Genomic DNA, 72089 nt, shown 5'->3' with positions numbered 1-72089 from the left:
ATCATATCATATCATATATATACAGCGCGGAAACAGGCCTTTTCGGCCCACCAAGTCCGCGCCGCCCAGCGATCCCCGCACATTAACACTATCCTACACCCACCAGGGACAATTTTTACATCTACCCAGTCAATTAACCTACATACCTGTACGTCTTTGGAGTGTGGGAGGAAACCGAAGATCTCGGAGAAAACCCACGCAGGTCACGGGGAGAACGTACAAACTCCTTACAGTGCAGCACCCGTAGTCAGGATCGAACCTGAGTCTCCGGCGTTGCATTCGCTGTAAAGCAGCAACTCTACCGCTGCGCTACCGTGCCGTCTTGGGTTCTTTTTTTTTTTGTGTGACTGCTGGTAACGTAATTTCGTTCAGTACCTCGGTACCGAATGACAAATAAAGCTCTGTATTCTGTATATATTCAACACAAGAGGTCCAATGCCCCAGTGCAGAATCGCAGTGGCCAGAACCTCTTGTGAAATGTTGCAAATAGCTATCTCCCCCTCCGCACAAAGCAGTTACGCACCACGATCTCAAGTTTATAGAGTGTGAAATAAGAGACCACTCAGGAGTGCAAAGGATGAGTAAGACCTAATGCTAACAAAGACATGGATGAAGGTTTCAGTAGGGGATGGGCTAAGACAGAAGCAGAGTAGGGCAGTGTTATGTCTTATTCCTCCACTGAAATCTAAATTATTTAAGAGGCTCTCTTCCTACACTTTAGTGATTTCAAACACATGAAACACCAAACAAAATGTCTGCAGAAAATATTGCATTGGATTTAAATATTAACCCCTTGCAAGCATTAAGACACTTTACAGACAGCATTCTAAACAAATGTGCTGCGGCTGCCAACACACACCCTCAAGTTGAGTCATGTCTTCAGTTGACTCACACACAGTTAATATTCCAATTAAATGTTTATCAATGGCCCCATATTTGAGTCGCTTCCTCACCCTTGTCTGCATTGTTTAATTGGTCATATCCAGAGCACAATAGCAAGCAAACAGAAACCTCTCAATTGTCCACGTCTAATAAAAGAGAAAATTAGCCAAGGCATCAGCTCCTGGTTATTATCTGGTGACCAAATGAACAAGTTTAAAGGCGAGGGGGAACTGGACTCATCCTCATCCTTTCACGATAAACAGAGCTACTCCTTTTCACGCCTGAATCTACAAATGAAGTTTTGTCACCTACGTTTACATATTCTGTTGTGCTGCTGCAAGTAAGAATTTCATTGTTCTATCTGGGACATATGACAATCAAATACTCTTGACTTACATAAAGTGTGAAAAAGAGATTGGTCCCAGTGGAACAGCATACCAGCAAGAAACTATACTTTTAGGACAGGACAAAGATTGACAGAAAAAAATCCACTTAACACTTACAAGCAGGTTTGTTAAATAAACGATGCAATCAGGAAAATGCATTCCTTATGATTACCAGGTATTCAAAAATATATAGTAATCATACGTGAAGGAACAAGATTGAGCAAGTGCAGACAAGCACTTTTGGAGGAACTTTTTCTTTGGATCTCAGGCTCCATTTCATGTTGGTGCAGTCACCTTGAATCAGGGAAGCAAGAAACAAAAAACACCCATCCCAAATGAAAATGCTTCAATAAAACAAACCCATAGTCTGTGGCTCAGATAACAGATCCACGGATTCCAATATCTCGTACTCTCAAGATGTCAACCACATAGCCACAAATAAATTTGAGCTCTCTGCTTATTTAATTTCTTTACAATAAAACATTGCTTTACTTCTGCATCAACATCAATCAATGACCAACTTTATTGAATCTGTGACAGCTCATTGAACCTTAAGTGTTTAAATGATACTCAAATGATACCAATGAGGTACTCATTGACATGTTATTGTGCAGTTTGTCACACAGAGTGTTTAAAGGGTTCACTGTTCACAAATTTTTCTTTAAATTTCTCCCATATACAAGACATGTTTTCTTAAAAAATATGTACATAGTGAAAATGGATTAGCACTTTGAGCTGGAAGAAGATTCAGAAAGTAAAACAATTATCATCTTTTCCGTTTCACTCTGCATCCTGGCCAAAACTAAACCCTGAAATCAATCTCTTCGCCAGCCAACAAAACTGGGTAATCATGCCTGAGAACTATTAAATACTAACACAGGAACAAGACGGAACTTCTTATGAAGTAAATACCAATACTGAAAGACGAGCTTATCGACCACCTGTTGATATCCTGATTAAATCCTCACTGGGATGCGCCATGTGCCTATCCTTATTTAGCAACATCATACACATGTTATTTGCAAATGAGTGAATGTTTCTGTCAACATTTTGTTTTTGTAGCGTCCAAATAAGATTATGAAAATACATGTTTCCAACACGATTTTCTACGGTTGAATAAAAAGCTTGCAAAAGTATTGCATCTCAACAAGTTCCCTTCCTTGTCTTGAGCTGGGGTTCACTGTTGATATAAACTGTAAAAGGTCCTTATTTAACCACTGAGCCAGGCTCAAGCTACTGGATGGTATATGTGTGATTCCCCCACAACCTGGGGATTGGTGGGCCCCACAACCTGGGGATTGGTGGGCCCCACAACCTGGGGATTGGTGGGCCCCACAACCTGGGGATTGGTGGGCCCCACAACCTGGGGATTGGTGGGCCCCACAACCTGGGGAAGGGCGGCAGCCGCCCAACCCCGCTGGACATGACCGCTTTAAGGGGCACGCCACCGGTTTTTTTTTTCTCTCGCTCACCGAAGTCAGGCTGCTCTCCGGTGCCCATGGCGCCTGCTGCTGCTGTTCTTGTTGTTGCTGCTGCTGTTCTTGTTCTTCCTGCTGCTGTTGTTCTTGTTGTTGTTGCTGCTGCTTCTCCCCTCCTCAGCCGCCGCCCGCTTTCTCCTCAGAACCGAGCCGCACGCCCCCACCCCGCACCCTTCCCGCCCCGGTTGCCACAGCAACCGCGCACAGGCCCGCCCTGCCCCCCCTCCCCGGCCAATCACAGGGCGCACCTCCAGCGATTGACATCCGCCCTAAGCAATCACCGGGCGGAGGGGGCGGGACCAGACGGGATATGCCCCTGTCCCGTTATGTGGCTGGAATGTCAGTCACAGAGTGATTGATGCCCCTTCAGCCCAACTTAACTGGGAATTAACCTAGAATTAACCTATGCCCTCTGGTCCTTGATTCACCTACTCTGGGCAAGAGGCCCTATGCATCTACCCGATCTATTCCTCTCATGAATGTGTCAATGCTGTTCAGAAGAATGCAAGCTCTGATAAGACGTATGTGCCTTTTTGAAGGGGTTCAGCCTGCATAACTGAGTGACATCGTGGGCTCCACCTTTCTTTGATCATCCTTGCTGGCTTTGATTTGTCCTTTGTATCTCCATACCTCTAGTTTCCCTCTCCCCCGACTCAGTCTGAAGAAGGGTCTCAAGGCGGGACTATCATATGTTGAAAGACTGGAGCGACTAGGCTTGTATACACTGGAATTTAGAAGGATGAGAGGGGTTCTTATCGAAACGTATAAGATTATTAAGGGGTTGGACACGTTAGAGGCAGGAAACATGCTCCCAATGTTGGGGGAGTCCAGAACAAGGGGCCACAGTTTAAGAATAAGGGGTAGGCCATTTAGAACTGAGATGAAGAAAAACTTTTTCAGTCAGAGAGTTGTGAATCTGTGGAATTCTCTGCCTCAGAAGGCAGTGGAGGCCAATTCTCTGAATGCATTCAAGAGAGAGCTGGATAGAGCTCTTAAAGATAGCGGAGTCAGGGGTATGGGGAGAAGGCAGGAACGGGGTACTGATTGAGAATGATCAGCCATGATCACATTGAATGGTGGTGCTGGCTCGAAGGGCCGAATGGCCTCCTCCTGCACCTATTGTCTATTGTCTATTGTCTAATCTGAATGTCATCTATTATTTTTCTCCAGAGATGCTGTCTGACCTGCTGAGTTACTCCAGCATTTTGTGCCTACCTTGAGTGACATTGCCTTTTGTGTTGGATGTCCAGCACAGGGAGATAATGTTGCTGGGAGACAATTGGCTGGGTGACTCTGGTGTGCTGGAAATTTGCAGGTCTACGGGCAAGGAGCTATTCACAATCAGGCTTAAGCACAGAGGAATACGCTGATAGTTTGGTGGGATTATTACAAAATATGTATGGGGAAAAAGTCTGCAGAATAAGGCCTTGTGGCCACTACATACAAAGAAGCTTATATTTAACCACATTCTCTCCCGGACTGGAAAGAGAGTATATACAAGAAAAATTGATGTCCTGCTGACTTAATGTACTGTTATGTACATTAAGTCACCAGGACATCAATTTTCTTTAAGTACTTAATGTAATGAACTGCAAATTTTACACCCAAATACTATTTTGTAAATAGTACAAATATTTACAATAAATTAAGATTATTATGCAGAGAATTATATAGATTCTACATTACAATTGGAGGTTATCAAGCTGTGTTTCATTTTCAAGTTTTTGTTGCATCTCTGCCAGTGATTTTTGGACTACAATTTAGCTAAGAATTTAAAAACTCTTAATCCTTTGGTATTGTCTTTACTCTGCATTTATTCATTATTTTACTAATAGAAATGACGTCTCACTACTTCCATAAAAAAATTATTTGCTTTAACCTTCCCAGCTCTACTTATCTATATCTCACATCAGGAAAACAGCTTGTGATCAGCAGACTAGCTTCCTATCTTCCATCTACAATGAATGATGATCATTATTCATAATGTTATCTGTAAAATAATTTGAGCTGCCTTAGAGAAAGGCATCCTTGCAAGGCTAAGGCATCTTTCCACTCTATGGTGCTTTACCACCAATTAAATCTTTCTTCGGTATTCTGTGCTAACGTAAACAACTTGTGTGCCACAAGCTTCCATACAAACAATATTGAGGAATAAATGTAAGCCAGAACACTGAGTTGAACTTTGCTGCTCTGCTTAAAAATAATGCATTTCAGGAAATAACATTCCCTGTTTCCCTCATGACTTCCTCCAAGCAGAGCGAACAGAGCCTTGACTTATCATCGAGAATACAGCATCGTAGCTGCTCTACATTATTGGCCTACATTTTAGTGCTTCATTATCTGGTGTGGTATTTGATCAAACAACTTTCATATGTATAGGAAAGAAAGAACTAAGTGATGAAAGCTAAGCTATAAACAAAGTACCGATCCACAAATAGTTCCCAAAGATGATCAATTTAAGTTATATTTAGAGATGTAAGATTGGGATTAACTCAAAATAAAGGGATGCGAGCTGAATCTTCTACTTGTGGAAGAGTGATCCATATTTCTACCATCATTGGCATGAATACTCAATTTCTAAATCTTCACCTAAATGACATGGCTCTTATTTTCAATTTCAGCTACTTTAAAATCTTTTCCTGTTTTCTCATTTAAGATGCTTTTTAATTCTGAACTTTTGCTCTGTTTTGATAATGGTCTAGTTAATTATCTTGGGAATGCTGATTATGGTAAAGATGTTATAATAATATGCATTGTTGTTGATAAGCTAAATAGGTTGTTTTGTACTATTGTATTTACTGATGCTATGCAATACTTATTGACAACTATCTTTATACTCATACTGAAATATTAATTGTAAATCACAGGAGACAGTGCAAATATATTTGAGTTGTGTTCATTACACATGAGTGTTAGGATACCTTTAAGAACTGTATCTTAAGGGATAACTTGGATATTGTTTAACCAAATATTACTGTTAAGAGTTACTGCCGTAAATAAACAATGTTCTGCTTATCACTCTACATTACCTGATTGCTGATGTTTTCAGAAATTCAAAAACAAACACAAAGTGTATAAATTTACTTTTTTTGCATAGTGCCTGTGGTAACTCCACTAAATTAAAATGTATATATATATATACAATACATCTTTATTGTCATTGTACAGGGGGTACAATGAGATTGGGAATGCGACTTCCATACGATGCAATAAATTAATGAGCTAATCAGCATAAATTTAGACAACCCAGTGAAACAAAATTAGAACGTTTTAAAACAGAATAAAGTCCAAGTAGGTCTGTGCCGGTTCGCTGTGCGATGTGACCATCCGACTCAGCAGGACCGGTTCAGAGCAGCTATGGCCCTGGGGATGAAGCTGTTCCTGAGTCTGGAGGTGCGGGCGTAGAAGGCCTTGTAGCGTCTGCCAGATAGATGGTAGAAGTTCGAACAGACTATTGCAGGGTGTGAGGAGTCTTTGTGAATGCTGGTGGCTTTTCTGAGGCATTGTGTGTTGTAGATGCCCTCCAAGGCTGGTAGCTGTGTTCCGATAATCTTCTGAGCTCTATAGACTACCCCCAGAGATTATCAAAATTTTAAAAAACTATTATGTTTAAGTGTAGTTAATCCCACTCAAGATCAATTTGTACATGTCATTTTCAAGGAGACAAACTTAAATTCTATTATATTTAGAGGTAGTAATAGAAATGTTTTTGGTCACAGTGTATCTTCGGTCTTTCATTCTTGCACTACACCTTAACAAAAAGCTTCAAATAGTTTAGTTGAATGGAAGTCCAATAATTTGTGAAATGGGTTGTGCCAGCAACTGATGTGGGCATAATAGGCTGTATAAGTTCAACCCGAGTCCATAATTTCTCATTCTAACTTTACATCAAATTGGACCACAAGACATAGGAGCAGAATTAGGCCATTCCACCCTTCGAGTCTACTTCACCATTCCATCCTGGGTGATCTATTTTCTCCCTCTCAACCCAATTTTTCTGCCTTCTTCTCATAACCTTTGACATCAAATGAATGGATATTGCTACAAACTGCAAAAAGGAAAATGCTCGTTGGGCTTAACTCAACACTATTAATACACAACTGGGGGAGCGCAACAACTGACATCAGGTTAATAGGGTCAGAGTTGTGAGAAAAACATCCCATTCAAATGACGGCTTAAGAGAAAAGTGGTTCTTCAAATAAAAAATATTAATAATGATCTGAATCTCCCAAAATATTTAACAGGTAAATATAATGGACTCATTGTATTTAAAAAAATATATATTTTTGAGTTCTGTTTAAATCTTTATTTTGCATTTTAGGGATAAAAAAATGATTGTGAAAATTTCATGTTTGTTTTCACATTTTTTTATTGGTATATTCTCTAGGTTTTTCACAGGGAGTTTTCCTTGATTTTTATTTTCTAATGTTTAGATTCATTTAATGAGCTAATCAAGGTGCAAATTATAAAACCCTGTATCTACTGATAAATTATTTTAAAATCCCATGCTCACCTGTGTCTTAGAACTTTTCAAATATTCTTCACCTTTCAAACATGTTTTGGTATTACATTTCTGTCACAGCTCTATTTTTAAAAGTTAATTATTTCCTCTTGGCTGCTCCATAACATCGGAAATTATTAGCGCACAAACTTTCACAGTAATACAAAATTGCTCATGAATTTTATCAGGACCTTAATTTGAGTGTGGATCCCAGGTTTTCCCCGCATGGCATGTCACTTTAATTAATGTCAAGGATATATGTAATCCATAGACTTGTGACCTGAAAGGGTATCTTATGGGGCAGATATATTATGGTATAGCAGCGTATGCTCTAACTAGATTAGAACCTCTACTGAGAAGCTTCCAAAGTATATTTCAGTAAACTAACTTTAAGTCAAATAAACAGCCAGAAACCTTAAAGCCTAGAAGTATAGAATCTGTGTAGGAATTGCAAATGCTGGTTTACACCGAAGATAGACACAAAATGCTGGACTAACTCCGCGGGGCAGGCAGCATCTCTGGATAGAAGGAATGGGTGACTTTTCGGGTCGAGACCCTTCTTCAGATTTCTCGTCTCGACCCAAAACATCACTCATTTCTTCATAGATCCAAGTATAGAATCTAGTTTGACTTATTCACAAAGTGCTGGAGTAACTCAGCAGGTCAGGCAGCATCTCGGGAGAGAAAGAATGGGTGACGTTTCGGGTCGAGACCCTTCTTCAGACTTACTTGGGCTATAAAATGACATAATGCTATTTAAAACATTTTAATTCTCATTCAAAGGTAGAAACTTGCTTCTTGTTCTAAAGAACCAATTATACAGAATTAGGTTATTTCTACATTTTTTACGATGTTTATCTGTTATTTCGCAAGATCTGTTGATAACATAGAGTAAACCTCTTGGGTTAAACAGTATTACAAACCTCATATTCTATCTTTTCTATTGTTAAAGCATCGCGTTAATAATCGTGCCACTTGCAGCATACCAAAGAATAACAAAGCTTTATTTTGTTGATACTTGTGCAACAAGTCTGTACATTATTAAAGCAAGTGTTGGCTGAAATCATATAAATAAATTTGGAAACAATAAATGAGGCAACTGTCAACCTGTAATATGCACATAGTTTTGTTTTCATAGCCCTAACACACTTCATAAGAATTCCTTTGTCCACTGCTATCGATACTTTTACCAAAAATATCTACCTCCAACAGTAATGCAGCATTTAAATTGGACCTGCCAGTAAAATTAAAGGACAGCTCAGTGGCACAGCTAGTAGAGCTGCTGCCTCATACCTCCAACCATTTGGTTCAACCCGAACCTCCATTGTTGTGTGTGTGGAGCAATGTATATTCTTCCTGTTACTGCATGAGTTTCTTCCAGTTTCCTCCCACACTCCAGAAAGTGCAGGGTGGTAAATGAATTGACCATTGAAAATTGCAGGATCAGCTGAGTGGCAGAATCTGGTAAAGAACTGATAGAAATATGGAGAAAATGGATTGTGTACATGTACATTTGATGGTAATCACGGACATTGGGCAGAACAGCCTGTTTCACAGCTGTATGGCATTTTCATTTCAAAAAGAGGAAGTGTTAGAAATACTTAGTCAGCATGCGCAGAATTAGTTTATTTTAGTTTAGAGATGTAAGGAGGAAACACGCCCTTTGATGGCCACTGGGGATGGACAATATATACTAGTTTGTCAGAGTTATTTACACGCCATGAGCAAATACAGACAATGTGTAGCTCCTATATACAAAAGGCCTCATTATTTGGACCCTTATATTGAGCAGTGCTAGCTCTGCTGCAAACAATGATGTATGGAAAAGTAAATGGAGTCATATATTTCAAAATTCCAGTGTAGCGGACGGAACTCTCCTGAAATTGAGCCAAATTTCCAGGCAGTTACTCAGCACTACATGGAAACTTCCCTGATCACTGATCCTGCACTCATTCCACATCCAGTGCTGTTTCAGGCTGGATCTGCTTCATTTGTTAGCAGTTTGTGGAGTCCCTGTCTCGCCACGATACTCCATTCTCAAATAGAGTGATTTCAATCATACTTTAGTTCTCAGATATCTACATTTTATCCAAAAATGAGTGGATACAAAACAATCAGTATGAAGAACTTCCTGTTTATAGCTACACACCAACAAAATATACTTTACAAGTGGCTAGTTTCCATGTTGTCTGTCCTTGCTGGATGGTGTTTTCTTTCCGTCCTGACAAGGTCCAAATTTCTGAAAATTAAGTGAGAAAAGTGAAATAGTTCATCAAGTTGAGGCCAATTTTTATCCTTTCCCCACTGAGACTGTGTAAAGACTTTTTACATTTTTTTATTTGTATATTTTTTATTTTGAAATAAATTTTCCCCCTTTTCTTTCCCATCAAAGGTCTAGTTCAATGAGGATATGGCATCATTTTAGTGACCACTCATGATACAAAATTGGACAATCGGTGCCCCAGACCATTCCAAGGGAGATACATGACAACATCATCCATCTTTTTCTCATCAAACTACCCAGATACACAGTTTCCTGCAGAGTTCACAGTAATTATCAATAGAGGGGCCATGGCTGAGTTCCTCTCTTCCTAACTGAGGGTCAACACTAGGAATCTATTTTTCTTAATGAGTTCAACTAACAATGCAGATATCAGGGATGAGACATCTGAGGAGATATGACGTTTCCCTGTTAAAAGAAAGGAAATTACAATGAATCATGCTTCTTTACATCCCAAAGAGCCCTTTAAACTTGGGATTTTAGACGACAAATGAGAACAAAGGAAGATGAGATGGCAGGGTAGAAGTGGAATGATCGAAAGCTCAGTTGATGCTGATTTTAAGAAGGCTTTCGAGGATGTAAAGGGGAGAAATAAGGTGGGGGCAGTAATGATTGCAAAGTGCACCAAAGATAGTTGAGTGTTCTGTTGCAGATGAGATGATGATGAATGGCAAGGAAGCACTGTGAGACATGGTTGGAAGAACAGGGGGGGTGGGACATGATTAGCTGGGAGACAAGTTATGTGGACAAGTTAAGTTAACACGCACAAGGCAGGAAGTTATTGGAAGTCAGCGTGCACTGGGTGAGTTAATGAGGGCAGAATGAGTTGCAGATTAACTGAATTTTGCACAATGTGTAACTCGAGACATCTGTGAAGATTACATTGGAAAAGTTATATGAAAAAGCAAAGCACAAGGTGGAGCATTTCAAGGATTGAGGCCAAGATCTTGATGTATAGCATAATATTATAGTTGTCCAACATTTGCCAGAGATTCAAGGATTGGAAAAATAATATGCAGAATTTCAGGATGTGAACTATCCGTCAGACTGAATAAGACAGAATCCCCCTTAACAGTGTAAAAAATGCAAAAATAATTTGGTTACATCTATAGATTGAGCAGCTATGAGAAACCAGACAGCAAAGAGGCAGTAATGGTACTGAAATGGAAGCTGAGTAGAACTGACCATTGCAATACCAATCGTGACGTAAAAAATATCTTGAGCAACACAGAGGAGGGAATTAGGGTGAAGCAGCACCCAGTGTCACTTTTCCAAATATCTTGCAATCTAGATAACTCACCTCACTTTACAATGTCACTTTCGAGTTCGTCTAAAATAGAACGTAAATATGAATTAGAGTTAATGGGAATTAGCATCTAAAAACTTTACAAATAACCTTTAAACCAGGAATGAAATGTTAAGTCAGCACTAAATAAACAAGGTTCTTGAAAATAATAGACACAATACACTTTTTCCCCCAATGATTAATTTTCATTAAAAGTTAATGCCATTGCTGTCCAAATTAAAAGTAAAAGTGATGAGTTTTCCTTGTAGACAAATTTGAGTGCTAAACGTGACAGCAATAAATTCAATTACTTCTCTTTGTTGTTGGAAAGATAAATTCTTTCTCTGTGCTGAACAGATCAGGAATGGCCTAAGTTTGAACCTAAACACATTGAGTGAACAATTTTTCATCACAGCAGGATCATGCTATTACAATAGTTTCAGCAGTTTTCACCTGTGCACATGATTAAGGACAATGAAACAAGTTTTGCTTGTAATCTATTTCATAGTTCAAAAGACATTCACTAATATAACGCCCCCTTTAATAGCATCAGAATCAACTTGATATATGGTATCAATAAGTCCTGTCCAAACATGAAGTGGATATTCCTAGTATTTGAAACAAATCCGTTCACCTCATTTGCAACAGAAACTCTTTCTCTTTCCATTGTAAAGGAGATGACCTGCAGGCTAAATGTAGTAATGTCAATTAGGAATCTTCGATTAGGTCTTGTTCAAGATGTTGCAGGTTATCCCACAGAGGCTCTGACCCCTACCATTTTAGTTCCTTCAGGTGAAGTGAAGGAAGTGCACTCAAGATCTATATGGGATTGTGGTCAATCTGTATTTACTCCACGACATTTATGTAGACGATCAGAGGATATGCAGAGGAGGCAATGGCACAAAACCCTGGAAGGCAGAAAGAATAGGACCCTGCTCAGGATGGTTTAATAAGACCAGAGCTAAACAATTGAGAGACCAAGCCTATTGGGTTGTACCTTGCAGACACACTTTGTGCCAGTTTAATTTCCAATGCCTGACAGATGAATTTTGTTTTCCATGTAAGAAGCAGCAGCCATATCAGGGTCGGTCTAGACGAACTCGAGGGTTACATCAGCTGTCCCTACGAGAAGAGATGAGGGGAAGAATAGACTGGAGAAGGGACTCTTGCAGTAGAACGCAGGAGAGCTTTACATGTCCAGCCAACACAGCATGCGCAGTAGGGAAGTATGAAGTACAATGCCCTGAGGGGTGCGGAGGGTATACAGCAAAAGGACAACTAATGGTTATTACACATAACCAAGGGAAGGTCAATTTGACCACTAAATGGAATGCAAGCATGACTTGTGAAAGAGGAAATTGAACCGTTTGGTTAAGTAATCAAACTGTGTTAAGGGAATGGAGCAGAAAGGGCTGGAATGGCTGGGGGGCAAGTAGCAGCACTTACATTCTGAAGAAAGATGATTGGTTGGCGTGTACCAATGCTACCCAGATAGGGTGACATTTGTTTCACCTTGAATACAACACAAAAGTGCTGGGGCAACTCAGTGGGAAGTTGGGAAGGAATTCCCTCCAAAGATGCTGCCTAAACCATATAGTTCGTCCAGCACTTTTAAGCTCAACTCAAAATTTCCAACATCTGCAGTTCCCTGTATTTGTCTCTCTCTTTGTTTTTCTTTTAACCTTGGCTGTACTTAGGCAGGAGTGTGCGGAGGATACAAGTTAAATTGTATCTTGTTCTCATTGTAGGCCCGAACACTTCTTGTATGTACAGAACAATTAAAAAATAATAATTTGGCATCTCCTGCCAACTCTACAATTCAATGATAGATCAGCCATGATATTATCTCTTTACAACTCGACCTCACTAACCCTATATCGTTTCATTTGCTCCAAGTTAAATTTTGCAAGTGCTGAATTCTGTTCACGAACTTAAAATGTAGTGGCCAGTTGGAGTCACAAGAGACTGTGGGTGATGTAATTTAGAGAGAAAAAAACAGACTATTGTTCCATCACAGTGAGGAGGGGACTGGAGGAGATTCACTGTGATGGATGTTTCTTTTTGTTTGATTGTGTGTGTTATTGCTTATTTTTATTGCTCTTATTGTTGGACTGTGGGTAATCTTTCATTTCACTGCACATTTATGTGTATGTGACAAATAAACTTGACTTGACTTGAGTTCCCAAACTAGAAAAACCTTTTAATGACATTGCTAACAGTAAATAGTGTAATAACAAGTAACTGCAGATGCTGATTTACCAAAGAAAGATTTTAAAAAATGCTGAAGTAACCCAGTGAGTCAAGCATCCCAAGAGAATATGGATAGGTGACTTTTCAGATCAACACCCTCATGCAGTAAATAGTGTAGATAAAAATAGAAAATTGAGAAACGGCATTAACAAATTGGGAGTGATGAAAACGATGACAATGGAGTTCAGCATTGAATGTGGAGTCATCCATTTTGGATTCTAATTAAACATCACAGATTTTTTTTCCAAGAAGACAAGAACTATGGACGAGCAAGAATCTAACTGAAGAACCCTTTGTGGGAAGGCAAAATATATAAAAAGGTCAAATGGATTTTTGCCATAACATCAAGGATACAACTCTAAACTTAATGCGTGCACTCTCTTCTAGATTATTCCTTTCAGTGCCAGTAAATAAACCAGGAAGGAAATATGACCTTGGAGTTGCATAAAATGCTAATTAGCAACGATGATTTGGGACTATAGTGGGTAGTTGTGTCGGCTAGGCCTGTATTCCTGAAACTTTAGATATTATCTATATTCAGCATTAAAACTGATTGAAGAACTAACAAAGAGAAGCTATCTGCTCTATCATGGAAGAGCAAAGAGTATTGGACGTATCTTTTGATAGCGTTTTATCTGTCTGGATGATGTCAGTAAGCACTTATTTCTCTTTATGACAGTGGAAATGTGCAGTTGTCTGCCTTGAGAACAACGGAGGTTTTGTCAGTTGTTTAGTCAGTGAAATTAAGATTTTTGTTAAAAGTAATGAATTTAAGAAATATAAAAAAGAGTTAAAGCACAAGGATAGGTGATAACAAGAATGAAAAAAAAGGAAATACATAAAACCAGAAACATGTGAACAGACATTTAGTATACTACTAAAACTCAGATCTTGTATATTAATATATATATATATCCGTATGAAGCCTTCGGTGATTTCGGCAAAACAGTAAACCGCAATGCGGCACGGTCGCGCAGCGGTAGAGTTGCTGCCTTACAGCGAATGCAGCGCCGGAGACTCAGGTTCGATCCTGACTACGGGCGCCGTCTGTATGGAGTTTGTACGTTCTCCCCGTGACCTGCGTGGGTCTTCTCCGAGATCTTCGGTTTCCTCCCACACTCCAAAGATGTGCAGGTTTGTAGGTTAATTGACTGGGTAAATGTAAAAATTGTCCCTGGTGTGTGTAGGATAGTGTTAATGTGCGGGGATCACTGGGCGGCGCGGACTTGGTGGGCCGAAAGGGCCTGTTTCCGCGCTGTAGAATCTAAATCTAAATCTAAAAAAAATCTAAAACGCCACAATTTTTGCACCGCCTTAATCGCCACTCTCCCGGCTGGTGCCAATGATATTTTTATTTAAATTGGTCTTATATTTTTTAAGTTACAGAGGTTTTAAAGTTTGAACATTTAATTTCTAACCGATTTTTTGAAGGGCTTCAGCGTGTGACGTCACAATGCCCCTGTGAGACGAGCTCACGCCGACCCCCCTCCCCCCCCACCCACAATTCATGCAGATATATATAAATATATTTGTATGTATGTATATTTCTCTGAGAGACAAGTGCAGCCAAAACGGTCAACCACAGCGCCACAATTTCAGCGCCACCTTAATCACCACTGTCCTGGCGACTGTTTATAACAAGTTTTATTTACATTGGTCATATATATTTTAAATTAGAGACATTTTAAAGTTTAAGACTTTCATTTCTAAACACATTTTTTCCAAGTGCTGTGCGTCTGACATCACCAGAGAGGCACGCACGGCCTCTCCTCACTCGCACCAACAAGATGGACGCCGTTAGCGGAGCCGCCCGCCCGCAATCACCGCCTCCCCTCTCCTCTCCCCGCACTCCCCGCTCTCCCACACCCGGGGGACACTCCGGAGCAGGAGGGAGATGGTCGGACTGATGGTCCAATGATCCGTCCCTTCAACCCACGGGCACTGCGTCCTCGAGTCCCCCCTCCCGCCCGGGCCCAGCACCAATACCGCACACAGGCCGCAGCGCAGCGGGCAGCTTCTTCTCCCCCTCCTTCAGCGGCTGCTTCCTCCCATGGCGGCGTCGACCAGGGCCGCAGCCACCGACGGCACCGTCGCGACTTCACAAAGATGGCGGCCTCCTCATGCTCCGCCATCTTGTGCGCGCCTCCCGCAGCGCCTCTCTCCTCTCCCCTCCCCACTCTCCCAGACCCGCTCCCGACTCGAGTAATCCCACCTCTGCAGCCGACTCGAGCAGTCAGACCTCCGCCGCCCGACTCGAGTAGTCAGACCTCCGCCGCCCGACTCGAGTAGTCCGGAGCTCCGTGCACGTTCGGTAAGTGCCTTTCGCCGCCAACGGCTCGACGGAGGGGAGAGTGAGGCTGGGGAGGAGAGAATGGGGGGAAAGGGGGGGGGGGGACAGTGAAAATGGGGGTGGGAGAGGAGAGAGTGGGGGTGGGAGGGAGAGTGGGACTGAGGGGGACAGCAAGGGGTGGGGAGGGGAGGTGGTGGGGGGAAGGTGGACAGTGGGGGTCAGGGAAGAGGGGAAAGTGGGGGGAGGGTGGGAGGAGCAGAGAGCGGGGTTGGGAGGGAGAGTGGGACAGGGGAGGGGACAGCAGGGGTGGGGGGTGGTGGGGGGAAGATGGACAGTGGGGGTCAGGGAAGAGGGGAGAGTGGGGGGAGGTAGTGGGAAAGGGGGGGAGAGGGTGGAGGAGGGTGAGAGTTAAAGGGGGAGGAGCGGGTGGAGGAGGGTGGGGTGAGAAGAGGGAGAAGGGGGTGATGGTGGGGGAGGAAAGAGTGGGGGTGGGGGGAAGACGACAGTGAGAGTTAAAGGGGAGGAGAGGAGAGAGGGGATGTGGGGGGAAGAGGGACAGTGGGGGTGGGGAAGGGGGGAGAGGGTGGGGAGGAAAGGGGGAGGGGATCAGTGAGAATGGGGGTGGAGCGAGTGGCTGGAAGGGAGGGTGGGGGAAGGAGAGAGTCGAGGCGGGGGGGGTGGGTGAGGAGGGGTGGAGGAGAGCGGGGGGTGGGGACAGTGAGAGTGGGGCTGGGGAGGAGAGAATGTGGGTGGTGGGAGGGCAGAGTAGGGGAAAGGGGGGTGGGGGAGAGTGAGAGTGGGGCTGGGGAGGAGAGAATGTGGGGGTGGGGGGAGAGGAGTGTGGGGGAAACGGGGGGGTGGGGGGGAGTGCGAGTGGGGGTGAGAGGGAGAGTGGGACTGGGGAGGAGGGCAGTGCGGGTGGGGAGGAGGAGGAGGGGCGGGGGGAAGGGGACAGCGGTGAGGGAGGGTGGTGGTGGGGGGAAGAGAGAGTGGGGGTGGGAGGGAAGGGGACAGTGAGGGTCAGGGAAGAGGGGAGAGTGGGGGGGAGGAAAAGGGGGGAAGGAGGGTGGGGGGGAAGAGGACAGTGAGAGTGAAAGGGGTGGGTAGGGGGGAAGAGGACAGTGAGAGTGAAAGGAGGGGGAGGGTGGGGGGAGGAGAGAGGGGGAGTGGGGGAAGGGGGGTGGTGGTGGGGGGAAGAGAGTGGGGTTAGGGGGAAATTGGGGGTCAGGGGAGAGTGGGGGTGGGGAATAAGTTGTGGGGGAGAATGGGGGAGGGGGACAGTGAGAATGTGGGTGGGTGGAGGGTAGGGGTGGGAGAGGGGTGAGGGTGGGGGGAGGTGAGGGTGGGGGGAGGAGAGAGTGGGGGAGGCGGGGGTGGGTGAGGAGGGGTGGAGGAGCGGGGGGTGGAGGAGAGAGGGGGTGGGGAGAGTGAGAGTGGTGCTGGGAGAGGAGAGAATGGGGGATGGGGGGAGGAGAGAGTGGGGGAAAGGGGGGGTAGAGGAGAGTGAGAGTGGGGGTGGGAGGGAAAGTGGGACTGGGGAGGAGGGCAGTGTGGGGTGGGGAGGAGGGAAGAGTGGGGGTGGAATAGAGGGGTGGGGGGGGAGGGGACAGCAGGGGTGAGGGGGAGGAGGGGGTGGTGATGGGGGGATGAGAGAGTGGGGGTGGGGGAGATGGGGGAAAGTGGGGGCAGGGAAGTGGGGAGAATTGGGGGTAGGGAGGGGGGGATAAGGGGGATTGAGTAGGGGTTGGGGGTGCTACACCAATACAGGAGAGGCTTTGGGCTGATGCGCTCCCCCGCCACCCCCCCCCCACGAAGCAGCGGCCAGCTGGCGGCGCCGACAGCCCCCCGATGCGCCAGCCATGGCTGCTGCTGCTGCTGCTGCTGCCGCCGCCGCCATAGGCTGCGCAACTGGTCGGCATTATCTTTAAAAATAACAAATCCCCCTCCCCAACCTCCTACACAAAATAAAGCCAAGTTTCCATCACGCATTTGTAACGCCTCTGGTGCCTTTTTCCTCCTCTCCTTCGTTTCTCTCTCTCTCTCTCTCTCTTGCTTTCCTCTCCCCCACCGGACCTCCTTTACTGATGGCGGGTTGGTGAGTAGAGACCTTGCTGTCGGTGGGTGGGGAAGGGGGTGGAGGAGAGAGGGGGGATGGGGGAGAGTGAGATTGGGGCTGGGGGAGGAGAGAATGGGGGGAGGGGAGATTGGCGGGGAAGGGGAGAGGAGAGAATGGGGGGGAGGGTGGGAGGAGCAGAGAGTGGGGGTGGCAGGGAGAGTGGGACTGGGGAGGGGGACAGTGGGGGGGAGGTGGGGGGAAGAGAGTGGGGGTGGGGGGCAAGGGGGACAGTTGGCGTTGGGAAGAGGGGAGAGTGGGGGTGCGGGGGACATTGAAAATGGGGGTGGGGCGAGTGGAGGGAGGAGAGGAGTGGGGGTGGGGGAGAGTGAGTGGGGCTGGGGAGGAGAGAGTGGTGGAAAGGGGGCTGGCAGGGAAAGGGGGGTGGGGAGAGTGGGGTTGGGGGAGGAGAGAATGAGGGGGTGGGGGAGGAGAGAGTGGGGGAAAGGGGGGTGGTGGGGAATGGGTTGGGGAGAGTGCAAGTGGGGGTGGGAGGGAGAGTGGGACTGGGGTGGAGCGCAGAGTGCGGGTGGGGAGGAGGAGGGGTGGGGGAAGGGGACAGCAGGGTAGGAGGGGTGGTGGTGGAGGGGGGAAGGGGGACAGTGGGATTCAGGGAAGAGGGGAGAGTGGGGGGGGGTGGGTGGGGGAGGTTGGGAGGAGCAGAGTGGGACGGAGAGAGGGACTGGGGAAGGGGACAGCGGGGAAGGGGAGATGGTGGTGAGGGGAAGAGAGAGTGGGGGTGGGAGGGAGGGAGGGAAAGGGGAGGACGGTGGGTGGTGGGGAAGGGGACAGTGATGGTGAAAGGAGGGGGAGGGTGGGGGAGGATTGAGGGGGTATGTGGGGATGGGGGCTGTTAGGGGGGAAGGGTCACTGTGGGGGTCAGGGGAGAGTCGGTGTGGGGACGAGGGGGGAGGGGGACAGTGAGAATGCGGGTGGGGAGAGTGGGTGGAGGGTAGGAGTGGGAGGGAGGAGAGAATGTGTGGGTGGGGGGGAGGCGAGAGTGGGGGGATGAGAGAGTGGGGGAAAGTGGGGCTGGGGATAGTGAGAGTGGGGCTGGGGAGGAGAGAATGGGGGATGGGGGGGAAGGAGAGAGTGGTGGAAAGGGGGGTGGAGGAGAGTGGGGGTGGGAGGGAGAGTGGGACAGGGGAGGAGGGAGAGTGGGACTGGGGAGGAGGGCAGGGTGGGGTGGGGAGGAGGGAAGAAGGGATGGGGAGGGGACAGCAGGGGTGGGGGGATGAGGGGTGGGGGGATGAGAGGGTGGGGAGAAGGGGGACAGTGGGGGTCAAGGAAGATGGGAAAGTGGGGGGTAGGGAGGGGGGATAAGGGGGCTTGAGTAGGGGGTTGAGGGTGCTACACCAATACAGGAGAGGCTCTGGGTCCAAGGCTCGGTCACACCCTCTCCCCTGTACTGCCTTTAATTGCGCTCCCCCTCCCCTGGAGGAGCACGGTACCACAGTGAAGGAGAAAGAAGATGGCCACTGGCAGGACGGTGTCAGTGGCTCCCTCTCCCCTTCCCCCCTTCCCCCCTCCTCACCCTCCCCTCTCCACTCCCCCCACCCCATTCCCCCCTCCTCTCCCACCCCTCCCCTCTCCCCCCCCCCCCCCCACAATTTAGATTCTTTTTTTTTTAACAAACAATTTATTTTAAAGAAAATACGCACGAGGGGGAGGAGGTGGTGGTGGGGGGATGGGAGAGTGGGGGGTAGGTAGGGGGGATTGAATAGGGGGTTGACGGTGCTACACCAATACAGGAGATGCTTTGGGTCCAAGGCTCCTCGGTCACACCCTCTCCCCTTCCCTGTACTGCCTTTATTTGCGCTCCCCCTCCCCTGGAGGAGCACGACACCACAGTGAAACATAGAAAATAGGTGCAGGAGTAGGCCATTCGGCCCTTCGAGCATGCACCGCCATTCAATATTATCATGGCTGATCATCCAACTCAGTATCCTGTACCTGCCTTCTCTCCATACCACCTGATCCTTTTTGCCACAAGGGCCACATCTAACTCCCTCTTAAATATAGCCAATGAACTGGTCTCAACTACCTTCTGTGGCAGAGAATTCCACAGATTCACCACTCTCTGTGTGAAAAAAACTTTCTCATCTCGGTCCTAAAAGACTTCCCCCTTATCCTTAAACTGTGACCCTTTGTTCTGGACTTCCCCAACATCGGGAACAATCTTCCTGCATCTAGCCTGTCCAAACCCTTAAGAATGTTGGAGTGAAGGAGAAAGAAGATAGCCGCTGGAAGGATGGTGTCAGTGGCTCCCTCTCCCCGTTCCCCTCCCCCACCCCATTCCCCCCTCATCACCGACACCACCCCTCTACCCCCCCCCGTCCTCTCCACCCCCTACTCTCCGCCCCCCCTCCTCTCTGCCCCCCCCCACTGAGATTGATTTATATATTTTTTAACAGACAATTTATTTAAAAGAAAAAAGCAATTTCCCCAGGTTACAATGGAAACCCTACGAGGACGGGCCCAACGGGCCCACTTGGTCTAGTTTATACTAAAAGTTAAAATTTGGTTTATGTTTAATTTAGATTTAAAAATATATATTTAAATTATATTTTTTGCTATTGAACTTTGTCCCTCGATGTCGCCCCCCACCCAGGGGGCTGCGAGCTTCCGACGTCCACGCGGCCAGAGTATCCACAGGCGAGTCCCAGGTGGAGGCCGCCAGCTCCAGGTGCATGGCCGATGGTAGGCCGCAGCGGGAACGGAGACACGGCCCAGAGACAAAAGGTCGCGTCTCCGCTTGGAAGAGACAACTTTACATTTACAGTTCCCGTCCCCCCCCCCCATAGTACACATCCCCAAAAAACTACATCACATTTACGGTACCATCAAGACAAAAAAAACAACATAAAAACACAAAGACAGACGGACTGCAGGTACACCGCAGCTGCTAGGAATTGCAGTGAAGTGGGAATATAGCCCAGTCCGTCACTCAAACCAGGCTTTCTGCCTCTGACTCCATGTGCACTTCACGCAACCTCGGAAAAGCAGCCAACGTAATCAAAGACTTGTCTCACCCTGGTCATTCCTTCTTCTCCCTGCTCTTTTTGGGCGATTTCTCCCAACATCACAATGGCCACCCAATGAGTTATGGGCCCAACGGGTCCACTTGGTCTACTTATCTCTAAAGATGAGTTTTGTGGTCTTGCAGCGCAGCAATATTACAAGAGTAAAAATTAAAACACGTTCGTTAAATGGTCTATGGCAGGGCTATTATTTTCCTTCCATGAGTGATTGATGGATGTAGAATTTTCAGAGAATTCAGCATATTGATCAATAGATTCAAGGAAGTTTAACAAGCAAAGGACTTGGTTAATAAATGGAAGGAGTCCACGGTCATATTTTTTTTTTGAGGAAAACAGGCCAAATAGTGCAATCTGCAAACATTATTCCTCAGTTTCCATTATGTGCATGGAATAACTTCTGGAAAGAATTAAGCTGAGACATGATCCACTGGTACCAACGAACCACTGTTGCTTAAAAATGATCATAGCTGCTGAGGGATAAGATAAGGTGCAACATCAATGTAAGATTCCTACTAGGTGATTAATGGCTTGATTTCAATATTGCAACGGCCTTAAGATGTCTGAAATTTCTCAGAAGATAGGTATTATCATTTGTCTAGAAAGAAAAATCACATTTCCATAAGAGTCATAGCAATGCTTATATTTGATAATTCAAGTCATTTTGCAGTATGTTAATGGTATGCAATGTACAAATAATACATACATTTTCGTTAAAACCTTTCTCGGTACAAGGAACCATGCTAGGATCAGTAAAATAGCAAAACCAACAAGAACACCTAAAATAACTGGAAAGGAAGAAAAATTAGTTAGCGAAACAGAAATTATTGAGCTTTATCAGTCCTGTTACTTCAACAGCAATGGGTAGATATATATTAAAATATTAACCGACAACTATATTCTTAAAATACCTCTGTTGAAAAGATATGTGGTGTATGGAAGGCATTTTTACAACTCTAAACGTTACATGTCATTATCCCTGCATTGTGAAGGACCCACAATTTTGTCCAAGGTTACTATTTTGGATACATGATCCATCATCTGGTTGTGCAGATTATCTGTCCACTCATGGCAAAAAAGAGTGGTGAAAAAGCAAAGTGTGTAAATTACCCTCTAAGCTATCCAGAAGCCCCATCAAGATAGCTGGGAAATTTAGTTTCAGTTAATTAAATAAAAAGGCTCGTGTCAGGAAATGTAATCCTCAGGGACAGATGTTAAATGTGGACTTTGTTAGCAATACGTGTCCTGTGATTACATTATTAAGAGATACAAATGACCTGAGGCATGTCATTCCATACCCCTCTTTGTGTTAAAGTAGTTCTTTTCCCAGTAGCAACCGGAGACTAGTATTCCTTTTGCCAGTTGAATAACCTCATTACATAGGAGGTAAATGCCAAGCTTCCAACAGTGTCCAGGTTTCAATGTTGAAGAAAACAGGGGTAGGGGCACTGTGCAATTATGATCTCCACCATGTCATTCATTAATAACCCAGCATGAATACAATATCTTTTTTGCTAATCAGGAAAGATGCCTATTACACTACAATATTAGAACATAAGAAACTGAATAAAGACCAGACCATCTGACCCCTTGTGCATGCTTCGCCAAGGCTAATCATTTACCCTAGCGGGATTTTCCTGTGCTAACCTCATATTACGATTACCATATTAATAAAAGGTTTTTCAATTTTTTCCTTGAATACACTCATCAACTGAGCCTCCCCAGCTCCTTTGGACAGAGAATTTCTAAGATTCACCACCCTCTGGGTGAAGGAATTTCCTCTGTCTTGAATCAATGACCCCTTGATTGTGAGCCCTGGTTCTAAACACACCAACATGTGGAAACATTAACCCCGCATCTATGCTGTCAATCGTGTCAGTATATTGTATGCTTCAATCAATATCCTTAGATCATGCAACCAGACCTATGCTCAATATATTCCAGGCATAACCACAGCTCTATGCATTTGGAGCAGGACACCTCCACTCTTGTACTCGAATCATCCTGAAGTAAACAGCAACATACCATTTGTCTTCCTAACTCTCTCCTATATTCACATGCTCCCAACAATTCATGAGCAAGAACATCCAATTCCATCTGTATCCCATCTTTCAATTACTTGTTACAAAAAGTACTCTATTTTTTCTCTCAAAAAGTGGATAGCATCACATTTTGCTCACATTATATTTCAACTGCCATGTCCTTACTTATCATAATCATACTTTATTAGCCAAGCATGTTTTGCAACATACGAGGAATTTTAATTCCGAGGAATATTTAATCAGTCTACATCCCTATGAAACCTCTCTGTACCCTCCTCACAGCCCACACTGCCACCTAGCTTTGCGTTATCAAACTTGTTTATTTTACATTTTTTTCCCGTAGGGGACAAAATATAATGTCAATAAGCTTGCTGATTAATACATTGGATGAGGGACAAAATGTAATATAACCAAGTTACATGAGGCTCCAGCACCAATCTCTATGGCATCCCCCTAGTCATTGCCTTCCAAACTCAAAAATAATTAGTTTTTCTTACCATATTTTTTGTTCATTATTCAATCCCCAATCCACTGCAGTGTATTGGCCCCAATAATGTGTGCTCTCATTTATTTATTCACAAAATGCTGGAGTAACTCAGCAGGTCAGGCAGCATCTCGGGAGAGAAGGAATGGGTGACGTTTCGGGTCGAGACCCTTCTGCAGTTATTTTCTTATACTAATGTGTGCTCTCAGTCTGATTAATAAAAAAATTTTGTGGTTATTTTCTGGATCTAGGAAGTGCGAACAATGCCAACTTGTATTGCTCGTTTCCTAATTGCCCTTGGGAAGATGGTGGCAAGCTGCTTTCTTGAATTGGCTTTAACTATTCCACTATTTGTAACCTCAAAAACTGAACACCCAGTTTGCCCTTATCCATGCTGTCAATTGCAGTCTGAAAAACTCTAACCAATCCTATTTTGTCAGTACACTATAATCCACTTTAACAAGAGATTTGAACAATCTTCCCAATTACTGAGTTACTCCAGCATTTGGTGAAATAAATACCTTTGATTTGTACCAGCATCTGCAGTTATTTTCTTACACTCCCAATTACTTATGTCAGGCTAACTGGTGTTTTAGTTCCCCGTTTTCTCTCCCTCCTTTCTTTAATACTGGAGTAACATTTGTTGCCACTCAACTGTGCGAACCGTTCTGCAGTTGTGAAATTTTGTAAAATGACAGCTACCGCATTCACTCTCTCCATTCACTCTCTCTATTAATCTCTCCATATCTGCCTCCTTTTAAATGCTAGGTTTGCAGATGACCAGATCCTGCAGATTTATTACTTTTCAATCCCATTTATTTAATCTCTATTAATTTTACACCGTTATACTTGAACTCTTTTTTCATTCTAGACTTGCTGTTGTCTTATATTTCTGGGAGGATTTCTGTCCCTTCCCAAATAGGTTCTCAAAAAATATTTGTTTAATTTTTCTGCCATTTCCTTATTTCCCCAGTGTAATTTCTCCAGTCTCTTGCAAAGACTCGCATTAATTTTAACTATTCTTTTGGTTTTAAGAGTAAACAAGATTTTACAATTTTTTTTTGTTTCTCCCTCCCCCAACCCAACCTGTAATTTCCCAACTCTTTGGCAACAAAATAGTTTTAAAGTTATATTTAGATTTTCTTGATCACCATGGATGGAGAGCTTTTTCTATTTGATTTGCCTTAAAGAGATTTGCATTGCTTTAAAAAATATGAGTTCTTCAAATTTACCAATATAATGCTTTTATCAATTAATTAGAACTGTTTAAAATGACAGCTGTAATTGAGGAGGGCAGAGTTAAGATCAGTCTAATTTTTCAAAATAAGTAATGTTTCTTTTTGAGATGTATGAAATGTCCTCCAACCTGTTAAAAAATAGTTGTGGCATCTGCTGGCAAGATGGCATATGCACCCTCCATGGAGAAGTTACCACCCCTGGTGTCATTTACATGTGAAAGCTGAACTGATAAGTCTTTGTCCTGGAATATGGGTTCAGATTTATAGCAGCAAACCTTGGAGGAAAATGCAGCCAATATATTACCTGTGAAGGTAATTGTATTTACTTGATAACGGTAGAATAAAGGGAGAGTCATAATGAGAGAAGACTTATATTAACTTTTTCCCCCTTTAGAACTTGAAGCCCTGGTCCATAAATTGCTATATGGTGGGACCCAACGTTATCTCTAACTTGAAACCTGGGACTTGAAACTCTGCTGTGTAATTGTCAAATAAACTGAATGAGCATTGGTACCAACATGTGGGGCTCACACGTGTATTGCCCGAGTGAAGTCTGCCACATGATTTTACCGGGCTGTATGCAAAACAAAGCATTTAATTGTACCTTGGTACATGTGACAATAAGGTATCCTTGAATCAATGGAGTTATACAAGGTATTCATAACTTCCAGCCAATTCACCACTTACTGAGAACGATTATTCTGAAGCGTCTTTGCCCAACTATCCAATAATCATCATGTTCAGATGACCTTTGTTCTTTTTTATGGTCTTGTTCATGTTCTTGACTAGTATTGTGGTGTTTATTAACTTGCTTAATTCTTTCATCTTTCAAGTCTGGAAAATAAGGGGACAATTACTTTGAGCAGCAATTGATGTTTTGATCCTATATACCAATATCCAAACAGATACATAAAAGTGTAGGTGGTCAAAAATTTGAAAATTAAAAATTCTGGACTTACAAACAGGTCAGGATGTATTTGAGCATGTTTTTACTAAATTTTAATCACGCTTTAATGCCGAATAAAGAATAATTATTTAAAATTATCCTGTCCCATTCCTCAAGTCACATGGGAAACTTGATGAGTTGGTAAATTGGATACAAAATTGGCTTGATCTGGTTATACAGAACTTGAGGTCTATGATCAGTAGTGGTCCTCAAGAATCAGTGCTGCGACCGGTTGTTTATATTGTAGATAAATAATGGATGAAAATATAGATGACCTAATTAGAAAGTCTGCAGGCAACAAAAAAAGGCAGAATTGTAAAATAGTTGTCAAAGAATACAGCAGGATATAAATCAATTAGAAATTTGGACAGACAAATGGCAGATGGAATTCAATCCGGACAAGTGTTAGGTGGTGTATTTTGGGAGGTCAAATGCAAGAGGAAGGTACACAGTAAATGGAGGAATCTCAGAAGCTTTGATGTACAAAGCGATCTTGGGATTCAAGGCCATAGCTCCTTGAAAATCACAACACAAGTGGATAGGGTGGTAAAGGAGGAATATATTATGCTTGACTTCATTGGTTGCACACTTGTGTATAAAAATTGTAACGTCAAAATGAGCTTGCTGACTCCTCAAAATATTCTCTTAAATGTTTTATTCAATTTCTTATGACAGTTTATTTTTCTTTTTTTATCCACTTTTCTGGTTCTCTTGACAAGTCGCTAACAAGTGACAAAATACTGTTCCATAGGCACCTGCAGCTTTGTAGTATTTTATACAAACATACTTCTCTTATGTGCAAACCACATTGAGTCTTGGATGGACATTTGTTCAATGGACATCATAATCAAACTTCTTTCTGCTCCTTTCACTGGTATCGAGCAAGACTGGCAAAAAGCCTCATGTAACAATAATAGACTGATATTCCTCAACTAAATACAGGCAAAGAATTGACACTGGACTTATCAGTGCCAGTGAAAGCAAAAACTGCATTCATCCAGCAACCTTATCACTGAAAGACCAGCAACTGTTCTCATATCTGCCCAACTTCCTGTTGTCCTTTTATTCACTTACATAAAGATTTGGCTTCAAATTATATGCCTATTGATTAAGAGTGTAGGAAGGAACTGCACATGCCGGTTTAAAACAAAGATAGACACAAAAAGCTGGAGTAACTCAGCAGGACAGGCAGCATTTCTGGGGAGAAGTAATGGGTGACGTTTCAGGTCAAGACCCTTCTTCAGATGGATTAATATTGACATATTAACATAAAGACTGTTTGAATTGATTTAACTAATTGAAGATACCAGCCTGGTCTGGTTTTCATCAGATGTTTTACGGCTGAAGAAAGGTCACTGAGCTGAAAAATAAACTTTGTGTATTCCCTTTCTTTCTCCTTCTGTAAATGCAAACTGGTCTGTTAAAGATTTTTAACAATTTGTTTCTATTTAATAGTAACTCTTTTCTCTTGTAAAACTGTAATGTTAAAACCCCAAGTACCAATGGTCCTCCCATTCTCAGATTTGATTCCAAAGAATGAAGCCAATAGGAATGTCAATAGCTGAAGAAAAGTGAGAGGATCAGCAACTGCTGGATCAAGAACTTCCAAGATCCCATGTTTCTGGTTATATCTTTTCATCATGTATTGCAATCCACACAGTAGCAATACACCATAAACTGGCACCAAAATAAACTTACTGAATAGCTTAGTTGGAGCTGAAACTGAGCATGGACTTTCCTCATATAGTTAACATTATATTTATCCATAACACAATCATTCAAGGGGCTGTCCCACTTTAGGCGATTTTAAAGCGACTGCCGGCGACTGTCAAAGTCGTGGCAGATCGCCAAACTTTTCTTTTACCCGATGACAATGACCGCGACAATGCCGAGTTAGGTCAGATTACAGCGTCTTCGGAAACATCGCAAAATTCCCACGCTGTCAATGCTTCTCCGGCGTCCTAATTTTCGCTGAAATCACTGACAAGTCGGTAAGTACTTGAGAGTTTTGAATTATAACATCTTGTATGGGTTACTTAAAAACCAAGCTTCACTGTAACAAGGCATAAACTGGATTTACTTCCAGTTTACTAATAGCTGTATTAAAAAATATTTTTTTTTAAGTGGTTAAGTGGATTTTTGTGAAAAGTGTGTGGGCATTCTTTGAAAATGTACGGGAGATGCATATCTGGTTTCTGGGTTGCATATCTGGGTTGGGAGCCCACTTTAAATGTAATGGCTGATGGCCATAAACATCGCGAAAATTCCCATGCTTACCTGACCGTCAAACTGTCGCCTCCAATCTACCTGTCAAATGTCCTGACGGTAAATAAATTGGTTAACCACAAGCATTTTATGGTATTTTGAAATGACTTTACTTATTTTAATATAATGTGCTTCTAAACGCATCTAAGAGAACCTAACAAACCTGGGGACAACAGGCGACAGCGCCCGCAATAAGCAACAATACCTGGCGACAAGCCAGCTGTCGCCGAGAAATTTCACTCCGGATGATTTCTCAGCGACGTGCTGAGATCCACTACGATTCTTGGAAGATTCCTCACGATCATGCCCGCGACACCTGGCGAACTGTCGGCGACAGCCTAGTCGCCGGCAGTCGCCTTAAAATTGCCTAAAGTGGGACAGGTCCTTCAATCTCAAGTGATTTTAACATCAACATCCAAAAGGTTGTTCATGTGTTTTATGGTTCCTTTTCACATTTCACATGCTGTCTCCCTCTCTCTATATCATTTACAGGGAATGTTTATTTTTACACCTCCAACAGTTTCTCTATTGAAGGTCAAATGTAAGAGGAAAGAACACAATAAATGGCAGGAAACATTGATGTACAGAGGAATCATGTGGTGCCAATTTATAGCTCCCTGAAAGTGGGACCATAAGTAGATAGGATGGTAAAAATGCCATACGGTATACTTGCCTTCTTGACTCATGTGGTGAGGGGTTTAGTATAAAAGTCAGAAAGTGATATTTAGTATAAAAGTCAGGAAGTGATGTTGCAGATGTATAAAGTGGTTCAGCTGCATTTGGAGTACCGAGTCCTGTTCTGATTGTCACATTACACCCTGTTCTGACATATCTCACTACTTCTCTGTATCCAAACAAATTTATTTCAGAGGTTTTGATCTTGTGTTCCCTGGTAAAAAATATTCTCCAGCTTCTCCTCTCAGGCCCCATTCCATGTTCTGCTGATTCTGGATCTTATTGTTTTGTCCCATTCCTCCAAAATCATCCATGAATCTTTCTGGTAAAATATATTACTCTTCAATCCCAAAACCATTTCATTTTGGTTCTCTCTCCTTTAGGTTCAAAACTATTTAAAAAAACTCTCCTTTAGGCTCAGTCTTAATTCCTATTATTTCCCATTTGGTGTCAAATCCCTATCTTGTAAAGTGCTAATCTACTTGAGGAGTATTGTATAATTTATTTCTAAAAGGTATTGTGACATTAACAAACTTTCAAGGCCACCTAAATGCAAAATACGCACATCACGCATATGCTTGTGTTCATCAACTCCTATGAACAGATGTGAAAACTTAAATCAATAATATCTCACAATGCTACTTATTTGTTTGCTGTTTTAATCTGGCTGGTTGAGAAACTGTACTCAATAAACGGTTGCACCTCTGCTACAGGAAAACCATGGGGAAAGGAATAAGCCCTAAGTATCCCTTTTCTATAATTACTTTCCACACCTGAAGACATTTATTCAAATGATTCATAATGTGGCACTTCCGTGACATATTTCTTTCTGCTGTCACTATCCAAGTTCCATACAACGTCTTCTTTTGCATCTGAAATGAAATTATTTGAAAGCTGTACCATGAAGATTTGTTACAGGTATCAAGGTTTCCTCTCGCATACTGTGCTCAATGACGATATCCAGGGATTATTGTACTTCTCACTTTTTAAAATCTCAATGTGCATCTAGACAATAGGTGCAGGAGTAGGCCATTCAGCCCCTTCAAGCCAGCACCACCGTTCAATGTGATAATGGCTGATCATTCTCAATCAGTACCCCGTTCCTGCCTTCTCCCCATATCCCCTGACTCCGCTATCCTGAAGAGCTCTATCTAGCTCACTCTTGAATGCATTCAGAGAATTGGCCTCCACTGCCTTCTGAGGCAGTGAATTCCAGATTTACAACTCTCTGACTGAAAAAGTTTTTCCTCATCTCCGTTCTAAATGGCCTACCCCTTATCTAATCACTTTCCATCACAGTCTGCAATGAGTTTGTTAGTTATCAGCATATCTTCTATGGCAAGGCAAACTGCAAAAAGAAAACCTGTGAATTGCACTTCCACTCAAAGATGACATGCGTGCTATTTTGCTGAGATGTTGAATATGGCTAGATAATTCTACTGTCCTAACGAGGGAAAATAGGCATCTGGAAAAACGTACAAAATAGAAAAAAATCAGAAAATAACTCAGAAGTGCAGTAGAATGACAGATATAAAATCAAAAACTAAAATACATGGAAAAATGATTTTGCTGGATTAATGAATGTGCAGGATGATAATCTTAGTATAACATTGAAAGCTCAACAATCTGATATTGTGATTGCTGGATACATTTTCACTTTCCTGATTTAATCTCTAGGTAGCAAGTCAGAACTTGAAACATGACAAACCTCCCCCTTCTGGGCCATTGGTTGTTGAGTGTGATTGTAATTAATTCAGCCTAGACCAAGATAGTCCAGTGAACAATAATTGAGCCACTGAATAGTAATCATGATCATAATCATAATTTTTTTTTAGCCAAGTATATTTTGCAACATACAAATAATTTGATATTGCCATACAATCCTACCAAAAAAAGCAACAAGACACACAACTACATAAAATTTAACATAAACGCCCACCACAGCGGCTTCACCACATTCCCCACTGTGATGGAAGGCAATAAAGTCTTATCTTCTTCCCCCCTTTTCTCCCGCGGTCGGGTCAGTCGAACTATCTGCAGTCGGGGCGATCGAAGCACCCGCAGCCAGCGATCAAAGTTCCAGCGTCGGGGCGATTGAAGCTCCCCTGTTGGGACGATTGAAGCTCCAGCGTCGGGGCGATCGGAGCTCCTGCGGCTTGGAGCTCCCGAAGTCGGTCCCTAACCAGGGACCGCGAGTTCCACGATGTTAAGTCCGCAGGCTCCCGAGGTTGGACCTCCCGAGGTCCATCCCTGACAAAGGAGCTGCCAACTCCGTGATGTTAAGTCCGCAGGCTCCTGCGGTTGGAGCTCCTGAGGTCGATCCCCAGCAAGCAGCTGCCAGCTCCACGATGTTAGGCCGCAGGAGATATGATATGAAAAAAAAGTCGCACCTCCTTCAAGGAAAGAGATTAAAAAAGTTTCCCCACCCCCAACTCCAAACCTGACAATGCCAATCCTTACTCAAGAGTTTTGATTGCTATTATATGGTTAACAACAAGCGTTCATTTAAATTAATGGACACAAGGACCATGTGTGACCATGATATATGCTGTTACCATAGCTGCATGCAATATGCTCACACTTAGACCCAGAGCATTGGTTTAATTAATGTTCTATTGTCAATTAAAAAGGATGTCTTCTTTTGATGATGTTTGATGATCCATAAAACTATCCAAAGAAACACACTGATAAAATCAGATAAACCAAACTACTTAATCGATCTGAATCATTTGGACTTTGTTAATGACCTGGGTTCATTAATGAGGGGGCATAACACAAATCCCGAACTAAAGAATATTAGAAAACTTAATATGACAAGAAAAACTTTGGTTAACTTGGAGCTTTGCACGTTTAGGATGAGCTCCAAAACAAATGAGGAAGATCACATTTATTGCAGAGAATCCAATATTATTCTTTTTGCTATAACCTCCATGTGGAATTGTCATATATGAAAGTGATACAGAAACAAGCTATAGGTCTCAAAATCTATCACAAGATAACTAGTATGTGGTGATCTACTATTTACAGCAGTGTCAATTCTTCCTTTCTACGTGAGGAAAAAATTCACCAAGCATTGGATTGTTCATCTTTAATCAGAACATGAGCTGGTTTAAACCATTGTGAAACCCTGTGCAATCTTCACCGTGATTTTCTGCAATCTGATTTTATTCAGCTCACATAGTTTGGCTCTTTGCCATGTGTTCAATTAAAATATCAGAGTGCAATTGCCAGAATGGATAGACTTTTTGAATTTTAAGTCAACGAATATATGTTGTAGACATCATAAACACAGTGGAACCCGAGTTAAACTCCAAATATCTAAAGCGCAAATGAAAGCATCTTTAAATGAAATAGAAACTAAAGTTTAAAATGCACCTTTTATTTCTCTAACTTTTGTACATCTTATAACAATGTTGAAGAATTGTCACTCACAAATTGCAAGATTTTGCAAAGATAAAATATCACATCTATAATATTAATGCAAAACAACACGCACATCTTGACTTTTATATACCCTGCCTCTCTATCTAGGAATATCCCACACTGAGCACATCTTGATTTATTTATTTTGCAATCTTTCAGAGATAAAAAAAGATCAGGTCATGCTTGATCTAACCCCTTCCTTGCCCCTGCTCTAATTTCAGAGTGGCATTGACTTTATGAGGTCCAGCATGTCAAATCAAGCTCCAAATCTTGGTCCCCTGGCCATCTGCAAGAGCAGGTCTGAGAGGGTGAACCCCTCTCTGGACTATCTTGATGACTTTTTAACACCTACTCAGTAAAAGGCCTTTTTAACTATTTCTACATGGTTCAGATTTATACTATTCAAAAAAGAAATCACTTTAAATACATCTGTTATAGAAATGAAAAACTCCAGAATTGAGGAAAAAAGACACCAATCTCGGCAGTGACCCCCTTTCAAATTAATAGCATTGTACTGCACATGTCAACCATGGCTGGGGACAGTTATGAAATGTATCTAGCCCTCAGCTGCGTACAACAGAGTACTATGTTGGGACTTAGTGGTGAATCTAATGGTTGGGTTGGACGTCCGATGTGTTAGCATCTCATTTCCTTCAATTACCTAACTTTCACTATACCACGAACAAGAGTAGAAGTCAAGAATGAGCCAATCACACAAGCTCAACTGTTTGGAATGTCAAACTTCTAGAATTATGAATCAAAAATGATTTTAGCGATGGAAATGAGATTCAGGATTGGAAATTAAAATATGAAAATAAAAGAGTCAATATCAGATTGCCAGTGATTCTCCACAGAATCACCAGCTAGCTATCAACACAATCCAGTCCAACGTTTTCTGTGTCAATTATCTGTTCACATTTTCTTCGTCTAGTTCACTAGTTTCAGTTTTCAACAAGCAGTGTGGACATGGGATTTTCTGACATGTTTTATGACTCTTCCACTTAAGATAGGTATCCAGCTGTGACAAATTTTGTTAAAGTAAGAATAATATCCACAATTTGCATAAAAGCAGGAATTTCAATAAGCCAACCTTTGGAAAACTAGACATTTTGGAGAAATGGTACTTTATAATTTTTTTTTTTACCGAAACTGGAATTGTAATTTAATTAATTGGCTACAACTATAACTTAAAAGTACAATTTTATATCCTAAGATATTCTAAGGCATGCACCATTTTGAAGTTTAGTACCGGTAGTTCTGCAATTACAGGTGTTTCCACAATGCTATCAGATATAATGTGATTAATGAATTGGGAAACACTATTTGTATTACATGGGGTGAATTGGTTATAAAGTGATTTCTATCGGGAACAACCTAAAAGTCACTTCGGATATTGACAAGCAGAAAAAAGCTGTCTTGGGAAAAAAAAGTCTATAGAAAAAGAACCTTTTCCATGTAACATCCCCAAAATAATCAGTCACCCTTGTCTCTGAAGAAAACAAGCTGCTAGTTTCACGGGGTGGCTACTGAAATTGACAAGCAATTGGTTCTATTTACTTTTGTGCCTTTAATACTTTTAGCTTGCAGTACCTTTAATACTTTTAGCTTGCAGTACCAAAAATAAATTCATAGCTAAAAAAAAAAGAAATTTGAAAATCCTGTGTGAAAAATACTTTAGTCAGTCTGGGAATGCATGGGCTTCATTCTCAGACTGATATATTTTTTCTTCTGAGCCCTTGGATTCCTGTTTTTAGTGAGCATTGGTCTGTAGAATCAACTGCTATTAATGAACTTCATTCAGGAATGTAATGCTGATCACCCTACAGCTCAGTGCATTAATACACCACCTGATATGGGACTTAGAATTCAGACAAGTTTCAGACTTGATAACTATGCTGCCTTACGTAACTGCACTGGTCTATAAGGGTATGACCTTAATGGAACCCAATGGAAATGAAAGTCAGAGTTGCCACACTGAATGTCTCATCCAGTTTTATGCTTGAATGCCAAGCTAAAATCTCCATCAAGTGTGGCCAAACTCAGATGCCTTTCTATCAATATTTTTAGTCACTTTATTTAAATGCTAGAAAATATTTATTTTCAAACCTTGATATATTTGAGAAGGGACTCCAACTGCAGTTTGATGAATTATAACATCTTTGACTCGGGCTCTGGTAACTTGCTGTTCACTGTGATAAGTAACGTCTAAAAATAAATATTTTGAAACACACATCAGAACTTTTATGCAGTTTATTCATTTTTTTTAAATTTTGCTTTCCAGCTATGTGCATTAAAGTCTTGCAAGTATTTATTTGGCAATATCTCTCCTTAAAAATATCTTGTTGACCAAGATCTCTCCTCAGAAATGCATCTAACATTTTGCAACATTAAAGGCACTCAGTAAATATCATTGTTATTGTTATGTAGAATTATGCCATATCTCATCAAACCACTTAATTATATTATATTTTGAAGTTTGTTTGAACATAATTTTGATTCCCACTTAAGCAGTCATCCTTGAGATGGCGCAACTTTCTTAAGGCATAAGTCTTAGTCAATTGCTGAGATGATAACGTGCAGTTAAACTTAACGTTGCCTGATGCAAATCTTGTGAAATGGTTGTTGACTTGTCTTTGATTCAATAAAGATTACAGTTAACAAGAAGAGTGTCAATCATGTCCCAAGTTAAGAATCTGCATAAATTAACAATCCAAGATGCATTAAAAGAAACATTGCACACTCATAGTAGCAACTTTACAAAGCACTTTAATGGTGCAAAGGAATTAAAAGCATCTCATAGAATATTATTGATACTGAGCCACGTGGTGGTCTAAGGATATATGAACAAAAGTTTGAACAAGGGTAGATTTTATAGATGTGTCTCGAAGGAAGAAAGAAGGTAAAGCAGATAACTTTAGGGAAGTAATTCCATAGCTTAAGATGTCGGCGGTGGCCGGTGGTGGAGTGACTAAATCTGGGGTTGGTTTCGTCTACAACTATAAGACTTTGCTGTTGCAAATGTTCTCCTGTATTAAAAATACTGTGCAATCTGAGAGCATTTGCAAGCAGAAGATGGCAGTTTACAACCATCATCTCAATAATGGCGGGCTAATAAATGCTCATGTCAGCCATACCTAAATTCCAAGAATGGAAAAAAATCAACAATTTCTGATACGTTCCCTATTCTAAACACTCTCTGGATAAAAGAAACTCCCCTAAATTCCCTATTGACTTTATAATTATCTTTATCATATGGCCCAAGTTTTGATTTCCTTTACAACTAAAAGCATAAGGTTGAAGAATAGATTTACCAGAATGGTGCCACAAATATAGAACTTCAGTTACAAGGAAAAAATACATATCTGGAATTCTTCACAGATCTGCGATTGAAAGCTGTGAAGCATTAAACACATAAAGAGTTTGATTGAGTAATCAGAAACTGTTATTTATTAAAATGAAGATTTATAGTAATTAGCTAAAGAAGCAGAGTGCTGTAATAATCTGAAATAGACTGTGTGAAAGGTTAGAGCAGTAGATTTGATCAATGTTTTCGAAACGGACATGGAAAGATACTGTAAGAAAAAAGTACCATGGGTTAAAGTTAAGAAAAGGAGTAGTGATTAAGCTCCAAGAGAACTAAATGAATGTGCTCTCTGCTATATGACAATATTTGATCTTATGTTACTGACATAGTTTTTGATCTCTCCTATGAGTTTGAAATTACTCCATATCTACTCTATCAAAACCTTCTATAAATATAGAGACCTCCATTATAACACCCTTCATCCTCTTTCAGGTTTGATTAAAAAATCAAATAATCTCTGTACCCTAGAGATTGAGGATGAGTTATTTATCAATGCACATACAACCACAAAAGCCTCGTTACCATACTGTCCTTTACAGAATCCTGGATTTTTTTTCCACACCTTGATACTTATACGGAGACAGTCTTGATGGAGGTACTGGTAAATAATATTCTTTACGTTCCCTCTCTTGTTCTTCATCTGAAATGCCTTCGTTATTACCTAGAGGATTTGCAAAGAGATATTTTACAACTTTAGTATCAGAAATGTTAAAATGATCAAGTTCAAATTTGACATTGATACAAAGAGTGAAGAAAAATAACAATGAAAATGTTATTAACCATAATGGAACATAAAGAGGTGGACCGCTGATACCCAATTTCTAATACTCCCAATGATGAATTATCACCAACACCCAACCAGTTTTTTTTAAATGTGTAGGAAAGAACTGCAGATGCTGATTTAAATCGGTAGACACAAAATGCTGGAGTAACTCAGCGGGATGGGCAGCATCTCTGAAGAGAAGGAATGGGTGACGTTTCAGGTTGCGACCCTTCTTCAATCAGAAGGGTCTCAACCCAAAACGTCACCCATTCCTTCCCTCCAGAGATACTGCCTGTCTCTCTGAATTACTCCAACATTTTGTGTCTACCACTTTTTTTATTGTTCTTTATCATAGTCATTTGTCCCGCAGTAATTTCTCCTGTTCTCTACCTACTATTATCTATCACCATAAATATAATAATTATTAACCTCACATCCTTGAAAAATCAAACAATCTCATCCATAATTTGGAATCTCTGCCCTATGCTTTGTTCATAAATCATGACAACCATCCCTGCTCACAAATCCCTCAACAAAAGATTAGAATGGACAGATAACAGTTATTGTTTTACATAATAAATACTCCATTTGTGACGTTTTGTTACTCACGAACAACTGAGTAATATCGTCTTCTACGAATAAGTGACATTTGGCTGTTTTCCTGCTGCTTTGCTTTGCGAAATGGAAGCATTTTCTTTGAATGGTCTGAAATAAGCAAAAATGTCAGTTTAACAAAAATCACATAATGTGGCAGCTAACTTTAATAACTTCCCAAGACAGCATTTTACTTTTTTTTTGGTCTTGTAAGAAGAATCTTATAGCTGTCAATAATGCAAAGAAACCATGGCATATAATCTTTGGTAGAAGCCAAATGAAACTAATTGGTAGTCAAAAAAAGGACTACCAATGGCTTACAAGAGACCTTGAGGCTTGGTGGTGACATATGCAGGTTGTGCATACAGCTACGAGATTTCTGAACTTGAGGCGCAAGTCATAGCGAAGCATAAGAAAAGCTGAGAGATTTATGGACTTTATACTCTGAGGTTGTAACTTTACATTTTAAAAGAGATAAGGTAAATACTTAGAGGACAAATGGATTTTAAGAACTGCCAATTAAAGGTCAATGTAAGCAAATCCTGGGTGATACTAAAAAAATCTATTTGTGGAAAATTTGAGTGATGTTGAAAATTTAGATTTAGATTTTTAATGTTACTGTCAAGTAAATAAAATTGTGGGGAAAAAACTGATAGAACATTTGTTTTCATCACATCACAAAGATAGTGGAGTCAGAGGGTATGGGGAGAAGGCAGGAACGAGGTACTGATTGTGAATGATCAGCCATGATCACATTGAATGGTGGTGCTGGCTTGAAGGGCCGATTGGCCTACTCCTGCACCTATTGTCTATCATTGTGTATAATTGAAGCAAGGAACTGCAGATGATGATTAATACACCTAGGACTTAAAGTGCAAGAATAGCTCAACAGGTGAGGCAGCATCTCTGGAGAATAGGGATGGGTGACATTGGGACCCTTCTTCAGATTGACTCAGTCTGTAAGTTACTTCATCACTTTGTGTCGCTTCACCTTGAAACTGGCGCCGATGCCACTGGTCTGCACCAGCAAGCCCTTCTTCACCAGCAGCCGCACCATCCGGTTGAAGCGGCTGTTGTTACAGCTCACATTGTAGCTCCTGGGGCAGCACTTTCTTCAAGCTGCTGCCACCACCAACAGGACATACTCGGTCACAGTGGGGCTCCCTCCCCCCTCACCAACTGCTGCTTCTTATTTTTTCACCAAAAATAATTTAAATCGATCAGTTACAAAAATGATATGTACAATACAAAACAATACAAACAAACCCATCACCATGATGCAAAGTAAAACAAATATTCTTAAATTCTAAATATTAAATAACTATCTCCCCATCCTTATTGAGGATGCATTCAAACCCCGGCCGTGCCCAATGGTCCCTGAAATCCCCCAGGAACTGCCGCTTCTTTCTGTTGACCATCGCTTTATCATATCATATCATATCATATCATATCATATATATACAGCCGGAAACAGGCCTTTTCGGCCCTCCAAGTCCGTGCCGCCCAGCGATCCCCGTACATTAACACACTATCCTACACCCACTAGGGACAATTTTTACATTTACCCAGCCAATTAACCTACAAACCTGTACGTCTTTGGAGTGTGGGAGGAAACCGAAGATCTCGGAGAAAACCCACGCAGGTCACGGGGAGAAAGTACAAACTCCTTACAGTGCAGCACCCGTAGTCAGGATCGAACCTGAGTCTCCGGCGCTGCATTCGCTGTAAAGCAGCAACTCTACCGCTGCGCTCCCTATTCCATCGCCGCCCATTCCTGCTTTTGCCGTTGTTCTGTCCACTCAGCCTCTCCCCCCGACAGGAAGAAGCAGCAGCAGGTGGGAAGGGAGACCCACTGTGACCAAGCACGTCCTGTCAGTGGCCTGAAGAAAGCGCTGTCCCCAGGGGCTACAACACGAGCCACAACAACAGCCGTGTCAACAGCCGTGCGGTGGGTGAAGAAGGGCTTGCCGGTCAGTGCACCTTGTAAGCCGGGGCTGGAAACGGCTGCGGAGATGGTGCGAGCTGGGAATGGTGTCGGCTGGTATTTGTACTATAACCAAAATCTGTAATCGTGGGGTCCGTTAAATCGAGGGTTTAATGTTATGGTTTGAAGCTAACAGCAAAGGTAAATAGTGAATATACTACTTTACAATGTGCCTGAACAATAGGACATGTAAAGTTTCATTTACCATTGTTTGACTGTAGTAGTATACCTCACCTCCATGCACTTTGATAAGATGGTCATTTCTACGTTCCAGCATAGAAATTGGACCAGAATATCTCTGATTGCTCTCTTCAGGTGTTGCTCTCCATTCATTTAGATGAACAAGTACTGAAATGAGGCACAGCATGAGAATCATTACACACATGGAAATGTGGGTAAGCAAACCTTTGTTCTCTAACTTAAACTGTGACGACTATTAATATAGACTGCTAGAACTAAGACCGCAAGAAATTGCAACAAATTGTGGATGCTGCTCAGACCAATACGCAAACCAACCTCCCTTCTATTGACTCTATTTATACCTGACGCTGCCTCGGCAAGGTCAGCAGCATAATCTAGGACGAGTGACACCTCTTCTCCCCTCTCCCATCAGGCAAAAGGTATAGAAGTGTGAAAACGCACAGTTCCAGATGCAGGAGCAGTTTCATCCCAGCTGTTATCAGGCAACTGAATCATTCTGCCATAACCAGAGAGCAGTGTTGAACTACTGTCTGTCTCTTTGGTGACCTTCGGACTAACCTTGATCACTTTGCTGGCTTTACCTTCTATTCATGTATCTATACACTGTAAATGGCTCAATTGTAATCATGTATCGTCTTTCTGTTGACTGGATAGCACGCAACAAAAGCTTTTCACTGTACCTCAGTACATGTGACAATAAGCTAAACTGTAACTGTATAGTTTGTATACTCAATAAATCAAGTTAAATGATCGTTAGCTCCAAAACAAGGTATAGATACATTCAAAAGTGGAGGCATCTCAAAACAGAATTATTTAACTTATTTTGTATAAAGAATACTTAAATAAATACAATACACAGCAAAATATGGTATGGAGAGTTTAAAAAAAATGAAATTGCATGGTGCAACTTGTGAGTGCAAACATATCCCACTGCCATTTTGCAGCCTGCAAAACACCCATTCTTTTGGTCTTTAGGTACAAATTTTCACAAAAACAAAGTTTAATTACCAATATGGCAATGCATCCAGTGAGATGAGTAATCAATATGCTCCAGAATACAAACAATACAATTTGTGATACTGATAACAGCATCACAAATCGTACCGAGGTACTGTTAAGAGTTGAATCTGCCTAACATTCCGTTATTTGGGAGAGCTGTCGGCAAATATTCCATCAACAAAGCTCAGCACACTAAATGCAGAAAGCACATGAACACAAGACAACAAACTTTTGTTTGTCGACTGTCTCTGTACCCACAGAATGAAGAGAGAGATTTCTGTCACCGTTTCTACTTTTCCTCATCGTAGATAAATGTATCAGCTTAGTTTTTAAATTAGATTATTGCTTGAGCTAGAAGAATACAGATTGATCGCCCAACCCCAGATGATCAAAGATCATGGTTCACCTGCACCTCCTCCAACCTCATCTATTGTATCCGCTGCTCTAGATGTCAACTTCTTTACATTGGTGAAACCAAACGCAGGCTCGGCGATCGTTTCACTCAACACCTTCGCTCAGTCCGCCTTAACCAACCTGATCTCCCGATGGCTGAGCACTTCAACTCCCCCTCCCACTCTGACATTTCTGTCATGGGCCTCCTCCAGTGCCATAGTGATGCCCACCGGAAATTGGAGGAACAGCACCTCATATTTCGCTTGGGCAGCTTGCAGCCCTGCGGTATGAACATTGACTTCTCCAACTTTAGATAGCTACTCTGTCCCTCCTCCCCCTCCTCCCCCTCCCAGTTCTCCCTCTATCTTCCTGTCTCCACCAATATCCTTCCTTTGTCCCACCCCCCGGACAGCAATCTGAAGAAGGATCTCGATCCAAAACGTCATCCATTCCTTCTCTCCCGAGATGCTGCCTGACTTGCTGAGTTACTTCAGCATTTTGTGAAATAAAGATCATGGTTGAGTATGCGGGAAGCTTTTGGTGCAGTATAAGTTGTGTATATTGAGATAAAAATCCAGGTTTTTCTGAGTGGAACTCAATTCCTGCACTAACTATTCTTGTTTCCCTCAGTTAAAAACTTGAAGGCAGAATCCACATGGTTACTAAAGTTAATATCGTCCATCCCAGAGCAAAGCAACAAAACTTTGTAGTCAATTGGCAGTCGTAAATAGTCAGACCATTAGGATGAAGGTATCAATAGACAATAGGTGCAGGAGTAGGCCATTCAGCCCTTCGAGCCAGCACCGCCATTCAATGCGATCATGGCTGATCACTCTCAATCAGTACCCCGTTCCTGCCTTCTCCCCATACCCCCTCACTCCGCTATCCTTAAGAGCTCTATCCAGCTCTCTCTTGAAAGCATCCAACGAACTGGCCTCCACTGCCTTCTGAGGCAGAGAATTCCACACCTTCACCACTCTCTGACTGAAAAAGTTCTTCCTCATCTCCGTTCTAATGATGCATTGCCAAATCTATCGATGGTGATATGGAGAGATATAGAAGGTGGTATAGAGAGATATAGAAGGTGGTATAGAGTGATATAGAGGGTGGTATAGAGTGATATAGAGATGTAGAGGGTGATATAGAGAGATGTACAGGGCAATATAGAGAAATATATAGTGTGGTATAGAGGGTGGTATAGAGAGATATATACAAGAGGGTGGTATAGAGCGATATAGAGGGTGATAGAGCGATATAGAGGGTGATAGAGCGATATAGAGGGTGATATAGAGATATATCGAGGGTGATATAGAGATATATCGAGGGTGATATAGAGAGATGTAGAGGGTGATATAGAGCGAGATATAGGTGGTATAGAGAGAGATATAGAGGATGGGATATAGCGGGTGATATAGACAGATGGGGGATATAGAGAGATACATAGGGTGATATAGAGAGATATAGGTTTGTATACACTGGAATTTAGAAGGATGAGAGGGGATCTTATCGAAACGTATAAGATTATTAAGGGGTTGGACATGTTAGAGGCAGGAAACATGTTCCCAATGTTGGGGGAGTCCAGAACCAGGGGCCACAGTTTAAGAATAAGGGGTAGGCCATTTAGAACTGAGATGAGGAAAAACTTTTTTAGTCAGAGAGTTGTGAATCTGTGGAATTCTCTGCCTCAGAAGGCAGTGGAGGCCAATTCTCTGAATACATTCAAGAGAGAGCTAGATAGAGCTCTTAAGGATAGCGGAGTCAGGGGGTATGGGGAGAAGGCAGGAACGGGGTACTGATTGAGAATGATCAGCCATGATCACATTGAATGGCGGTGCTGGCTCGAAGGGCCGAATGGCCTCCTCCTGCACCTATTGTCTATTCTCTATATAGACGGTGGTATAGAGAGATATAGACGGTGATCAAATCAGTTTGTGAATGGCAGTATTTGCGTTCTGTGGTAACACGGTATGCTGATACTCACCCAGTGGCAGGTTGGCCACGATGCAACCGAGCAGCAGCAGGTAGCCACAAGCCGCCATCACCCGCCCGCCCGGGCCCCAGTGAGGCGCCGCCTCCGCCGCCGCCGCCGCGCGTTTCCCGCCCAACGCCGACCGCATTGTGTCGTCACGGTGGCGCGAGGCGGGGCTCGAGGAGCCGCTCAACGGCTGTGCCTCGCGCTCGGCAGCCTCGGGCCCCGCCATCAACCGCCACCCCTGGGCCGTGCACCCAGCCCTCGGCCTTGCACCCATCCGACGGCCTTGCACCCATCTAATGGCAGTGCACCCATCCCTCGGCCTTGCACCCATCCGACGGCCGTGCACCCATCTAATGGCAGTGCACCCATCCATCGGCCTTGCACCCATCCGACGGCCGTGCACCCATCTAATGGCAGTGCACACATCCCTCGGCCTTGCACCCATCCGACGGCCTTGCACCCAGCCGACGGCCTTGCACCCATCCCTCGGCCTTGCACCCATCCGACGGCCGTGCACCCATCTAATGGCAGTGCACCCATCCCTCGGCCTTGCACCCATCCGACGGCCGTGCACCCATCTAATGGCAGTGCACCCATCCCTCGGCCTTGCACCCATCCGACGGCCGTGCACCCAGCCGACGGCCTTGCACCCATCCCTCGGCCTTGCACCCATCTAATGGCAGTGCACCCATCCAACGGCCTTGCACCCATCCCTCGGCCTTGCACCCGTCGAACGGCCGTGTACTCATCCGACGGCGTTGCACCCATCGTGAAAAGACAGCTAACATTTCAGACCGAAGACTATTTTTGATTTTCAGTGCAGTCGAAGAGCTCTGAAGGCAGTCAATGCGTGTGACTGCCTGGTAGGAAAGGGAAAAGAAGGGGTCGAAATGGAGCTTGACGCGGAGAAGGAGAAATTGAGAGGAAATGAGCAGTAATGTGCGATTTTACGGTGCTCTGTGCGTGATATATCACTGCCTTTGCGATTGTATCTTTCACAAATATGACTTCATTCATGATAACTGCAAGTACACAATATGCAGTCCACCACCCATTTTTCCGGCACTCTTGGTTCCAGAGCTTTGCTGGATTATCCGTTTTGCCGGAACAACAGCGGTCACAGCCTCTGAGAGGAGTCTAATGGCACCGGAACGGTCTGCATCGGCCGCCGGGGAACCGATATACCGACCTGCAAAGTCGGCCTCGGAAGATGGCTATGGGAACGGATCAGCCGGCTCCAGCCAGGCTGGAGTCCCAGAGCCACCAATTGCTGGAAAATCAGTGATGGACGCGTAGTTAATTCATATATTGGTATTCTCAGTAGAAGCCTAATAATTTGATTAACATCACATGGCACTGCTTTTCCTTTACAAACATTTCTTGGCCAATGAGTCCAACATGAAGTGCAGCCTTTCAATGTTCAATGGTTCGAGGACCCTAAACTGTGGTCTTTCCCCATAGAGCCCTTGCTGGTGACTGCATCAAGCTTTAGATCCTCACATGGCATGTAGTCCTGGACCATAGAATGTCTGCAACATCATGCTGTGGACAGCTCCTTGCACTGGACAATGAAAATTCAGGCAAACGAAAGAGAAAGACTTTTACTGAAAATCTTCTAGCATCCTTTGAGTTTTTCTCATAGAGTGTCGGTTGCAATAGTCTGGAGGAAACCGGTTGCAACAGTCTGGAGGAAACCGAGTCCCATGTTACTTAAATTCAAGATTCAATTTATTGTCACATGTACCAATTAAGGTACAGTGAAATTTGAGTTACCATACAGCCATAGTAAGTAAAAAGCAACAAGACACACAGCCCCATAAAATAAAAGTTACCATAAACATCCACCACAGCGAAATCCACATTTCTAACTGATAGAAGGTAACGAAGTTCAATCAACTTCCTCTTTGTTCATCCCTGGTCGGGACTGTTGAACCGACGGTCCGATGTCCGAGCCCTCAGGATGATTGAAACTCCGGTGTCCGGACAGATTGAAATACACTCCGCGGCATTGGAGCTCCCGAGTCAGCCTTTTCTAACCAGAGACCACGGGTTTCACGGTGTCAAAGTCCACAGGACCCGCAGTTGGAGCTCTTCACAGATGATCCTCGGCAAAGGATCGCAGCTTCACGATGTTAAGCCCGCGGCTTGAAGTGCCGGGCTGGTCTCCAGGAAAGGCTGCACCACTCCACGATGTTAGGCCGCAGTGGGGATGGAGATACGATACGGAGAAAAATCGCATATCCTTCAAGGTAAGAGATTGTAAAAAAGTTTCCCCCAATTCCCCCCCCCCCCTTCACATCAAACAAACCAAGGAACATTAAAACATACTTTAACATATACTTAAAATAATGAAAAACAGTAGAAGGGACAGACAGACTGTTGGCGAGGTAGCAAGTGCTGGTGGCGCCACCCGGTGGATTTGTTACATGAATGATTGGCAATTTGTTTTCCCTTCTACGTATCTTTGTCAAGGTGATGAGCCTTGACAAAGACCACTGCATCACTTTCCAAAAGTTTATTGGCAAACACATTGTCTGGAAGAAAATGGATGATGATCTAATCAGCAGTGCAGTCACCTTGAGGCCAAGGGTGGTGCTGAGACTACAACTTTGCAAAAGGATTTGACAGCGATGGCCCTTCCCACCTCTAAGGATATTGCTTTATTACTACAGATAGAGTGCAGATTAAAATAGGGCAAGGACTACAAAGAGGTAGATTGGAAGAATAGGGATTCCACCCTGATATATGAGAAGTCAATTCAAGAGTTTGATAACTGGATATGAAGCTGTTTTTAAGTCTGGTGGTGTGTACTTTAATGCTGTTGTATCTTCTACCCAAGGGGAGAGAAGAGGAGAGAATGACGGGTGTGAGTGATCCTTGATTATGATGGCTGCTTTCCTGAGGCTGCATGAAGTGTTGATGGAGTGGGTGGGAGGAGATAGACTGGTTTATGTGATGAACTGGGCAGTGTTCACAGCTCTGCAATTTCTCGCAGTCTTGAGCAGTTGCCAAACAAAGCTTTGAAATATCCCATTAAGATGCTTTTCATGGTGTATCTGTAGAAATTTGTACGAGTCATTGGAGACATGCAGAATTTCTTTCGTCTTCTGAGTTGCCCCTTCAAGATGGTGACGATGGCGGCGGACGGAAAAAAGAAACAATGCCGGTCAGTGGGCTGGGGGCTTACCACCTGTGCCATCGTAGGTGCTCTCGGTCAGCTGTGAGAGACACTTTGGGGCACAGGGGCTGAGCGATGGCAGTCGGAGACGAGGGCTGGCGTGTGCACGGGATGACATCGAGCTGTCAGAGCAGTCGAGTCGGTGGAGTGGGCTGCTGGAGGACCTGAAGCAGTCTGCTGCTCAATCAGATCAGGCGTCATTCCAAGTGGCTGAGCATGCAGAGCAACTGCAGCCTGCAGTGGCACGGAGTGTTGGAACAGCAGTAGAGGACATCAATACATCACCTGGCCAGGCCGACTCCTGTAACTCCAACCCAGTGCCGCTGTCGGGACAATGGGTCATTATGGCCATGTTAAGACTGTTTTTTTTTTAACGACTTGAAGACTACAAGATGGTGTCTCAAGCGTGGCAACTCTTGTGTACTGCCTCAGGGTGTTCTACTGTCTTATACTCATGTACTTAGTACGAATGTGCATGATGTATAGTAGGGTTGTCACTGAACTGTAAGCAACAAAATAAAAAATTACTGTGATTAGCTATACGTGACAATAAAGTTCCATTGAACCATTGAGGTTCTAGAGGTGTTGCAGCACTTTCTTGGCTGTATCGTCACCTTTTTGAACCAGGACAAATTGTTGGTGATATTTGCACCTAAGGCTCAAAGATCTCAATGATAACCACATCAGCACCATTGATACAGGCTGGAGTGTGTATTCCTCTGCTTCCTGAAGTCTACCTTTGTGTTGACATTGAGGGGCTTAGTAATGTACAACAGCTTGTGGTGTTTAGAATATTTATTAAATATCTTGGTCCTTTGTACATCTCAACAAGCAGCAAAATTTGAAGTCGGGGACGGCATGTACTGTCCAAAGAAAATGAGCATGATGGCAACTGTTTTTGAAAAGTTGGACAGCTTGCAGAATGTTCGGCCTGACACTGATCAGAAACCATCACTCAGTTCTAGTTACCAGTTCTGCACATATTTTGGACAAATGAGTCTACAATGTATATTACAATGTCTGTTACTAATTATAATTATGATGTCAATTTTTTCTATAATTCTGGCAAATAATGACCTTCATTGGAAGAACATGTTCAAATTGTCAAAACTGAATCCAAGAAAATAAAATTGAGGCATGTGTACATTTTGTTGATATGTGGAAGCATTTTCCCTTGTACTCAGTGGTACAGGTGTGTAACATGCATTGGAGAAGTTTGTTTGTTTTACACAGGCAACAATACTTGAAGGGGAACATGTGAATTAGGAAAGGAATTAGGCCTCTCGGCTATTTCAGTCTACTTTGCAATTCAGCAAGATTCTGGCGGATTAACTTCATCATTCTATTTATTGGAACCATTCGACCCTTGCTTATCAAGAATCTATCTCTGCTTAAATATTTATCAATTCTGCTTTCACAATCCTTTGAGGAAGAGAGTTCCAAAGATTCCCAATAATGACTCCAGACCCCATGAAGTTTTCTGGCATTGGTTCAAACGTGAATAAGAAAATCTACAGGAGCAGGGAAACACAACCATCACTGCACTGTCATTCAAGTTGCACACCATTTGACTTGTAAATATATTGCTATTTCTTCATCACTGCTGGATGTAAATCGTAGAGCCCCCTTTCAACAATGTTATTGATATATGTTTCACAGCACAATTTCAGCAGTTCAACAAAGTGGCTCATCACCAACCTCCCAAGGGCAAAATGTGATGGGCAATAAATGCTGGCTTTGTCAGCAATGCCCAGATTTCAACAAATAAATAAATTCAAAAAAGCAATAAATGAAGACGGTAGGTAGCCCCACTGTTGGGAATGGATATTGGTTTTCCACATGTTAAATTAAATGAGATTTCCTGAAATGTACTTTCTGAGGCTTTATGCTGACAGCAAATAAAATAAAATGTGCCTTGTAATTCTCCACTAAATTTATTTTTCATTGAAGATCTCTGTGTTCAGGTAGTGGATTAGAATGTCTGATTTGGAGATGTGTTTTGATTCTAGTGCCACTTCTTATTAATGGAAAAACAGATGGAAAGAACGTCATAGAAAGACATAAAAAATGATATATATGCAGATAACTTTTATTTAGTACAATGAACTATATAACAGCGTGCATTCCTAAATACATTATTATTTAGACATATAGAATATCAGATTCAATATATAGGCATATTTGAAAAAGTGAATTTTCCCCCAAATGTTTTCCAGTGCCTCTTTAAAAATTAATTTTTAGTTATGAACTACTGTAAACCCTCGCAATAACGAACCACCGGGGGAGGAGGGTAACGATATTGCCAATTATCCGCTGTAGCTAGGTGTGGGGGTAAATAATAAAGATTAACCTAAGGCCGTGTGAGAATAAATGCGGCATTGGAGGGGAGCTGGGTTAAACCAGCGGGAGTTCACAGGACGAGGAGCTGCAGAGCCCCTGTCCCCACATGTAGTGCACTGGAGGTGGGCCTAGTACTCACGCCGCCTTCATGCTGCTCGCTCTCTGCTCCCGCAACTGGAAGCATGCCACGTGGAGCCGGCTCATTGTAACATGGAGGAGGTGGGGGGCGGTGCAACGGGAACCTCCCTCCATGATCATGCAACAATAGCACGCACTGCCAGGGTAACGTCGGTGCAGTGGCATGCGCTGCGTCTGCATCTAACACCCCAGGACCTCACTTTGTTGCAGCCGCTGCAACACTCTTCAAGAGTGGTTTACTGCTCGCTCTCCCCACCACCATCTTTCCGGTACGCTGTGGGCCGCTAGCCAACCACCACCACAAACGGATGCTTCGGTCCACAATAATCAAATCCATTATATAGATGTCCATAATTGTAAGGGTTTACTGAACAAGTGATGAATTAAAGTTAATTGCCCAGTGAAGTGTTCATATTTTATTTCAAACATTAGATGTAGTAAACCATTGCTTCTTAAAAAGGCTCTAATGAAGGATGAAATTCGTTGAACAATTCCATGGTATGATGTCTCACAACAGAGATTACAGACAATTCTGACAAGGCTGAAGTAATAACATAGTTACGTTCAATATTGAAATACCACATTACTCAATTATTGTTTTAAGATATCCCCTGGGTATTTTGTGGCCACCACCAGCCTGTAGCATCAATTAAGTACTGGGAAAACTGGAAGTTTGAAAACAACAAATAATTATTCAACCTCACAATTACTTCTCAAAAGCCAAATCAGCAAAGTTTATTTTGCTATTCTGTCAGATGGTCATATTTTAAACCTTGATAGACATTCTGCAACCAAACATCTATATACTAAATCTCTTGTTTGTTTGTTCCTGAACTACAGCGAAAACGGTACATGATAGTGCACCAATTTTAGACCCACCTTACTCACCATCATCCCTTCGGTGCTAATGGAAGAAGTTTCATTGAAATCTGTTATATTTTTTAAGTTATTCACATTTTAAAGTTTAAATCTATCTCCTAGGGAGGGAGGGAAGGAGAGGGGTGGAGGGAGGGGGGAGGAGGGAGGATAAGAAGGGTTGAAGGGGGTGGAATGGGGGGAGGGGGTGGGGGGAGGAGGAGGGGGGAGTGTGTAGCACCAATGCAGGAGAGGTTTGGGCCCAACTGGTCCACTTCGTCTAGTCTTCTTTAAAAATGCATCAATGACCTCCAGTTGCAAATGGAGTTGTATATTTGTCAATTCTGTGTAACAAAATGTCTGGGTACAGTTTTTTTTGCCAGTAGTTTAAAGGGTTAATGTAGTTAATTATCTGTTGAGAGCTGAGGCATTGAAGAGGCAAAAAAGAGAAAGGACCCTGGAAACAATTAAAACTTATTCATCTCTTGTAATTAAATACTAACAACTATTAGAATGCAAAATAAATCTTTTTATGCAAAATGTATGCAAAAAGTTTCAGTTTGGTAGAAGAAGCTTAATATCATGACCTTTGTTAATCTAATCTCACCATTTTAAAAGTGGAAAATAATGATCAATGTGTTTTTTGAGCAATATGGAATGTCATCAGTCAAAGCAATTTCCTTTCTTTGATGCCACAAGCTATGAATACAAATATGATGTATTTTAGCATGAACTAGACAAAATGTCACATGGAAAGTTCTTCAAGAGGTTCCTATATGGCCAAGTCAGGGTCTGAGGATGAACATCCTGGAGTTCCTTCTGCGATATACCACACTTCATTGTGCCGATCAATTAATGTCATAGGGCTACACAAAAAAAGAAATTTAAAAGTTATCTTGATAAAGTCAATTTTTACTGAGGTGAATACTTGCAAATTAACATACATGATGCACGTTATGGATTGAAACATTACCCCCACTCTTTATCTTCAACTTCCACCTCTTCTGAGCTGATACGAGGAAACAAAAAAAGGACAAGGAAGATGGGCACATTCTGTCTCCATAGCCTAACCACTATTAAAAGTATCCACAAAACGATTTTCCTCTTTTCAGATATTCTGCCTTTTCTTGACTATTGCCATTGGGATTGCCAGGACTTCAATCTCATAATGTGAGAAATTATTGATATACATCTGTTGTCCCATGTTAGAGCAGCAATTTATCACCATGGTACTGTTCTTGATATCATTATATTAAACAGCTGTTAAAAATATACTCTACTATCGTTGGACCTTACCATCATTGGCATCTGATGTAGGCAGTTATCCTGCATTCAGATCGCCAACTGTGTTGCATAGATGTTCAACAGGTGAAGTTAAAGAATTATCTGCCCATTTTTAATATTTGAACTAAATAAAGGACAGAGACTATCTTAAACCACAGGCGTAATCCTTACACTATATTATCCAGATTTACACCAAATTCAAGCAACAAACAGGTCATATGCACCAAATGTTTACCTGTTGTAGCCAGCACCATAATAGTAACCGGAGACAAATTTCCGGTCAGCTTTACTCAGTTGTGTTTTCAGTCTTGAGGAATAGAATTTTGAATTCCATGTCAGTAACCAACCCCCAAAGGATTTCACAAAAGCATACATCTCTGGTAAATCAATAAAATAAACCTATTCATATAAAAGAAAAATATTAGGTGTCGCCAGATAAAAAATAGAAAAGTTAAATGACAGGGATCAATTGCTTAATGTGATAAAAGTTAATATGATATGTTAAAAGTTCATTGTAGTTATTCTAGCACCATAAAATGATACCATTAAGGTTTGTCTAAAATCCCAAACTTAATAAGTAACATGTCTAATTTGACAGGCAATTAATTGAAATATGATGTTAGTCTTCAGAGAGTAAAAACTTCAAGGGCAAAACTTGTCTCTTTTGCTCCTTCTATACATTGCGAAGTCATGCAGCCAGCATTCAATAAAATCTAGATTTTAGCATATAAAGAGAATTATTCAAACAAAAATTATTAAACTGAAAAAGAAGATATCACAAAATGCTGGAGTAACTCAACGGGTCAGGCAGCATCTCAGGAGAGAAGGAATGGAGAAGGGTCTCGACCTGAAATGTGACCTTTTGTGATACCTTTGATTTGTACTGGTATCTGTAGTTATTTTCCTACAAAACTGAAAAAGAATGTTCCTGAGTCTCGCTTGTTTTGAGTTAAATGAACGGTTTTACTGCGTGGATAGACGCATTTTACTTGTGGCATTTCAGTGGCAACTTCTTAAGAAAATAATTTACTGTTGTGATACAATACATTACAATGTTTCTCGGTGCTGATGAATTAATGGCAAATAAATAAAGTGCACAGGTTAAATGACCTCCACACCTTTGAAGTTGCGTTAAATTGCTAATATATGTTTGGCAGATTCACTTTTGCCCATGGGCCCCCACTTCAGAATATTACTTGAAATTAGAGGTTAATTCACTCAATTGATAGCCATATGAAAAGTGATATTGAATATATTGTGCGATTCCCTGTCTTTTAACCACTGAATGATATTTCTCAAAGAGGTAGAAGCAAATGTCTGAAGAAGGGTCTCGACCCAAAATGTCACCCATTCCTTCTCTTGAGAGATGCTGCCTGTCCTGCTGAGTTACTCCAGCATTTTGTGTCTATTTAGAAGCAAATGTAATTGTTTCCCACTCTATGTACCAATCTTGAATTACTTACGTCAGAGTCAACGGGTGCTGGGGGGTTTTCTTGATACATAGCTGGCAACAAAATGTGTATAGTGTAGTTCTTGTTTTCCATTATTCTATCATTTTCAGGGATTTTAAGCAGAGTAGGAGCTGTCATGGCCATTTTCTTGCCTGTGTTTAAATAATACTTATTATTTGTTCATAATGGATAGAATATCCCTGGGCATTTCCCAATATGCCACAGCTTGACGCGGGATTGGGAGAAATCCTGGAAAAATAAGTTGTAGTTGCAGAAAATAATCTTTATACTATGCCAACATATTGGCTGTCTGCTGCAAATCCTGTGGTCCAAAGCAAAATTAGGTTGAACAGAAAAGAACGCAAGCTTAAATCAGGCAGTGGTCAGCAAGTATGTTATGTTAAAAATCATCGATATGATGCATATATTAGAGGCAAAACCCACATTCATTGCTTACTTCTGACTGGTCCTCAACTTCTAGCTTGCAAGACTATCTTAGAATAATTTTAACAGAAATAACATTATTTTAGGTTTGCTTTCACACGGGCAAGACCAGATAAGAATTGTAAATTATCTTCCTCAAAGGAAGTGAAGCACGTGATTTTTACAACAATCCAATGAACTCGTTGGCACTGTTACCAATAACTTGTTAATTCCCATTTTATGTAATTACAGTAAACCCTCGTTTTAACGGAACTCTGTTTAATAGAGTAGGCTGCTCGCACCATCTCACCCACTGCAGCAGCGCGGGGCATCTCTGGATCATGCTGCCGCCACCGGCGGCAACCATGCCATGTCTACCACTACCGCCTCCCCGGCAGCTCCTAGGCCTGCCTCCACCGCCAGTTCCTCCCCCCCCGCCAGGACCCGCCTTTTGCCATCACTGCCACTACCACCACCACTACCACCACCCTGGCCACATCAGGCATCACCTGCCACCATCGCAGCCGCCTTCGGCACCACCACCACAGTCACCACTACCGCCGCCGTCACCCTGATCGGTCCCAGACTGCGCCTGCTGTCACTGCCTTCACCACCAGCTTGGATGCTCCCCCAACAGTCACCACCACTGATGCTGCTGCCACCAACGCCGTCACCACCGCCATTCAAGCCTTGCCAACACCACTGCCGGCGCCGCTGCCATCTCCACCGTCACAGCCATCACTGACGCCATCACCACTACAGCCACCACCACCATCGGCCTTTACCTGCACTCCGGCGGGCTGCTACCAATGACTGCAATTTCTTGCCTCTCCCCAGGCCACCAGCAGGTCAGGATGGTCAACTCACTTAGATTCTCGACTCGAAACGTCACCTAACCATGTTCTCCAGAGATGATGCCTGACCTGCTGAGTTACACCAGCACTTTGTGTTCTTTTGTGTATTAACCAGCGACTGCAGTTGTTTCTTTATACTACTTATACAGTGATAATACCGTACTTGGTTATAGTGGACAATCGGCAATAATGGACACCATTCCCCCCTTATGGTCCGTTAGAACGAGGGTTTACTGCACTTGAATTACATAACTAGCCCTGCTGGGATTCAAATTCATGTTTGCTGCAAATGCTGGTACAAATCGAAGGTATTTATTTCACAAAATGCTGGAGTAACTCAGCAGGTCAGGCAGCATCTCAGGAGAGAAGGAATGGGTGACGTTTCGGATCGAGACCCTTCTTCAGACTGATGTCAGGTGGGCAGGACAAAGGAAGGATATAGGTGGAGACAGGAAGATTGAGGGAGAACTGGGAAGGGGGAGGGGAAGAGAGGGACAGAGGAACTATCTAAAGTTGGAGAAGTCAATGTTCATACCGCTGGGCTGCAAGCTGCCCAAGTGAAATATGAGGTGCTGTTCCTCCAATTTCCGGTGGGCCTCCTTCCACTGGAGGAGGCCCATGACAGAAATGTCAGACTGGGAGTGGGAGGGGGAGTTGAAGTGCTCAGCCACCGGGAGATCAGGTTGGTTAAGGCGAACTGAGCGAAGGTGTTAAGCGAAACGATCGCTGAGCCTGCGTTTGGTTTCGCCGATGTAAAGAAGTTGACATCTAGAGCAGCGGATACAATAGATGAGGTTGGAGGAGGTACAGGTGAACCTATGTCTCACCTGGAAAGACTGTTTGGGTCCTTGGATGAAGTTGAGGGGGGAGGTAAAGGGACAGGTGTTGCATCTCCTGCAGTTGCAGGGGAAAGTGCCCGGGGATGGGATGCTTATCCAGTGTTTTGACCATTATGCTGCCTACCTATTGATCACATCTTCCCATTTGACAATCTATCCTGCCTTTTAAGTTTCATAATTCTATAAACCTATAAATTATAAATTCTATAAAGGTCACTCCTCAGCTCTCTATGATCCAGTGAGAATAAATCCAACCTATCTAATCTCTTGTATAACTTTTGCCATTCTTTCCAGCCAACATTTTGGTGAATCTCTTCTGTACCCTCTCCATTGCTACCACATTCTTCCTGCAATATGGAGACCAGAATTGTCTCTGTGTGCAGTCGAACTAGTGGTTTGCATAACTGCAAATAACATTCCACCTCTTATACGCAAACCCTCAGCCTATGAGGGCCACATACTATCTGCCTTTTTCACTGTGCCAATCCCTGCCATACACCACTCGTTATAGATTACCAGTTAGAAAACATCTATCCACCACCACTGCCTGCTATCACCAAGTCAATTTTGGATCCAGTTTGTCAACATGCTTTGGATTCTTGACCTTCTGGATCAACCTACTTTGAGGGACGATGTCAAAGGCCTTTCAAAGGGCAAACCATGTTCTCCACCATGTTTACCATTTTTGCCTTCATCAATTTTCTTAGTTGCCGCCTCAAAAAAGCTCATATTAATTTTGTCTTTCCAAGTGAACATAAATCCTGTCGCTCAGAACCTTTTCCAACAACTTATGCACCAATGATGTAAGGTTGGTAGTTTCCAGGTTTGTACCTAGACCTAGTTTTGAACAAGGGGACAACATTAGGTATCTGCAACTTCTGCCATTTCAACAATTGCTAACAAACATTCGAAATGTCTGTTAGAGCCCCAGCAATATCCTCCCTTTACTCCCTTAGCACCTTTGGATAGATCCTGTCAGGCTATGGTGATTTATTCACCTAATGTGCTCCTCCTTCCTGATGCAGATTCTCTACCCTTCCCTTAATTCTCTTATGCAATATAGAACATGTGTCCATTTTCATTGGTCTATGGCACTAAAATAGCCCTTATCAAAGTCACAAGTTATATTTCCTAGTTCTGTAATCACAGTACATTGTGTATAAAAATTAAAGAAAAACTTTGGGAAATAACAATATGTAAACAGAGTGGGTAAATGTGAATAGAACAATTTGATTCACTTGTAAGGAAAAACATTGACACAACTGTTTAGTTTAATGACTTGTGTTTTGTGTTGCAACTTATATATGCTTCTATGTATTACTTTGAGAGTTGCTCAAAGTACCATACTTTGTCACCTCTTCCTCATCTGTGTTTTGTTCCCTCGGTTACTTTATCTGCAGAGAAGGGATCAGCCAAAGTTTACACATACACCAACAATGCACTGTTTTATGTCCATTAGCTTTGTTGATTACTCTTAGAATTTTTGATGTACAATTTTGATAAACTGTAAATTTTTCCAGGAAATGCTAAGAAGACGGTGCCTACACACTGGTCACTGGTCACTTCCCATTTCTTATCTAGCCACTGTTTTAGTCCTAACCTGACTATTTGCATGTGAATAACTTAAAAAATATAACACCAATTTCAATGAAATTTCTTCCATTAGTCTGGAGACCCATTCAGACCTGTGCCAAATTTAAGTTCTGCTATCCTCACTGTCACAAAGACTACTTACTTTCAACTTGCACCTCCACCATTTCCTCACTAATGAAGTTTCTAGCAGTCTTCCTCCCTTCACAAGTTGCATTGTTGATTACCTATTCTGCATCAACACATGCTCCCCAAGACCATTGCACCATTCTTTCTCACCATTCTTATGCTTAAGAGTAACATCTATATACTAAAACTCTCGTTTGTTTGTTTGTTCCTGAACTACAGCCAAAACGGTACACGATAGCGCGCCAATTTTAGGCCCACCTTACCGTTGTCCCTTTGGTGCTAATGGAAGAAGTTTCATTGAAATTGGTGTTATATTTTTTAAGTTATTCACGTTTTAAAGTTTAAATCTATCTCCTAGGGAGGGAGGGGGAGGGAGGATAAGGGGGGTTGAGGGGGATGGTGGGGGGGGAGGGCAAGGGGGGAGGGGGTGGAGGCAGGGGGAGGGGGGAGTAGGGAGGGGGGGAGGGGAGGAGAGGAGAGGGTGCAGCACCAATGCAGGAGAGGTTTGGGCCTCTAAGACTTGGTCTAGTGCCTATTGTTTTCCTCCAAGATCACTTACAGATGCCTCTAAACTTTGATTCCAGCCATTTGTGAAATGCTTTATTCTGTTTCTCAAACTATTCTTGACCTAGGCTTTAGTCTCAAATTATAAAATACCGTCAATGCTAGAAATCTGAAATGTAGCAGAGAATGCCAGAAATATCCAGCAAGTCAGTTAATGTCTGTGAATATAGTTATAGTTAATGTCTCACGTTTATGACCTTGCATCCCTTTCTTCAGAATTCCTTCCTCTCAACTCCTCTGAGTCTCCACCTTCCTAAAATACGCATCTTACTGCCAACCTGTTTGATGTTTGCAGAATCTTAGCACATCCTTTCTCAGTAACTGGGCAAAGGTATTAATGAGTTTCAAATACCTAAACGTTAAAAAATGGTTTCATTATTTTTAACGCTTGTGGCTTTTCCAACTTTCTTGATTCCTGTTGTGCCATTCAGGCTGAGAGGATGAATAAATGAAAACTGTTGCTCGGAATAGTAGAAGAATGACCAAGCTGATACTCATTCAACGTTTCTTTGGGAAAGGAACTTTATTCTCCCAGTTTACCAAAGCAGAAAAACTGGTAATAAGGATAAGCGTTGAGGTATTACTTGCTAACGCACAGAAAAAGGCCACTCGGGGCATTGGTCCATGTTAGTTCCTAAAAGAGCATTTCCACCAGTCCCCATTCCACATTCCTTATTTCACAATACACCGATAAGTTATTCTTTCTCTCTTGCCTATCAAACTCTCCTTAATTTTATTTTGGTATTTACCCGCACTAGAAGGGTCTCGACCCAAAACGTCACCTATTCCTGCTCTCCTAGATGCTGCCTGACCTGCTGAGTTACTCCAGCATTTTGTGATACACGCAATAAGGGGTATTTTACAGTAACATTTAATTTATTAATGTGCTTGGGATGAGGCAGCAAACCATCATATCAAAGGGAAACACACATGGTTACAGGGAGGATGTGCAAAGTCTACACTGACAGTGCACAAACCCTGCGGTCTGGATCGAACCTAAGTTTTGGGATTTGTAAATCAGCAGTACATTTTTGTAATATTCTACAATTTCTTGTGTTGAAGGAACTGTTTTGCTTTGAAACATAATATGTAATTTGGTGATAATTATTGCAGTAACATTAATTGCTATTCAAGGTTATTTATACCTTCTTCGTTTTTTCCTTGGATGTAATGAAAGAGCTTTGTGAATCCTTCATAGTTGGCGAATTCCATAAAAAAACTTGTAACGTTGGTTGCTATCCACCTTGATGCTTGATAATGACGGACCTGAATGTAAAGCAGTACATGAAAGCATATGGTTAAACACTAAGCACCAAACAGATCCAAATAGCTTCACTACTTGGCCCATATAAATATGTCTAAACTTCCACTGCGTTAGTTATTACTTATTTCCCACATGGACCACCTTTCTAGATCCTTCCTAATATGAGTGTCAGTCTGAATCTAATTTAAAGTGTTTTTGTTTTCCAGTATTCATGTAAATAGAGACATGTATTTTTCATTGTGTAATAGTTACTTATAACTGTCAGAGATTTAGTCTGAATCAAATCCAAATCCTAATCATATCCAGTATTGAAAGGACAATTGTATCAATAGCACCATGAATTTATCTATTAACAATTCTTCTATTGGATGTATTATAGAGTTATTTGATGGTGAAGAATCTATGAAGGAACTAATGATAGAATCTGACAACGTCTTTAATTTATATTTATTCACTACAAATAGCAACGGGTGTCAAGGGTTATGGGGAGAAGGCCGGAAAATGGGATTAGGAGACAAAGATCAGCCATGATTGAATGGCAGAGTAGACTCGATGGGCCGAATGGCCTAATTCTACTCCTATAACTTGTGAACTTGTGAAAACATTACAAGTCAATGCACAGTGTCTGTAAATTGCAAAATTGAAAATTGTTTAATCTCTGCTTCTCACCTCATAACCTGAGATTTCACAAATCAGTTCATAATTGAAACATTCTTTTTGTTCTTTGCAGTGAAATTTTCTATAGTTATTGCTAAAAGAAAAGAACAGTAAGAGTGAAGATTAGCCAAATTATTCTTGAACTCATTTTCTATGTCTGCATTGTGTTAATTGATGGTTACATTTTTGGAAGATCCATTAAGTTCTCTCAACCATTTTTTTCAATCTCTGCATTTGTTCAGCTCCACCTCCAGCCATTTGACCATCCACATTGCTTTGTTGAACAGTTGGCATCATTGTTTGCGGTTCCCTAGGTCTAAAGGTTTGGAACTTTCCCCTTAAACCACTACAACCGCACTCTCACCCCTCCTTTATATCCAACATTTTGACCAAACATTCAGTCATTGTCTTGATTATCTCCTTCAATTGCTTGGTGGTAAAATTTCTCTTTTTATTAATACTTCTCATGGTGAATTTACTGAATGAATGCTAATAAAATGACAGTTGTTTTTAAGATGATTGTAGTTGTAATAGGGTAGAAAATCTAACTTGGAAATCGTCCTTTTGCAGACAATGTGGCTAAGAACATTTAAGGCTGCAATTGGCAAAGAATGGAGGTACACAATTAAGAATATATTTTGCTGCAGCATGGGAGGTGGCCCCATAGCAGAAGCGTCCACGTCGCGGGGCTGGAAACTGGAAGTGTCCTGAGCTAATTCTGCTACCACCACCATCTATTGTACATCTAGTGATGGCTCCCACTGATTGTCGCTGGAAGCTTGCGCCCTTTTCAGGACGGATGATGACAGTGATGTAACATTTGAAACATGGATGATGGACACGAAAGAAGAAGAAGATGCAGCATGGGAGGTTATGAGCTCCTGGGTCCCACTTTAATTTTGATCTCTGGGAATTTCTTGGTGTCTGACCCATGTATTTGTCTCTTTTGTTTTCTTGCCTCAAGAATTAATATTAGCAATTGATAAGTTTATGTACTAGGTTACACCGTCCAATGGACAAGATGAGCATTGATGAGCAGGATGGTTTTGTTTCAATAGTTAATTTCAGTGAAGGTTGCAATCAATATCTCATTCAATGAGATATGCGTTGGGCATTATCCAACAAGAGCTACTGGATAAGAATTAGTAGTAGATAAGTTTTTCTTCCTTAACTAATATAATAAAATCAATATTTGCAGTTCTAACTGATCAACTCGAGGATAGGGGGCTTGTAAAACTGTATATAGGATTTGTATAGCTGTGCTATGTCGACTTAAATAATATACGGTTTAATTAAACATGGAGTCATGCAGTTCGGAAACAGGCCCTTCAGCCTAACAGTTCTGCCCTGACCATCAAACACTCATTTGTACTTATTTTACACCAATCCCATTTTATTCTCCCCTCCATTTGATATAACTCTCACTGCCTTCCCCCCACCCCCCAGAATTTACCTCTACCACCAAAGGCACTACACACTTGGGCAATATACTGCAGCCGGTTAATCTATCAACCAGCATGTCTTTGGAAAGTGAGGGAAACAATTTGGTCATGGGAGAAAATGCGAGCTCCAGTCAGACAGCACCCAAGATCAGAATTGAACCTGAGCCACTGGAACTGTGAGGTCACAGCTCATAGAGCTGCAACACTTAGCCACCCAACACGCATAAGTGAACTCTAGAAGCAGTTGTTATTTCTGGGTTTGCCCCAAATTTTCCTTTGGTATTGCAATTTGGTATTGCACTGTTCTACACAGTGGCCAATTCATGGCTACTTTCTGATTCATAGAAGAATGAAGGTTATTGCATTCTTATTGCCAATGTCACACTATAATTAGTCATGGGGGAAGTTAGTAAAATATCCCTACTGAAATAACATCAAGAGTTCGCCTTCCTCAAGACAAAGTGCCCCATTTTGTGGAGCAATCCATCTTGTGATTGGATTAAAACTGAATACTTTTTGCTTTTTTTTACATGGATCTGTGTCCCCATTTTGCTCTCCAGTTTCCTGAGCTGCAGCTCTCTACAGTCGACCCCAGCGTTATGCCATTACCCCATTCGAGAAGACAGTCCACATCACAATTTTCTGTAACACAAAGGTGTGTCATCTGCATGCGTCAAAAATTGGGAGATTAAAAAAAATGGTGTCTATTTATAAATCTTTGTGCACTCGGTTTCATTGCAGCAATTTTTTATTCCAAATCCCCGATATATTGGTATTGATTTGTGATTACTAAGGGCGAACCTCCCTCACTGGAACTTCCATTAATGGGGGCTCACCAGTAATTAACTCCCAGTGGTAGCATGCAAGTATGGGTTTCTCTAACTTCAGATAGTCCCTGCTTCCCCTCTCTATCCCCTCCCCCTTCCCAGTTCTCCCACTAGTCTTCCTGTCTCCGACTACATCCTATCTTTGTCCCATCCCTTCCCCTGACATCAGTCTGAAGAAGGGTCTCGACCCGAAACGTCACCCATTCCTTCTCTCCCGAGATGCTGCCTGACCCGCTGAGATACTCCAGCATTTTGTAGCATTCAAGTAGTTATACTTTGAAGTAATCAATGCAATGACTGTTGACAGCCTATTTGACTGTGTGGGCATTGTACCAATCCTCATACAATGTCAACATGTGAATTTTACATCAGAAATCAGCTGAAAATAATCAGATGCTTTCTTATAATTCAGCACAAAGCATAAAGCCAGATGTAGACACACATGGTCTTGCTCCCGTGAAGTATTTTACTATTCCAGACTATATTATCAAATTGAAATTGAAGTTCATGCTTCCTTTTTGTCTTTATTAAATCTATCTATTTTCTGACCTGTTCGAAGTTTTTATCGGACCAAATAACAGAAATAGAATCAGTCTCATCCAAAACCTAAGGATGAAAAGAAGCAAATGGAAACATGTGAAACATGGATAGAGTTTGCATTTTCATTCTTCAATTTGAAAATATACTTTTTAAGTCCATTATTAAATTAAGATAAATAATGAAAAACTTGATTAAAAATATTTTAAATTATTTTATCTTTTCTGTTCATTCACATTCAAGTGACCTGGTGACACAAATGAAGTTTTAAATCATATTTGTTCAGTGATATTAACTCATCACTAGATGGCAGTGGAAGAAGTCAACAATCTTTTTTGGGATGCAGACATGGCTGGCAAAAAAAATCAATATTTTTTGCCTATTCAGCATTTAATAAAACCAGTTAACAAAGTAATAGTTTAAAGGGTTGGCCTCTTAGGAGTTGGATGAGCACTTTTTACTCTGAAGTTGTGGAGCTTTGCAATTAAGTCACTAAGCCTTTTCAACCCCAAACCTTAAACTACAGGAGAATCAAGGGTTATGGGGTTTATGCAGTAAACTGCCGTTGTGACCACTATCTTATTGAACGACAAGGTACATTTCTGCCTCTTTTTATACTGCTGCTGGAATTTACGTTGTGGAAATTTATTTTTGTGTTCCATTAAATTTCAAAAGTGCTTGGTTGGCTTAATGCCAAAGACTTGTTTTTTTGGATGAGAATAAAGGTAATTCTGATTCTGATTCTGATGTTACGAAAGGCCGTATACATACACAAATATTTTACTGTTGCGTTGCCCTTTCTTACGAGGTTTTGCTATTACTTATCAAGTCCTTGATTTCTCACTTACTCCTTTTCATATTTTTGGAAGATCTTTATCTTTTGCCAGAACCATTACTGTGTTGTTGGCAGATGTAATTGAGCTGGGATAGATGACTCTTTTGTGCCACCTATTTTTGCCAATTCACATGGGAATAAATTCTGGCATCATTTTTTTTAACCCCTTCAATGGTACAAATGAAAATTGAAGATCCTCAAACTCGTTTAATTTGCAAGCCTTTGCTCTCAATACTTGCAAGCAAAACTATTAAGTTTGCATTGATTCAGATTGGTAACTTTTTCACATTTGTTACTGTAGCATAACTCCAGTGTGCTTTCTGTTTATGCACATTAGTTGGTGCACAAGGTCTTCTTTCTCTTGATAATGCAGTACCTTGAGAAAATAGAATAAATGTTAACATTACGTTAATAATTATTTGATGTGTTTTGTGGAATTGCTCAGAGTAGCTGATCATATTCCTTGAAACAATGTTTTGGTGAAAAATTAAAATGGGCTGTAAATTTGGTGGTTACAGCCATGCCATCATCTTGATGATTCAAATCCCTATGAGAGGGCACTCCACAATGGGTAAGATTACTGATCCCTGCACCATTCCCAGTCTACTTTCTGCCCCAAATAGATGGGTTAACCATTGCTTACCCACCATGGAGATGGTCGTGGGGAAGAGCTTTCTGAGGCATCTCTGGACATGCTGTTGTCCAGAAACCAACAGGAGCAATTACATAAATATTGTGGCTAAATGAGCAGATCAGAGGGTGGACACACAGTGCAGCTACTCCCGCATCAAGAGAGGATCGACAATTATAATCTTTATTCATTTGAATTTGGAAGAACGAAGGATGGTCTTATTCAAATGTATAAGTTGGCTTGACGGTGTGGATGTTGAGAGCTTTTCACTGATGAGAGAGTTATGAACAAGGGGACATAGTTCCAATATAAGGGGCTGGTCATTTAAAACAGCTGTATAGATATTTCCTTTTTCAGATCGCAAATCTCTGGAGTCTCGACCATTATACTGTAAAGCAACATCACTCCGCCAGATACGATCATCACCTCCGAAGTGACGAAACAGTTGATCATCCTGGAGCTGACAGTGCCCTGGGAAGAGCGTATGGAAGAAGCAAATGAGAGGAAACACGCAAAGTACCAGGAGCTGGTGGAGATGTGCCGGGACAGAGGCTGGAAGACACGCTATGAACCCATAGAGGTGGGCTGTAGAGGCTTTGCAGGTCGCTCACTCTGCAAAGTCCTCAACCAATTGGGCATTACGGGGCTGGCAAAGAAGAGGGCCATTCAATCCGTAAGCGAAGCCGCAGAGAAAGCCACTAGATGGCTTTGGATTAAGAGGGCTGATCCGTGGGCAGTTGCTGCTGGGACGCAAGTCGGGGCCTGATCAACCCCGGCTGGGTCGCCTGGGCGAGGGTGTTTGATGTGAGACCCAAAACACCCGATGACCCCAGGTCACATCACTGAGGATGCGTCCCAGTGCATCCAGAAGATGTATCTTGCACGCATAAATATTTAATATTACAAAGATAAAGGATTAAGGCCTGTGGAGAACTGAGATGGAAGAGAAGTTGAGGCCAGCATATACACTGCCCTCCATAATGTTGGGGACAAAGACCCATCATTTATTTATTTGCCTCTGTACTCCACAATTTGAGATTTGTAATAGAAAAAAAATCACATGCTTAACCGCACATTGTCAGATTTTAATAAAGGCCATTTTTATACATTTTGGTTTCATCATGTAGAAATTACAGCTGTGTTTATACATAGTCCTCCCATTTCAGAGCACCATAATGTTTGGGACAGAGGGAAATAAGTGATGGGTCTTTGTCCCAGACATTACTGTATTAGCCATGATCATCTTGAGTGGCAAAGCAGGCTTGCAGGATACAATCACTACTCCTAATCTTGCTCTTATTATTTTGTGTTCTTCTGAAAAGTCCCCTATTTACCCCCACTCCTAGTTCAAGAGGTTAACACTGTATCCTCGTTTCCAGAACAATAATGTATTGGTCTCATTGAAATCAGGAAGGAGATTCTGGTCTATTGACACCCTTTGCCTTGGAAAAGCAAACAGAAATGATTGGACAGTGAGAGGACATGTCGGAATTTGAATCATTGATTTTTATAAGAAGTGAGTAAAAACACAAGCATTTGTTTTTTTTAGAAATCAACTGCTTCAGTATTTAGATTTGCCCTTATAATTACCATCAAGTCTTCTGTATGGAGGTCATGTTTGGTAATTAATGTTAGCTTCTAAAGGAAACTAGGAAATAAAGATGGTACACTTAGCTTTAAGAGCTGCCAGCAGAGATCACAATACTGTCCCAATTGATGCACAGATGGATTAGAAGGACAGATTGGGTAAGCAAGTTCTTTTTCCTCCAGAGTTAGAAGACTGAGAGGTGATCTAATTGAAATGTATAGCATACTTACAGGACTTGACAAGTTAGACGTGGGAAGGATGTTTGCTCTGGCTAGCACCATGGATCACAGTTTCAAAGTGTAGGGTATTTAGGACTGAAATGTGGAAAACCTTTTTCACTCAGCTAATGATAAGGCTTGGGATTTTCTATCCCAGAGTCCTCTGGAGACTTGGTCTTTGAGTTCATCAAAGATCAACGTATTTTAGAATAGTAAAAGAATCAACGGGTACAGTGGATAGCGCTGAAAAGGTGGCGACTTTTGTGTACTGACTCAGTGTTGTCTAGTATCTTACACTCTTCCTTAATATGATTGTGCCAAATGTATAGTAGGATTGTCATTGAACTGTGTGTAAAAAAAATCACTGTTCTTAGGTGCACATGACAATAAGTTGCCATTGGACCATTGGAATGGGGAAAGGGTAGGAAAATTAAGTTGGGGCAGAAGATCAACTGGGACCTTGTTGAATGGTAGAGCAGGCTTGAGGGACTAAACAGCTAACTTCTGTTTCTTATGAGGGAAGGTACTATACACTCAAGTGCTTTAAAAACCTTAAGAGTGAGGAAAATATAACTGGGTTCGGCACAATCCATACATTAGTGAGTACATAATGGACGTATGATAATTTAGCCTGAGTAATCATAACAGAAAAAGTAACTCAAAATGGTTGCAGCTGAAGGTTAGTGCAAAAAATCAACTTTGCATTTTAACAGTTTGAATACATTTTTGATGATTGAACTATATTTAGCCCAAAGCAGACGCTTTAATTCTAATTAAAACAAGAATTTTGCAACATTCATCCCATTTTACATGTCACTAATATATAAACATACTCACATGCAGCGGGTTACTGTTTTAAATATATAATTACTATTATTATATCAAGAAAATATATTTTAGGACTCACATTGTCGTTGCCAAGGGTTTTCTCCCAACGCCTCAGTATATTGTTGGTGAGTCTTTATGTAGTGCCTACCAAACTGCATTGTATACAATATAGCTTTTATAACAAGAGTGAGTTGTACAAATCACATTACAGCTTATTCATTGAACATGCAAGAACAGCCTCCAGTTGTATTGTAACCACTTTGTGCATGTGAATTCTTGCCAAGGTTTCCTAACGGTTATAAAACCAGAGCTGGGGTGTTTTTCCCAATCGAATTCTGAAGGGTTACGTATTCAGCAACAAATAACATTGGGAGGCGGGAACTGCCCTTAGATTTATAAACCAGTATCAGAAATGGCAATGCCACAATGTCATGTTTGCAAAACATATTATGGTGGGGAATCAAAGTTACCTGAACTTACAAGAAAACATTTTTTTAAAACTTTTCAATGTGGAAACAGGCCCATTGCCCCAATTGCCCACTCCGACCAACATGCCCCATTTACACTAGTCCCAATTGCCTGTGTTTGGCCCATATCCCTCTTAACCTATCCTATCCATGTACTGTCTGAATGTTTCTTAAATGTTGCGATAATACCTGCTCAGCTACCTCTGGCAGCTCATTCCATACACCCACCCTTATGTAAAAAAGTTACCCCCCAGGTTCCTATTAAATCTTTCCTGCCTCACCTTAAACCTATGTCCTCTGGTTTTCGATTCCCCCACTTTGGGCAAAAGATGGTGTATCTACTCAATCTATTCCTCTCATGATTTTGTACGCCTCTATAAGATCACCCTTCATCCTCCTGCACTCCAAGAAATAAAGTCCTAGCCTGCTCAACCTCTCCCTATAGCTCAGGCCCTCGAGTCCTAGCAACATCTTTGTAAATCTTCTCTGCACTCTTTCATCCTTGACAATTTTTTTTCTATATCATTTTGCCCAAAACTGAGCACAATACTCTATATATGGCCTCTAAATTCTCCATAATAAACATGAAGAAGCTAAAACTTGGCTCTGTGTGGTGCAGAAAGGCTAGGGCAAAGAAGGGAGAGCTTCTGGAGGAATGTATGTTAAGTTCCTTTCCCTCCATAGTTGATGCCTAGTCTGCTGAGTTCCTTAGTTTCTTACTCAAGATTAATGCATCTACAGGAATATTTGTTAGTTTAGTTGTGATGCAGTACATAGTGTGTATGTAATGCAGTACAGATAAATTGCTTGCAATAGCACTGATTACATTGTTAGGTTTAAAAGGAGCAGCTAAATCAGAACAGAGGTCGGTCATTTGTGAGGGAGTAGTGGGAGTAGATTGAAGATGCAGCTGAGAGGATTTAAAGAGCCTTGAACCATTGTTGAAGACATACTGAGCACTGTAAGCCTTATAATAATCTGAATACAATCATTATTATACAGCAACTCTCACTTCATTGTTCTGCTACCTTTCCAACAAGTATCAAGCATTTGAAACCATCATTGGCACAGTAATAGAATTTTAAATGCTCTGACATTCTGCAGATGGACACAAAAGGCTGGAGTAACTCAGCGGGACAGGCAGCATCTCTGGAAAGAAGGAATGGGTGACGTTTCGGTTCGAGACCCTTCTTCAGTCGATATTCTGTATGTGTATTATGAGTGTATTCTGTTCCGCATGTGTATTATGATTTTTTTAAAGATGAACCCTTAAGTAAACTATGTCCAATACTGGTACAGTAGCAGTAAAATACATATATGTTCTGCATCTTTTGTAACTCCCAAAGAATGCTCGAACCAGCTATCAAATATTGCCAATGGAGAATATTATCTAACTGGTAAAATTAAGCAAAGGTTCCGTGATCTCAGATGAGCTGGGAGGTGTGGCGTGATCCACTTCAGTGGAGGATTAGCAATCAAAATTCAAAAGTAATATAAGGGCAGATTCTGATATGCCAAATCAAAGATTTAAAAGTATATCTGAAAGGTAAAATGAGGTTTCGCATGCATAGGGAGTTCACTTTTCATGGAGGTAAATTTGGGTGATGTACGATTGAAGTTTTGACTTTCATGTCTCTTCTCACCATTGCATCTGTTCTGAACCGATAGTAGATTTTAAAGAGAAGAGAGACACAAAAAGCTAGATTAACTCAGCGGGTCAGGCAGCATCGCTGAAGAATAGGAATAGGTGACATTTCGGGTCGAGACCCTTCTTCAGATTGAGAGTCAGGGGAGAGGGAAATTAAACATCACCTATTCCTTTTCTCTAGAGATGCCTCCTGATCCCCGAGTTACTCCAACATTTTGTGTCTATCTTCGGTGAAACTAGCATCTGCAGTTCCTTCTTGCACAGTAGATTTTAATGTAATGGATTAGGTATATGTGAACCTATTTATGGTGGAAGACAATTTAACATTCAAAATCATGGCTTAGTTTTGGTTTGAATTGATTCATTTGTTGTACTTGACAACTCAGTAGAGCTGACCAGAGGATTTAGATTAACAATTCCATGTACCATCAGTCCATATGTGAGTTGGCTTCCTCTATTTATTTGCTATTGTGCATGTTGTATGCAGACAGAAAATAAATATGTCATATTGATTTTTGGCATAGGTACTGACACTGAATTAGAGAGGAGGCCATTACTGGCGATTTTTCTGACTCTAACCATTCAGATAAGAACAGAATCACATGTGGAATGCACAGCAGAACAGAAGGAAGCTGCATACTGAGTATTACACTGAGTGATATATTCCCAGGCAAGCAGACAGGCAGATGTGATTGTCCAGAAACCCTTTAATTGACCCAAACGATGAAGATTAATGCATAGGATGATGTTGTGATACTTGGAGTTAGAATTGAGCTCCCATTGACTCTACACTATTTATATTCAAACTCCGCCCCTGCTAACATTCAAGTGTTTGTTTTAATTCCATTCAATTATTTCAAAAGCTTGCAACATCTGAGATGAAACTGAAGGAGCTTGTTGCAGCCTATCTTCCTCACCCTAGAGAGAATTCAACTCTAATTTCAATCTGTTTTTTGGTTTAAAATTTGCATCGTCAAAATTGGCTAGAGTAAATCAAGTCAGGAAAGTTGTCCCTTGTGTCATATGAATGGGTTGGTGGATCAAAATGTCTGTCAGCCTTCTACAGATATTCTGGTAGTTTAAAGAATAATTTTATTTTGATTCCTCACTGACAGTCTTGGTCTCTCATTGTTTTAATGACTACAATTTGTTATTACAATGCTTGAAACATGATTTTGACCTTGTTCTTGATTTAAATATCATTATGGACATTCAAAAATCCTGCTATTTCTGCCAATTGAGCATCTAACATTTCTGCCAGAGCTCTAAATGCCGTTTCAACTAATTGATTACTTGATTTATGATATCTTAGTTTGTTACCATTTAAAGGTCAACCAAGAAGTAAGGGTTGGGCCAAGGAAACGGATGTGTTAAACCCCGTATCCCCAATGAATAGAGAGAATGATAAGTCAAATTCCACCAAATGCATTGCATATAAATACTGTAACTCATCCATTCTTCTGCATTTTCATGACAATGTTTCTGGAGGCACTAACTATGGTTGACTATACCTGCTTGTAGGATCCATTTGTGTTTGTGCTGGCTGTTTTAGCATATTATATTATTTTGCCTAGATATCTTGCTGTATTTATTTTGGACACTTGGGGGCCGTCGTGAGATGAATACATATATGGGCATAATGGACTGGGAGGAGCCAGAATTAAAGAGTATATCTGGAGATGCAGAGATGGGAGGGGTCAGACACAGGGAGTATGGCGAGATACAGTTCTTACCAGACCTGCAATGAAGAGAGCTGAAAGCTTGGAGAGATACAGACCTGTTTATATTGCGACTTCAATAAACGACTAATTAAACTGAAAATACGTTTGGTAAATCTCTTTGTTGGTTTGCGTCAAGTTCACTCCCACTCCCTGTGAAGTAATGGCAAGCGGAAAGGACGTTATTGGAAAAGACTGAAGTTGCCATTACACCTGGTCTCGGGTTCATTTTCATTTCACAAAGTCTCTTTGTGTGGGCAAGCTTTCACAGGCAGCAATCCTTTTATAAAGTTTGCCCGTCTCTTTGTTGTGTATGTAGGAACTCTACCTTACCAAGAATAGAAAAATGAAACTACAATTGTTTATTGAACAAAGGAAACAATTTCAAAATGTTGTGAATTCGGTTTTGCTCAAATTGCAGCCACAATGTTCACTGGCACTATATATAAGAAAATAACTGCAGATGCTGGTACAAATCGATTTATTCACAAAATGCTGGAGTAACTCAGCAGGTCAGGCAGCATCTCGGGAGAGAAGGAATGGGTGACGTTTCGGGTCTGAAGAAGGGTCTCGACCCGAAACGTCACCCATTCCTTCTCTCCCGAGATGCTGCCTGACCTGCTGAGTTACTCCAGCATTTTGTGAATAAATGTTCACTGGCACAATGGTCTGAATTATGCTTTTCAAAAATTAATAATGTTGAATGGTACAAACTCTACAAATTGATTCCAAGGGAAAGTAATGTTTTTGTTCAAAATTGTTGCTGATTGTTCTCATTAGAGATGGAGAATCACATTTCTGAATCCCCGTTGTCATTTTCTCTCTTCCTTTTGGACTGTTTATTGCCACCAATTATTTCATAAACAAAGGAAGTAGCAGCTGTTACAGTGGTTTAGAAATTGGTTTATGTCTATGACCATAATCTCACCATTTTATAATTCAGATCTAACCCAGATGGATAGATAATTGGAACAAATAGATTTCTGCTAATTCACTCCTAATCAAAGATACTAGAGGAACAATATGGACTGCTCTGTTGAAATCGCTTATACTGAAGTGTAGTACGCAAAGGAGCGTAACGTTCGCCATTTTAGTAGGCAAAACCCGCCATTCGCTATGCCTCTTGCAGTGTAATCAGTGTTTTGGGGGAACAGTATGTGAGGATACCATCAAAATGCAGAATATATCTCATCTATCAATTCACAGATTTTTGTTCTTTTTCTTTTTAAATGTTTCTGCAAGTTTCTGCCTACTAAAAAGGCATACTACGGTTTTTTAGGGTCGAGTGGTCTATCTTGCTCCTCTAGTATCTTTGCTCCTAATCATGTTCTGCAACTTGATTAAGGGTTGTGAGAACCATCAACATAATTATTTATCTATGAGGAAGGGCAGAACAAGTGCTACCTTTGAATGAAACATAACCTTAGTTGTCATATCTATTTGTATTCGTGAGGTCACACAGAGGAGACATTGTTTACTGGTTAAATTATTTATTTCAGCAGTGTGCAAAGCAATAAGGGACCACTGGTTGCTTGTGCAGTGTGATCACAAGAGCAGAACTCAAATTTCAGGAAGTAACACAGAGTTGGTGCACTGAATTAGAGAGGAGGCCATTACTGGCGATGTTTTAGACTCTAACCATTCGGTTAAGAACAGAATCACATGTGGAATGCACAGCAGAACAGAAGGAAGCTGCATATACTGAGTATTACACTGAGTGATATATTCCCAGGCAAGCAGACAGGCAGATGTGATTGTCCAGAAACCCTTTTAATTGACCCAGTCCCATGGAATCTAGTTACAACCAGTCTTTCTATCACCTTTGGAAACTTTTATTGTTGTTTATCAACATGAGGACCAAAGTTGTGCCAATGAAAGTCAAAGAAGCCATTATGAGACTGAGAAACAATAATAAAACTGTTAGAGACATCAGGCAAACCTTAGGCTTACCAAAATCTACTGTTTGGAACATCATTAAGAAGAAAGAGAGCACTTGGTGAGCTTACTAATCTCAAAGGGACTGGCAGGCCAAGGAAAACCTCCACAGCTGATGACAAAAGAGTCCTCTCTATAATAAAGAAAAATCCCCAAACACCTGTCCGACAGATCAGAAACACTCTTCGGGAGTCAGGTGTGGATTTGTCAATGACCACTGTCCACAGAAGACTTCATGAACAGAAATACAGAGGCTACACTGCCAGATACAAACCACTGGTTAGCAGCAAATATAGGATGACCAGGTTACAGTTTGCCAAGAAGTACTTAAAGATTCAAGAGATTCAAGATTCAAGATATCTTTATTTGTCATCCAAAAAACAAGTTTTTTGGACGAAATTTAGTCACCCACAGTCCAACAATAAAAGCAATAAAATAAGCAAATTACACAACCCCAACCAACACACACAAAAAATAAACATCCATCACAGTGAGTCTCCTCCAGTCCCCTCCTCACTGTGATGGAAGGCCAGAATGTCTTTTCCCTTCCCCTGCCGTCTTCTCCCGCGGTCAGGCTGTTGTGGTTCCAGGCCGCGCCGGATGGTGAAAGGTCCGCATCGGGCCGACCCAAGCCCCGCGATCCGGGGCGGGCGAACACACTGCCGCTGCACGTTGGGGCGGTCTGGAAAAAGGTCTTGTGGACAGATGAGACGAAGATGAACTTGTATCAGAGTGATGGCAAGAGCAAAGTATGGAGGAGAGAAGGAACTGCCCAAGATCCAAAGCATACCACCTCATCTGTGAAACACGGTGGTGGGGGTGTTATGGCCTGGTATGTATGGCTGCTGAAGGTACTGGCTCACTTATCTTCATTGATAATACAACTGCTGATGGTAGTAGCATAATGAATTCTGAATTGTATAGGCACATCCTATCTGCTCAAGTTCAAACATATGCCTCAAAACTCATTGGCCGGCGGTTCATTCTGCAGCAAGACAATGATCCCAAACATACTGCTAAAGCAACAAAGGAGTTTTTCAAAGCTAAAAAATGGTAAATTCTTGAGTGGCCAAGTCAATCACCCGATCTGAACCCAATTGAGCATGCCTTTTATATGCTAAAGATAAAACTGAAGGGTACTAGCCCCCAAAACAAGCATAAGCTAAAGATGGCTGCAATACAGGCCTGGCAGAGCATCACCAGAGAAGACACCCAGCAACTTGTGATGTCCATGAATCGCAGACTTCAAGCAGTCATTGCATGCAAAGGATATGCAACAAAATACTAAACATAACCACTTTCTTTTACATGACATTGCTGTGTCCCAAACATTATGGTGCCCTGAAATGAGGGGACTATGTATAAGCACTGCTGTAATTTCTACATGGTGAAACCAAAATGTATAAAAATGGCCTTTATTAAAATCTGAAAATGTGCACTTTAACCACATGTGATTTTTTTCTATCACAAATCTCAAATTGTGGAGTACAGAGGCAAATAAATAAATGATGGGTCTTTGTCCCAAACATTATGGGGGGCACTGTAAACAATCCACCTTTGCCTGCATAGGAAATATTGGGTGGATTATTTCTTTAACTGGAAAAATCCCCAGATGTGTTTAACTACAGCTGTCATTATATAATGAATGTTCCGTTTTGTCAGAAGAAGATCTTGCCTTCTTAGGTGGTTCCGTGACCATTTTCCCAGAGAGCATGTGACTGTCTAACTGGATATTTTTCTTAAATTGATTTTTATCTTTAAATATTTTTATACATGTATTCTGAAGGGATAGATACGATGATGTAAATATTCGCTCACTCACTCACTCACTCACACACACACACACACACACACACACACATGTCCACACTCACAAGCACAGATCACAGCTCTTTCTTTATTCACAAGCTCCGCTGGATCTGCAGTCTTCCCTTGCTTCCCTTGTCTTCGGTACTCTCTCTCTCTCTCTCTCTCTCTCTCTCTCTCTCTCTCTCTCTCT

At 41.8% G+C, this 72089-nt stretch overlaps 3 protein-coding genes across 4 annotated transcripts in view; all 3 read right to left on the bottom strand.

Moving 5' to 3' along the window:
* slc44a2 (solute carrier family 44 member 2 (CTL2 blood group)) overlaps positions 1 to 2882 on the bottom strand; it is a 61793-nt gene extending 58911 nt beyond the window's left edge. The window contains exon 1 of the mRNA XM_078429635.1: positions 2741 to 2882. Coding sequence (XP_078285761.1) covers positions 2741 to 2768 — 28 coding nt within the window. The 5' untranslated portion in view covers positions 2769 to 2882. The remainder of the gene's footprint in view (positions 1 to 2740) is intronic.
* Positions 2883 to 24399: 21517 nt separating this feature from the next.
* Positions 24400 to 42076, bottom strand: LOC144610593 (uncharacterized). Its single transcript, XM_078429402.1, has 7 exons — positions 41857 to 42076; positions 38517 to 38630; positions 36314 to 36409; positions 35504 to 35602; positions 33684 to 33782; positions 24956 to 25102; positions 24400 to 24572 (listed from the first exon to the last, which is right to left on the bottom strand). The coding sequence occupies exons 1-7, from the start codon at positions 42074 to 42076 to the stop codon at positions 24400 to 24402; spliced, it is 948 nt and encodes a 315-aa protein (XP_078285528.1).
* Positions 42077 to 47149: 5073 nt separating this feature from the next.
* On the bottom strand, positions 47150 to 64605 carry LOC144610681 (heme-binding protein 2-like). 2 transcript variants are annotated; one of them, XM_078429562.1, is made up of 8 exons: positions 64402 to 64605; positions 60235 to 60291; positions 57429 to 57510; positions 56641 to 56761; positions 51109 to 51248; positions 49881 to 50044; positions 49335 to 49370; positions 47150 to 49227 (listed from the first exon to the last, which is right to left on the bottom strand). In XM_078429562.1, coding segments are annotated over exons 1-8 (696 nt in total). In that variant the 5' UTR covers positions 64404 to 64605; the 3' UTR covers positions 47150 to 49133. The 2 variants fall into 2 exon arrangements, with proteins under 2 accessions (XP_078285688.1, XP_078285689.1); XM_078429563.1 differs by lacking the exon at positions 49335 to 49370.
* Positions 64606 to 72089: the final 7484 nt, after the last annotated feature.

The sequence above is a fragment of the Rhinoraja longicauda genome, chromosome 37 (genome assembly GCF_053455715.1).
Source record: "Rhinoraja longicauda isolate Sanriku21f chromosome 37, sRhiLon1.1, whole genome shotgun sequence".
Classification (NCBI taxonomy): Eukaryota; Metazoa; Chordata; class Chondrichthyes; order Rajiformes; family Arhynchobatidae; genus Rhinoraja; species Rhinoraja longicauda.
Note: the sequence above shows the minus strand (reverse complement) of the source record. Positions and strands in the feature narration are given on the sequence as shown.

Excerpts from the sequence above, each read along its gene's own strand:
- LOC144610593 (XM_078429402.1), bottom strand. The coding sequence starts at position 42,076 with ATGGCGGGGCCCGAGGCTGCCGAGCGCGAGGCACAGCCGTTGAGCGGC. Across the intron at positions 38,631-41,856 it reads CGTGGCCAACCTGCCACTGG|TACTTGTTCATCTAAATGAA; the intron begins GTGAGTATCAGC and ends GCCTCATTTCAG. Across the intron at positions 35,603-36,313 it reads ACGATATTACTCAGTTGTTC|GTAATAACGAAGGCATTTCA; the intron begins GTGAGTAACAAA and ends CAAATCCTCTAG.
- LOC144610681 (XM_078429562.1), bottom strand. Across the intron at positions 50,045-51,108 it reads CAGCACCCGTTGACTCTGAC|GTTTATTTTATTGATTTACC; the intron begins GTAAGTAATTCA and ends TTATATGAATAG. Across the intron at positions 49,228-49,334 it reads GTTGAAGATAAAGAGTGGGG|CCCTATGACATTAATTGATC; the intron begins GTAATGTTTCAA and ends TTTTTTGTGTAG.